This window comes from Hordeum vulgare, chromosome 2H (genome assembly GCF_904849725.1).
Source record: "Hordeum vulgare subsp. vulgare chromosome 2H, MorexV3_pseudomolecules_assembly, whole genome shotgun sequence".
Lineage (NCBI taxonomy): Eukaryota > Viridiplantae > Streptophyta > Magnoliopsida > Poales > Poaceae > Hordeum > Hordeum vulgare.
Genome location: NC_058519.1, coordinates 550,827,691 through 550,899,779, shown reverse-complemented (window position 1 = coordinate 550,899,779; position 72,089 = coordinate 550,827,691). Strand labels below are relative to the sequence as shown.

At 46.2% G+C, this 72,089-nt stretch overlaps 1 protein-coding gene across 1 annotated transcript; it reads right to left on the bottom strand.

Annotated features, from left to right (window-relative positions):
* Nucleotides 1-24,287: 24,287 nt before the first annotated feature.
* LOC123427186 (uncharacterized protein At4g06744-like) lies at nucleotides 24,288-26,110 on the bottom strand. Its single transcript, XM_045111165.1, has one exon. The coding sequence runs from the start codon at nucleotides 25,855-25,857 to the stop codon at nucleotides 24,481-24,483; it is 1,377 nt and encodes a 458-aa protein (XP_044967100.1). The 5' UTR covers nucleotides 25,858-26,110; the 3' UTR covers nucleotides 24,288-24,480.
* Nucleotides 26,111-72,089: the final 45,979 nt, after the last annotated feature.

Genomic DNA, 72,089 nt, shown 5'->3' with positions numbered 1-72,089 from the left:
CATAGATAATCTGATCATAAATCCACAATTCATTGGATCTCGAGATACACACCGCAAAAGAAGATTACATCGGATAGATCTCCATGAAGATCATGGAGAACTTTGTATTGAAGATCCAAGAGAGAGAAGAAGCCATCTAGCTACTAGCTATGGACTCGTAGGTCTATGGTCAACTACTCACGCATCATCGGAGAGGTCATGGTGTTGATGAAGAAGCCCTCCGTGTCCGAATCCCCCCTCTGGTAGGGCACCAGGATGTGCCCCAGATGGGATCTTGCGGAGACAGAAGCTTGCGGCGGCTGAAAAACGATTGAGATGATCTCTTGATTTTTTTTGGAATTTATGGGATTATATAGGTGAAAGACCTAGGTCAGGGGACCTCCAGGGGGCCCACAAGCCTGGATGGCGCCCCCTGGCCATGGGGTGGGGGCTTGTGGGGCCCCTGGAGCTCCTCTGGCTTGGCTCCCAAGTTCTCCGATCTTGTTCCGTTCGAGAAAAAATCTTTTCGGGGATTTTCTTCCATTTGGACTCCGTTTTCAAAATCTCCTCTGAAAGGGGTCAAAAATATGGAAAAAATAGGGACTGGCACTTGGAACTGAGTTAATAAGTCAGTCCCAAAAAATATATAAAAGGCATGCAAAACATCCAAAGTTTGACAAGATAATAGCATGAAACCATGAAAAATTATAGATATGTTGCAGACGTATCAACCATCCACAGTGCTTCAGTCGCAAAAGACTATCGGAGAGCGAAATTGTCGGAGTCATGAAGAAACAAACCGGAGAAACCTTGGAAGAATGTGCCAGGATTGGCCTTAAAGCTTTCTGTCGCGCCAACCCGATGCCACCAGTAAGAATCCAAGCCGCCTTTTGTCTTTTTTATGCTTTAACAATGCTTTTGGGCTGAAATTCGCTTCTATTCATCAAAAACCGATGCATTTTGGCGAAGGGGCCCCAAAGTGACTGCCCAGAAGTCCACCAAGCCGCCACCAAAAAAGAAGAAGACGGTGAGCAAAAAGAAAGGCGCCACCAAAGATTCATCTTTTGTTGGCGAGTCACAAGCTGAAGAAGCGCGTTCAGAGGTAATGCTTCCCCCTCACTCGTTATCTATGTACTCTGGCTTATGTTTACACCATGTATCCTTGTGTGTAGGGTGAGGACAATGAGAGCCAAGATGAGGCGGTCGAGGTAATTTCCATTTCTTCTGACTCATCTTCTCCCTCTCTTAGACCAGCCAGGCGGATCTGTGGAAAAGTACCCATGTCTCATCCATATGCTTACATGGACCCTGATTTCCTTTTGAAGAAAGCAAGATATACCCCCAAACGCAAGACCCGTAGTCGCTCTGGCGACTTAATCACCGGACTGCGTGAGAAGACAACCGGCCGGAAACGCACCAGCGAGGTATATTTTTGTCTTTATCTTACCCTTTCTTGTGTAAAATGTGACTCGCCGCTTCTTGAACCTCAAGCCTTTGTCCTATTAGACTTCTCCCCTACATCTGGTGACTCGGCAATATCAGCTCTCCCGCTGATGATTCATGTACAAGGGTGAGTCTCTTTGTTAATCCCAGTTCCTTGTAAATAACGATATGTGCTTTTAATCTTAGTGCTTTTGTCGCAGGGCACAAGAGAAGAGAAGGAAAACCGGCGACCTATCTTCTGCTCCCAAAGTATCCGATGCCTTGGGCACGAGCACCTCTGTCCCTAAGACTGATGAGGAGCAAACAGCGGCTAATGATATTCCTGCAGATGATATCCTCGAAGCCCAGGATTACTCGCCCGTTATTTTGGGGGAAGCCGCTGATAAGGGTAACCCGCCAAGCCCTCTCAAAGCGACTGACGACCCAGACGACGTCGTGGTCACCGGTACTGGATATTCTACTCCTCCAACTGCAATACTTTCCAAGCATACCTCCAAGGCAACTCGCCATTCTCCTGGTGAAGACACAAACAACCTCAAGGTCCCCCAATATGAGAAGGTGGAATTCGACCAACTTTCTTCCGGCTTCGCCAGTCATCTGGAGAGGGACTATGAGATGAACAAGAGCTTGATTCATCTTATGAGGATTAGTCAAGAGGTATGCATGTTCATGTATTTTCCTTCACCCATTAGCCTTCCAAGGGCCGGCTCATCTTTTGAAAGATGAGTCGGGTCTTGTGAAAAAAATCTTCAACCTGTAGCCCCCAAGGGTCGGGTCATCTTTTGAAAGATGAGTCGGGTCTTGAATAGAATAAAAACTTCAACTTGTAGTCCCCAAGGGTCGGGTCATCTTTTGAAAGATGAGTCGGGTCTTGATTATAGTAAAAACTTCAACCTGTAGCCCCCAAGGGCCGGGTCATCTTTTGAAATATGAGCCGGGTCTTGATTATAATAAAAACTTCAACATGTAGCCCCCAAGGGCCGGGTCATCTATTTAAAGATGAGTCGGGTCTTGATTATAATAAAAACTTCAACCTGTAGCCCCCAAGGGCCGGGTTATCTTTTGAAAGATGAGTCGGGTCTTGATTAAAATAAAAACTTCAACCTCTAGACCCCAAGGGCCGGGTCATCTTTTGAAAGATGAGTCGGGTCTTGATTATAATAAAAACTTCAACCTGTAGCCCCCAAGGGCCGGGTCATCTTTTGAAAGATGAGCCTGGTCTTTAATATGGTATGATTTTGAAGAATATCATACATTAGCCCCCAAGTATCAGGAGTATTGCTTGCAGTAATCCTGAAACTCGTCTCCTCAAATTTGATGTGCAGGAGTCTGTGACACAGACTGAGTCGGCAGTAGCCGACCTAAAGAAAAATATGGCTGAACAACAGGATGCACACTCCTAGTTGGAGAAGAAATTCCGCTTACTTCAGGCTGAGCTGGAGAAGATGAAGACTGAGTGATAACCCACAAGTGTAGGGGATCGCAAAAGTTTTCGAGGGTAGAGTATTCAACCCAAATTTATTGATTCGCTCACAACGGGAAGCTAAAGTATATTCTCAAGTATTAGCAGCTGACTTTGTCAGATATAACCACACATGAAAGATTAGTGTCAGCAAGCAAAGTAAGAGTAGCAAAGTAGTATGATAGCAACGGGATGAGAAACAAATCTGTTGACGGCAGACTATTCCTAACTGTTGTATCAATGGCGCCAGTAATTTGCACGTGGCCGGGGAACTATTCTTCCCCGACAACGGAGACGAAAAGGATCTTGCAACAAGTAACAACGAAGTAGCAATGAACAACAGTAGTAGCAGCAGCAAAGTAACAGAAGTAGCAATAGTAGTAGCAAAGTGGCCCAATCCCTTTTGTAGCAAGGGACAAGCCTAGGCAAAGTAACGTAGCGAGGATCAGTAGTAAAAGACTCGTAGGCAGTGGATCGGTGATGGATGAGTATGATGGATGTGATTCATCGTGTAACAGCTATAACACGGAGAGATAAGTAACTAGCTCCTGTTCGTCGATCTAATGTAGGCATGTATTCCGTATGTAATCATACGTGCTTAGGTAAAAGAACTTGCATGACATCTATTGCCCGTCCCTCCCGTGGCAGCGGGGTCCTAATGGAAACTACGGGATATTAAGGTTCTCCTTTTAATAAAGAACCGGACCAACGCATTAACAGACGGTGAATACATGAACTTCTCATACTATGGTCATCTCCGGGAGTGGTTCCAGCTATTGTCACTCCGGGGTTGCCGGGTCATAACACATAGTAGGTGACTACAACTTGCAATATAGGATCTAAAACACACATATATTGGCGACAACATAATAGGTTCATATCTGAAATCATGGCACTCGAGCCCTAGTGACAAGCATTAAGCATAGCCAAGTAGTAGCAACATCAATCTAGAACATGGTGGATACTAGGGATCAATCCCCATCAAAACTAACTCGATTACATGATAGATCTCATCCAACTCATCACCGTCCAGCAAGCCTACGATGAGATTACTCATGAACGATGAAGAGCATCATGGAATTGTCGATGGAGGAAGGTTGATGATGACGATGGCGACGATTTCCCCTCTCCGGAGCCCCGAACGGACTCCAAATCTGCCCTCCAGATGAAGAATAGGAGGTGGTGGCGGCTCTGTATCATAAAACGCGATGAAACCTTCTCTGTGATTTTTTTCCGGGCGAGACGGAAGATATAGAGCTGAGTTTGGGGGCGGTGGTGCCACGTGGGCCCCACAAGCCCTCACGGTGCGGCCTAGGGGGGTGGCCGCGGCCCAGGGACTTGTGGCCCACTAGCACGCCCCCTCCGATGGATCTTTGCGCAGGTATTTTTCTTTTATTCCAGAAAAAATCTCCGTAAATTTTCAGGACATTCCGACAACTTTTATTTCTGCACAAAAACAACACCATGGTAATTCTGCTGAAAACAGCGTCAGTCCGGGTTAGTTCCATTCAAATCATGCAAATTAGAGTCCAAAACAAGGACAAAATAGTTCGGAAAAGTAGATACGACGGAGACGTATCAACTCCCCCAAGCTTAAAGCCTTGCTTGTCCTCAAGAAATTAAGTTGACAAAGTGAAAGAGACAAAATAAAAACTTTGACAAACTCTGTTTGATCTTGTTGTTGCAACTATGTCTAACTCATATCCAGAGTTTCAGCAAGATCACAAGCAAACCACATAAGCAAATGACTTCTAGGTCTCACGGTAAACTCATATCAATGGCATAATCAACTAGCGAGCAAATAATAATAAGCCTCAAACGTCAACACTTCAATGAAAACAACATGAAGCAGTACGAATAGATGGTATCTCGCTAGCTCTTTCTGAGACCGCAAAACATAAATGTAGACCACCTTCAAAGACCAAGGGATGACTAAACATTGTAATTCATGGCAATGAAGATCCAGGCATAGTCATACTCAACACAGTTAAAAGCAAAGCACAAAAATGACAGAGGTGCTCTCTAATTGGTGCTTTTGTAAGAGGAGGATGACTCAACAGGAACATAGATAGACAGGCCCTTCTCAGAGGGAAGCATTGATTTGCAGAGGTGCCAGAGCTCAAGCTTTTAAAACAGAGATAATAATTTTGGGTGGCATGCTTTCATTGTCAACGCAATGACTAAGAGTTCTCAACATCTTCCACGCTACACATGCTATAGGCGGTTCCCAAACAGAAAAGTAAAGTTTTGACTCCCCCACCACCAATCAATCACACTCCACGGCTAGCCGAACCCTCGGGTACCGTCCATACCAACATCAATCCTGGAGGAGTTTTGTTTGCAATTATCTTTTTGATTTGAGCATAGAACTAGGAATTCCAATTAACGACCCCTTTCTCATGAATGATAGTGAATAAACACATATGAAAGATGAGACGCCTAGCATGGAAGATACTAATAGCCCCATGTCACCACGTGAGTGGTTCGGGCATGCAAAATAGATTATTTCTTGAAGGTTTAGAGAGTGGCACATGCAAATTTACTTGGAATGGCAGGTAGATACCGCACATAGGTAGGTATGGTGGACTCATATGGAACAACTTTGGGTTTATGGAGGTGGATGCACAAGCAGTATTCCCACTTAGTACAAGTGAAGGCTAGCAAAAGACTGGGAAGCGACCAACTAGAGAGCGACAACAGTCATCAAAATGCATTGAGATTAACTAACATTGAGTGCAAGCATGAGTAGGACATAAATCACCATGAACATGAACATCATAGAGGCTATGTTGATTTTGTTTCAACTACATGCGTGAACATGCGCCAAGTCAAGGCACTTGAATTATTCAAAGGAGGATATCATCCTATCATACTACATCATAGTCATCTCAACATTCATTTTGGCAACCAAGACAGACCATTATAAGCTCCTAGCTAAGTAAGCATGGCATAAGCAACTATGATCTCTAAGTTATCATTCCAAACATGTTTCTCTCACAACAAAGCTGAACTAGGAACAGTGAGCTAGTCATATTTACAAAAACATAATAAATCGAGTTCATACCAGCTTTTCCAGGCTGAGTCACTTCATCATATATCGTCATTATTGCCTTTCACTTGCACGAACGAACGATTTGAACAATAATAAGAGTGCTTGTGCATTGGACTAAAGCTGGAATCTGCAGGCAAACACAAAGGAGAAGACAAAGTAATATGGCTATTTGAAAGCTAAACAGGTATGCATGCAAGAGCCACTAAACATTGTAACCATTACCTTCTACCTTGACCCAAAGAAAAAGAAAACTATCTACACGGGAAAGCTCCCAACAAGCAAAAGAAGAAAAAGAAAATCTTTTTGGTTTTTCTCAAACTAGATAGACACACGAAAAGAAAACGAGAAAAAGAAAATAAACTAGCATGGATGATAGAGTGGCAAAGTGTGAACACCGGTTAACAATGTGAAAGCATAAGCAAGAATGTAAAGTCGGTGAGAACACATACTCCCCCAAGCTTAGGCTTTTGGCCTAAGTTGGTCTACTCCCAAGGATGGTCCTGGCGAAACCAAAAATCATAATGGGGGTTATACGGGAGCGCTGCAGCCACTGCCTGAATAGATGCCTCACGGAGACGAGCAGCCTTTGACTCCCTCTCATACTCATGTGCCTCTCCTCTCGTTATGTAATATCTTTGTTTTACCTGAAAGTCAAAGAAGGGAGGAGCAGGAAGGGTAATATGGAAAGCACGCTGCCGGTTAAATATCAAACGGTATAGGAGGGATTCGTCATACCTCTCAAGGAACCGGTAGCGTGTCAAAGCGACGCAGTCAAGGAAAGCTGTATGGAGCGGGGGATCTCCTTCGCGGATGGGTACTCCAAGAAAATTCGCTATGCGAGTGGCATAGATACCACCAAAGAAATCCCCTTCAATAGCATTCTTATTCAGCCTCCTTGCTATAATGGTTCCCATGTTGAAGCTTTTGTCACCCGTCACTGTGCTCTTAAGGATACTAAGGTCGGGTGCGCAGAGGTGACAGTGCTCAGTCTTGCCATTAATGCATCTGCCTATGAAGAGGGCAAAGTAATGCAAGGTAGGAAAATGAATACTCCCCATGGTATCTTGCGTAATGTCTCTAGTTTCTCCAACCGTAATACCAGAGCAAAAATCTCTTACCGAAGATTTAGGAGGATCATAGAGGCTACCCCAAGTAGGTATTTTGCAAATTCTATTGAAATCCTCTAAATCCATGGTATACGATTTATCATAGAGATCAAACAGTACCGATGTTTCAAGGCCAGCTGAAAATTTGAATCTACGAATAAAAGAGGCAGTGAGAGCAACATACTGTTCACATTTGTGGGAGATGAATTCTTCGAGTCCGACGTTGTGAACAAGTGCATCAAACTCATCTTTGAAACCTGCCTCAAACATAAATTCATCAGAAGGCCATTCACATGGTTGTACCTGCGCATCCCTCGGTTGATAAGGATAAGGCTCCCGAATCGCAAGATGGGGACCTCTCTTGCTTGAAGAACCACCATGAAAGTTTCTCATGAACATCTTTCCTTTTCTAAAATTTTCAGTGACCCAAAGGAAAAGTGAACAAGGCTCAACTAAACTAATAGCAACTACTCCCACAAGTGCCTAGAGACCATATTACGCATCAAAACTACTTGGGACCAGCTAGAATTAGCATGCAAAGCTCAAGAACATGGTCACCAAGGCAGCAAAAATACGCGGAGTATAAGGCACTAGAGCAAAAACTAATTGGACCAATGGAGGAGTCACTTACCAAGGAGTAATTTCCCCAAAACAGTTCGGAGAATGGTGATTTGAGGAAAGAGATCGAAAATCCCAGCAAGAGGAGCAAGAACACGGGTTTGAGCTGTGAAACAATTTCTAGAGGTAGGAGAACCTCATGAGAGCAAGAATGAGTGGAGGGGGTGCATGTGGGCCCCACAAGCCTGGGTGGCGTGGCCAGGGGGTGCCCGCGCCGTCACGGCTTGTGGCCCACTGGTGTGGCCCCCACACAAACTCTTTGTCTCAGTATTTTTGAAAAATTCCAGAAAAAATCATACTTGATTTTCACGGCGTTCGGAGAACTTTTATTTTTGGGGTACTTTTCTACCGGACCCTAAAACAGAAAACAGGGAAAACTAAACTAAACCTATCATTTTTCTTCTAAGCAACCTAAAGTGAAAGCTTGGAACAAAGGTTTGTGACTCCTTGATTCATCTATCTCATGGTCATCGAAGGAAATCCGTTAATGGGGTTGATCAAATCCCCTCAACAAAACTTCTCGAATCGCAAAAGAGAATGGAGACTTTTTGAATAGTCACTAGGTCACCCCAGTGGGGATGTGTATCTCCCCAACAAGCAAGTCATACTTCATCTTGACACGAGGAATAGGGCATTCAAAGCGCCCAATAAGAATCGATGAAGTTTTTTTGATTGCATTGATGCAATGTACTCGATATTGTTTCTTTGGAAAGTGCATTGTATGCTCATTACCGTTGACATGGAAAGTGACATTGCCTTTGTTGCAATCTATAACAGCCCCTGCGGTGTTTAAAAAGGGTCTTCCGAGGATAATAGCCATGGCATCCTCCTCGGGAATATCCAAGATAACAAAGTATGTTAAGATAGTGGTGTTAGCAACCACAACAGGCACATCCTCGCAAATGCCGATAGAGAAAAGCAGTTGATTTGTCGGCCATTTGCAGAGAGATTTCAGTGGGTGTCAACTTATCCAGTTCAAGTCTACTATAAAGAGAGAGAGGCATAACACTAACACCGGCTCCAAGGTCGCATAACGCAGTTCTAACGTAGTTGCCTTTAATGGAGCAAGGTATAGTGGGCACACCGGGATCACCTAGTTTCTTTGGAGTTCCACCCTTGAAAGTGTAATTGGCAAGCATGGCGGAGATCTCAACCTCAGGTATCCTCCTCTTATTAGTCACAATATTTTTCATGTACTTAGCATACGGAGACATCTTGAACATATCCGTCAAACGCATTTGCAGAAAGACAGGTCTGATCATTTCAACGAATCGCTCAAAATCCTCATCATCCTTTTTCTTGGATGGTTTGGGAGGAAAGGGCATGGGTTTCTAAACCCATGGTTCCCTTTCTTTACCATGCTTCCTAGCAGCAAAGTCATTCTTATCATATCTCTTAGTCTTAGGCTGTGGGTTATCAAGATCAACACTAGGTTCAATCTCCACATCCTTTTCATTGCTAGGTTGAGCATATTCATGAACATCACTATTGATATTATCATTAGGCTCATGTTCATCACCAGATTGTGTTTCAGCATCAGAGACAGAGACATCGTTTGGACTCTTAGGTGTAGCAGCAACAATGTTGCTAGCGTGCAGGTTCCTATCATCTTTTGTCTTCTTTCTAGGATGACTAGGTGCATCAGTGCTAACTCCTTGAGAATCTTGTTCAATTCTCTTTGGATGACCCTCAGGATACAAGGGTTCCTGGGTCATTCTACCGCCTCTAGTGATGACTCTGACGGAATTGTCATTCAACTCACTGAGCAAGTCATTCTGAGATTTAAGTACATGTTCTACCTGAGTAGTAACCATAGAGGCATGTTTACTCAGAAGTTTAAGATCATTGACATTTCTATCCACACAAGCACTTAAATGACTAAGCATACGAGCATTCTTTTCCAATTGTCTGCTAACATAATCATTGAAACTTTGTTGTTTGGCTACAAAGTTATCAAATTCATCCGGGCATAAGCTAGAAGGTTTATCAAAAGGAATATCACTCTCATCAAACCTACGCAGAGAATTTACTTCTACTACCTGTATCGGATTATCGAGGCCATGGATCTCTTCGATAGGTGGTAGATTTTTGACATCTTCAGATTTAATGCCTTTCTCTCGCATAGATTTCTTGGCTTCTTGCATATCTTTAGGACTGAGGAATAGAATACCTCTTTTCTTCGTAGTTGGCTTAGGAGGTGGTTCGGGAATAGTCCAAGCATTCTCATTGCACAAGATGTTATTCAGTAGAATCTCTGCTTGTTCTACGGTTCGTTCCCTAAAAACACTATCGGCACAACTATCTAGGTGGTCTTTGGAAGCATCGGTAAGTCCATTATAGAAGATATCAAGTATTTCGTTCTTCTGAAGAGGGTGATCAGGCAAAGCATTCAGTAGATGGATGAGCATCCCCCAAGCTTGTGGGAGACTCTCTTCTTCAGCTTGAGCAAAGTTGTATATTTCCTGCAAGGCAGCTTGCTTCTTATGGGCAGGGAAATATTTTTCAGAGAAGTAGTAGACCATATTCTGGGGGCTACGCACACAACCAGGAGCAAGAGAAGTGAACCAGGTCTTAGCATCATCCTTTAGCGAGAAAGGAAACACCTTGAGCATATAGTAGTGGCGGATCTTCTCCTCACTAGTGAATAGGGTGGCTATATCGTGCAGTTTGGTAAGATGGGCTACAACCGTTTCAGACTCATAACCGTGAAAAGGATCAGATTCGACCAGAGTGATTAACTCAGGGTCGACAGAGAATTCATAATCCTTATCGGTCACAAAGATAGGCGAAGTGGCAAACTTCGGGTCGTATTTCATCCTAGCGTACAAAGATTTTTCTTTCCTCTTGCGCAGTAATTTCTCAACATCATAGCTATCCTTACACGCAAGAAAGTCCTCAGCTATCTCTCCCTCCATAACATAGTGCGTATCAGGCATAACAGGCAATTCAGGCATAGTAACAGGTTCTACTTCAATAGTATCACTAATTTCAGAAGTATCATCACATCTAGCAGCAACTCTAGCAATATGTGCATCAAGGAATGCACCAAGTGGCAAAGCAGTATCAGGCATAGCATCATCAGGCATAGTATCAAGCATAGCATCATCAGGCATAGTATCAAGCATAGCATCATCATAAGCATCATGGGCAGCAGAAGTAGCATCATCAAGCACAGGCGACATATCAAGATTTCTAGCAGGAGGCAAAGTCGCAAACTTACTCATAACTGAAGGTGAATCAAGTGCAGAGCTAGATGGCAATTCCTTACCTCTCCTCGTAGTGGAAGGCAAGATTTTAGTTCTTGGATCTTTCGGATTCCTCATAGTGATCAGCAGACGTCAATCCCAAGTGACTCAGAGAATATAGATGTGCCTCCCCGGCAACGGTGCTAGAAAAGAGTCTTGATAACCCATAAGTGTAGGGGATCGCAACAGTTTTCGAGGGAGAGTATTCAACCCAAATTTATTGATTCGCTCACAAGGGGAAGCTAAAGAATATTCTCAAGTAGTAGCAGTTGAGTTTGTCAGATTCAACCACACCAGAATGATTAGTGTCTGCAAGCAAAGTATCAGTAGCAAAGTAGTATCATAGCAACGGTGTCAGAAACAGATCTGTTGACGGCAGACTATTTCTAACTGTTGTATCAATGGCGCCAGTAAGTTGCATGTGGACGGGGAACTATTCTTCCCCGACAACGGAGACGAAAAGGATTTTGCAACAAGTAACAGCGAAGTAGCAAGGAATAGCAGTAGCGGCAGCAGCAGAGTAACAACAGTAGCAACAGTAGTAGCAAAGTGGCCCAATCCCTTTTGTAGCAAGGGACAAGCCTAGGCAAAGTAACGTAGCGAGGAGCAGTAGTAAAAGACTCGTAGGCAGTGGATCGGTGATGGATGAGTGTGACGGATGTGATTCATCATGTAACAGCTATAACACGGAGAGATAAGTAACTAGCTCCCGTGCATCGATCAAATGTAGGCATCTATTCCGTATGTAGTCATCCGTGCTTAGGGAAAAGAACTTGCATGACATCTATTGTCCATCCCTCCCGTGGCAGCGGGGTCCTAATGGAAACTACGGGATATTAAGGTTCTCCTTTTAATGAAGAACCGGACCAACGCATTAACACACGGTGAATACATGAACTCCTCATACTATGGTCATCTCCGGGAGTGGTTCCAGCTATTGTCACTCCGGGGTTGCCGGGTCATAACCCATAGTAGGTGACTACAACTTGCAAGATAGGATCTAAAACACACATATATTGGCGACAACATAATAGGTTCAGATCTGAAATCATGGCACTCGGGCCCTAGTGACAAGCATTAAGCATAGCCAAGTAGTAGCAACATCAATCTAGAACATAGTGGATACTAGGGGTCAATCCCCGTCAAACTAACTTGATTACATGATAGATCTCATCCAACTCATCACTGTCCAGCAAGCCTACGATGGAATTACTCACGAACAATGAAGAGCATCATGGAATTGTCGATGGAGGAAGGTTGATGATGACGATGGCAATGATTTCCCCTCTCCGGAGCCCCGAACGGACTGCAGATCTACCCTCCAGATGAAGAACAGGAGGTGGCGGCGCCTCCGTATCGTAAAACGCAATGAAACCTTCTCTCTGATTTTTTTCCGGGCGAGACGGAATATATAGAGCTGTGTTTGGGGGCGGTGGTGCCACGTGGGCCCCACAAGCCCTCACGGCACGACCTAGGGGTGGTCGCGGCCCAGGGGCTTGTGGCCCACTGCCACGCCCCCTCCGGTGGATCTTTGCGCAGGTATTTTTCTTTTATTCCACTAAAAATCTCCGTAACTTTTCAGGACATTCCGAGAACTTTTTTTCTGCACAAAAACAACACCATGGCAATTCTGCTGAAAACAGCGTCAGTCCGGGTTAGTTCCATTCAAATCATGCAAATTAGAGTCCAAAACAAGGGCAAAAGAGTTTGGAAAAGTAGATACGACGGAGACGTATCACTGACCAGCAAAAATTTGAGAAGAAAGCCAAAGCCGACCAAGCCGCCATTCTTAAGCGTGCTGAGGAGGCTGAGGAAAATTGGAAGCCGCCCAGCACGAGCTAACCCGCTTAAAGAAGCATGTGTCCAATATGACAGTCGCCATGTTCGGTAAGTGTTAACCTTTGACTGTTGATTAACTAATCTGGTATCAAAATTTATCAAATACTGATGTGCCCTTTGCAGGTGCACGAGCCGCCAATCTTCCAAACGACTGCCTGCTTAAGTTAAAAGCTATATATACCTTCGCTAAGCAGCTATACACCGGGGGCGTGCTGACGATCAAGGCGGTGATGGGCAGCAAGGAGCCAGTCAGAACTATCAAGCACATGCTCGGCTTTCTGTCCACCTTGCCTCCTCAGATAGAAGAACTAAAACGGTCAGCCGCCCGGAAGGGAGTCTTGAATACACTGAGTCGGTGCTTAGCCTCTGCCTCGCAGCTCAAACCGAAAGAAATAGCCGCCGGCTACCCCGAGCTAAAGGATGACGGGTCAGAATTTACCGAGGTGGACTATTACCGAGTTATCGTAGAATCTCTCTATGCGGCGACTCAACTGGCAGCCAGTTTGGACTTGAGCAAACACCAAGTCACCTATGACGAGAAGAAAAGGAAGGTGACGCCTCTTTCATATGAAACAGCTAGCTTGGTTCCTGGTCGACCCAAGAATCCTTTTGATCTTGACACTTGCAATGGACTCGGACCAAGGACAGCGCAACATCAGCACCGCAACGCGCTACTGATTTCTTCCACGATTGCACTCGGCTCGGAACCTCCTCCAGTCGCGCCATCAGGGTCTCCATCTCCTGCCGCGACTCATCTTCTGGCCAAAGTTCCTTGTCAATTCGGCCGACGACTTCTCTCAGTCGACTGATGAAAGGACTCACTTGGCCTACGCGGGTATGCGCCCGGAGCAGATCCCGGTTGGCGTCCTCACCGAGTGGCACGTTGTCCTTAATGGACCACTCCACAGCTGCCGCTTCAGCTTCAGCGTCACTGCAAAAGTCTGCAACAAACAGGCAAGCATACAATAAAAACCGAGTGTACAGCACACGGTACAAGCACTCGGCAAAACATAAGACTTACTAGCCAGACGAGTCATCATCTGCCCAGCCCAGTCCTTCACATATTTCTTCTGAGCTATACATCGTCTGTTCAGAACGCCCATCTGATTGTGCAGATCAGTCCTCTATTTCTTCAGTCTCTCCACCTCCTCCATCAACACCTTGTTCGCCTCCCGAGCCTCCTCCAGGGACTTCTCTCGTCCCTCCAGAGCATCCTTCATGCCGGCCATGGCGAGCATAGCAGCATCAAGTTCACCAGCGAACTGGTTCCTCTCCGCCCTCACGGCCTCATAGGCCGTTCCCATTTCACAAGTTTTCTTCCACCAAGAAACAAAGGGTAATCAGCAAGTTTACCAGTTCACAGTCTAAGTTCTTCAAACCCCTGCCGACGCAAGCAGTTGACAGCGGTCTCGGGGACTACACCCAGTGGGTTCACTAAGAGTGACCCCACTGGCATGCACCTCAAGCAGGCCTGCCCTATTGAGATGCATGTTTTCACCTACGCCTCAGAGGCCAATACTACCCGACCTGAGTGCAACTTACTCTCGGGGACTCTTACCGCAAGTGCACTCCGACTGCGACAAGTACTCGCACTCGGAAATCCTGTCTACGGACACAATCAAACTAAAGGCAAAATGTATAAAGACAACTGTCGGTGCAAGCACTCGACAGAAGTCTCGGGGACTACACCCACTGGGTTCACTCGGAGTGAACCCATTGCAAAAAACAATAACACCCAGTGGATTACAGGAGAAAAGTAAATACTTACTAGACTACTTACTCGGATATCATCGCGCAGCTCCAAGCTCCGCTGGTACAAGGCTGCAACGGAGTCATAAGCCCTCTTGGCTTCTCCAGCCATGAGCTCCGCCTGCACCATGGCTCCCTTGGCCGCTCCCACCTGCTCCTCCGGAAGGCGCCGGATGCTGAATTCAGCACCCGACGAACCGGGAATCGTCGGAGGTTCCTGGGGCATCCCAAGGTCCGCCCCAGTCGGTTCCTCCCCCACCAGCACCGGTTCAGTCGGCGGCGGCGCTTCAGTCGGTGGAGCGTCGGCGGCAGGGGTGGCAGCAGGAGAAGCAGCCTCGGGGACAGGCTCCAGGACAAGCTCCACGGCAGGGTCGGCTCTCCCCTGGTCGTCCTCGCCCAGGCAAATCGCCCCTGACAAGCCGAGTGACTTGACGTCTCAGAAAAAGAAAGAATGGCGCAGTCCATGGAGATAAAACACCCGACTCTCCTACAACACACCTGGCTGGGATGAAACGACGTTGTCCGTGTCCATGAGGTCGTCCCCTTGGCGGGCCGGAGAGGTTGCAGAGGTGGCGACCCTGTCGAGTGAAATCCATTCGACTTATAAACAGGGGTTCACTCGGATAACAGAGAGAGCCGAAAGTTAGATTCACTTACGTGGAGGTGACGGGGATACCAACACTCATTCACGGCAGAGCCTTCCGAGCTTTGGGCCCACTCGGCTTGGGCGCCCTCGAAGACTGGCCTGCGGGCTCAGCGGCGGCGTCCCTGGCCCTCTTAGTGCCTCGAACACTCGGGACCACCGGAGCAGCAGGCGGAGCACTCGACGATGCAGGAGGAGCTGAAGGGACGGCGGGCTCGTGTCGGCGCTTGGTCCGATGCTCTGGCCGTGCAGGTGGCAAGTCTTGCTCTTCATCCTCTTCCTCTTCCTCGCTGTCCTCCTCCTCCGACTCCCCGCTGTCGGAGACGTATTCAGCGCTCTCCACGCTGCCCTCCTGACTGCCTTCCTCCTCTTCCTCCTCCGGATTCTCGTTCGAGACGGGGGAGAACCAGTTGGTCCACGCCTGCATGAAGTTCAGTCGGAAACATTAGGCATCACATGGAGATATAAGTAAGCGACTGGAATTAAGACAGTTCAATGCACTTGGCTAATGCCACTCACCTGATTCGATGGAGGGTGGTCCGCGCTGTAAGGCTTCACTCGGCGAGCTCCTTTGGGGTTCTCACAGGGGCCCGTGATTTGGAGCACCCACGAGGTCACCCTCTCCTCGGGTACGCCCACCACGTTTGTCCGAGTGGAATCCTCGGGCCCTGTGTAGTGCCACATAGCATGGTCGCGAGCCTGCAGCAGCTGGATCCGCCGACCAAAGAAGACTTCCAGCAGGTCTATACCGGTGACCCCCCTCCTGACGACATCCACGAGTGCCTCAACCAAAGGCTGGATGTCGTTCTTCTCGGCCTTCGAGAGCGCGAGCTGCTTAGGCGGGGCGGGCCGGTCTAAACTAAACGGAGGCAGCCCAGTCAATGCATTCGGACAGGCGATGTCCTGGCAGTAGAACCACATCGACTGCTAGTTCCTAACTGACTCACTCAACTGGAGAGCAAGATAGCTGCTCCGACTCTTCTGCTGGAATCCTAAACCTCCGCAGAGCTGGAGGAGGTGCGTCTTATCGTCCGACTGACTAAGACGTTTGATAGTTTGGGATGGGGCGGAGAAGATGTGTTTGAACAAACCCCAATGGGGGGGCAACCGATGAAGCACTCGCATAGAACGATAAAGGCAGAAAGATGGGCGATGGCATTCGGAGGAAAGTGATGAAGTTGAGCACCGAAGTGATTCATGATGCCTTTAAAGAAGGGATGCGGGGGCAAAGAAAAACCTCTGTGAACATGGCTGAGGAGCAGGACGCGCTCCCCCTCCCGAGGCGCCGGCTCGACCTCGTCGTACGCCGGCAGCCTCCAGGACTTATGCACGAGCATTCCGTGCTCCACCAGCTCCAGCAGATCTCCCTCCGTCACCGTCGAGGGAAGGAAGTCTCTTCGGATCCACCCCGCCGGCAGCGGCCGCTGCCGCCGTTGAGCAGGCGCCGCCACCTTGTTCTTCTTCTTCCTCGCCTCCATCTTGCTGGTCTGACCCTTGGTCATCGAGGCGACGGCGAGCCCTCGAGAGGGAGGAGAAGGAAGGAGTGTAGGAGCACAAGGGGTCGCAAGGAGGACGGAGCAGGCGAGAGCGAAAGATTCGGCGAGCGTAACGGAGGAGTCTCGCCGCCCAGAGTTAAATAGAGCGCCGACCGGGTCGCTGGCGAATGGGCCCGAAATCTTATCCGCCCGACCGGCCGCGGCGATATCAGTGGAGGAGTTGAAGGCGCGAGAATCGAGGCGTCAGGCGCTACTCGAGCGTGCTGGCGTCATCCCCGCTGAGCGCGCGGAACCCGAAATTTGAGATCCCGGAAAATCCGCTGCTGTTAGTTGACCGGTCGCATCAAAAGATGCCGCAGAAGCACTCGGTTCCCGACAGTCTGTTTCGCAAGCACTTCCACTCGGATCGCTGGTCAGGAAAGATAAAATGGATAGAGGCAAGCAACGCCCAAGCCGAACCTAGTCCAGTCGGATATGAACCTCAAGCACCACTTCAGCGTTTCAACCCCAATCCATTCGGGGACTAATGATGGGGTCATAGTCCCAGGGTAGGGTCATAGGCCTGCCGTACATGTCCTACCCAAGGACTACCCCACACAAAGGACAGGACCCTAAGTCTGCCCCGACTGAATTAAGGAGCCCCATCATCCAGTCGGTAACAGGCCCTGAATCATCCAGTCGGAGACTAGCATTCGGAAGGCACCAGGCTAACCGACTGGATACACTCGGTACATCGTAACCTCTCTGGAGGGAAACTGTCGTACGTTTCCGGGTGCATTTATTAGCATTTAGAGCATACGTTACCTGTAACGTACGCATTCAATCGCCACTACTCCACCCCTGAATCAGAACCGTTGTGGAGGGCAACGCACTCTATATAAGCCGCCCTCCCCCACTGGTAAAAGGGTTAGCAAATCATTGTACTCCATATTACACTCGGTAACAAGCTCCGAGAGCACTGATACGTAGGGCTGTTACCTCCACCGCAGAGGGGCCTGAACTCATACAACCTCGCCGTAGCTAGGACTCTGCCCATCTTATTCGTACCCTACACATCTACTGTCAGGCTTATACCCACGACATGAGGTAATTCATATCTATTAGGAGAACTAGGCATAATAGTTGAATCATAATCTTCTTCGATTTCAACATTTTTAGTTTCTAAGGATGTAGCATATGAGCATCAAGCAATTCACCAAGTGGCACATATTTATTTTTATCAAGCATAGTAGTGGCATCATCATAAGTTTCGTGAATTTCAGAAGTAGCATCATCAAGTAATTGCAACATATCTGAACAAGCAGTAAGTGGTGGTGTTATAAGGTGATTCAAAACAATATGTGAATCAAAAGTAGAGATACATGGCAGTTCCTTACCTCCCCTCATCTTAGAGGGTATGATCTTAGTTCAAGTATCTTTTGAATTCTTTGTAGTTTCAATTGGATATCCTCAAGTGAACACAATAAATAGAGCTATGCTCCTCGACAACAGCGTGAGAAAAATGTCTTGATAACCCACAAGTATAGGGGATTGCAACAATCTTCCACGGTAGTATTACACCCTGATTTATTGATTCGACATAAGGGGAGGCAAAGAATATTTATCGGTCATAGAATATTTATCAATCATGTAATACTTACACACTAGAACGACACAGAACTAGTTGCAATTCATCAATATAATGTAGCACTGCTAGAGGGGTGTGAAATGGTCATTAGTGTTGGGCTAGGGGCTCACGCAAGCCCGCCACTAACCTCCCGCCTCTACTAAAAGGCCACCAGCTTCAAACGCCCCGCCCGCCACTACTAACCAATTAGTAGTGGCGGGCATGAAGTAGCACCCGCCACGACTAAATGGGTGCACCATAGCAAGGATGCACCATAGTAGATGCACCACTCGCGATCACAGTGCTCTACCCGCCACTTCTAGCAATTTTTGAATTAAAAAAATGCATGTACTGTAGTGTTATGTACACAATACAGTTCATGTAATATATATTGGCACATCGCATAAAGATAGCATATAGGCTGCCATCTAGGGCACAAATTTACATACATGATCATCGATTTACAAATTTACATAGACTCACATAGATCATCGATGTTCTAAATCGACAAGAAAGAAAATAGGACGAATGAAATGGCTGAATAGGGTAGACATTGCTCCTCCCAGTAGCCTTCTACTCAACTATTCTTTCCTCATTGGATCTCACCTGCAAAAGAAAAAGAATAAGAAGCCATGAAGCTAGTAAAGACCATGATCACTAACTAATTTGGATCATTTTAAGGCAAAAAAGTACATGGTATTCATACATAGATATTAATTACACAATTCACTAATACATACACATTCACTTATGGACTTGCCTATATTAGAATAGCAGAATCATATGTGTACTACAAGAAGACGCTTGCAAATGGTTAAATTTTGAGGCGGATTGAAGCATCCTTGTCCTTGTTCTGCTCCTTCTCCTTCCTCACCTCCTTCTTTTTCTCGGCACACGGAAAGCAATAAAAATTTAAGATGAGAAATTGCAGAGGGAAAAAAGAAGAAATAGAGAAGGGGAGGAAGGACCCTTAAAATGCTGTGAAGTAACATTACAGCAAGTCCTAAAACAAAGTCTATGGGGAGTCTAATATGCATACATACATATTTGTTAGGAAAGGACACTACAGGAACATCTATTAGGGATTGGAGAAAAAGACCAAGTTTTCTAATCAATATTTCAGTTAGGTAATCCTATGATACATGAAAATATGGTGCGACAATAAGGTAGTGTAATCCATAACTATGACACATCAGAATCTGCAGTAGCCCCCAAGTCTTTAGCTTGGTACAATATGAAGACTGGGCGTAGCAATCAAAACTTAAAGGGCCTGACATCAAATTCCATTATCAAGAAGCAACATGATGATTAAGTGTGTATGTTCGAGAAAAGCTACTCAACATGACATATTTACAAACAAAGAAGATAGAAATTACTTGAAGTGGGGGTATTCGCCGAAAAGAAGGACTTGAGCTAATGCATCAGCTCACGGCACATCTGCCTTACATATAAAATGTCCCTTGCCATCATCAAATCCATATCCTTATAGTCTTTGGAATTCAGTTGATACAATGTCATTCATCATCGTGTTTGTTGTAGAAAATAAACAAACAAGCAACAAATGAGTGTGTATAGTAGTGTGCACATTTGATCTAGAAGTGCTCTAAGAATTAACATATGCACTATAATTAAAAGATTGGTTAGTGCAACATAGAAAAATATAGTCTGTACGACATAGAGTAGTCACATATCTGAACCCCTTTCCTCATGATCTGACATAAAATAAAAGTGCAAAACCTTGAGAGTGAATGATTCGTAGTTATTGTGTAAACTTCTAATCAACTCATGTGCAGTTTGTGATAAGAGGCAGTACAAGCCTGTAGTATAGTTAAAAACATACAAGTTTATCTCAAATAAGCTAAGTAATTGGCAAGATGGAGGTGCACACATCCTCCAATCTAGTAGAAAGAAATCTGAGAGGCATTCATATGTTTAGTTGGCACTCATGCTCTCATCAAACTACTATCATTCAAATTATGGCTTCCGATATTTATCTTATGAACTTTGCAAAATAGCTAGTCCGTGCAGTACCACGGGTCGATGACTAGTTCTTACCTAAACAGAAACAATCACAAGGTTGTGTTGTTATTGTTAGCACTGCTAGGCTAATAGTTGTATGTGCTCATCCATCCATCCATGGACCTAATGTTGTTGTATCTAAAGATTAGAGTGCAACAACACGAGAGGAAGACCTCAAACTGCATGGCACATGTATATATACACTTATCCATTGCAAACATTACCAAATCATCCATCCATGGCAAGATTGTAGTGGAACCAAGAGAATAGGCAGAGATGAGGAGGGGATTAGCTCACCATGCCATGGCAGAGAGACCTTGGTTGCCTTGGAAGAAGAGGAAGGTGTGCCCCTCCTGCTCCTCCTCCTTAAGTTGGCACACTCCTGCCATCATCGCCGTCAACACGCCATTGTGACCTCCAACAAAGGGAAGGAAAGGAGGAGAAGGTGAGGTGAGGTGGGGAAGCTGGATCCCAACGAGAAAGGAGGGGAAGGACCTACGAGTGCCATGCCGGTTGCGAACCCGACAAAATCTGGCCTGGTCGTTGCCGATTGAGGTGGATTTCGGTGAACAAGATGGGGAGGCGAAACCCTAGCCATGGGGTAGGGTGCAGAGTGCAAGAGAGCTGTGGATCTGAACGGAGGAGCGGGACGAATGGACCATGGGGAGATCGATGGCATGTTGTGCGTGGCCAAAGCTCATCAGAATCAGCCGGCATGAGTGGTGGGTGGTGGCGGCGGCAAGGAGAGTCACGGGGGAAAGAGAGAGACACAGGAGGTGACGAGAGGTTTGGGTGGGATCTCTATCTCATTTTTATTTTCAATTTTATTTTCTTTTGATGGATAGATGGGCATGATCCATGTCATCAATCTATGGCACAATTCTTTGTGGTGGGTGATTCCTAATGCGTGCTACTTCCAGTTGAGTAACCAGTGGCGGGTACATATTGCCGCCGCCACTATTATTTTTTGCTAAATTTTGCCGCTCGGCCAAAATATATAGTCACACGCATGAATTGCTGCCCGCCACTGGTAACTCAATTAGCTGTGGCAGGCGAGATTTTGTGCCCGCCACAGGTAACATATGTCCCATGGTGAATCTGGACAGTTGTTGTACTGATGGGTGCAAACTAACGCCCGCCACTTGTAAACCGATAGGTGTGGCGGGCAAATTTTGGAGCCCGCCACTGCTAACAGCAGTAGCGGGTGCTAGACAGTGCCCACCACTTATTTGAGGTCACCTATAAGCCCTTTCCCAGTACTGTAGGCATGTATTCCGTATATAGTCATACGTGCTTGCGATAAGAACTTGCATGACATCTTTTGTCCTACTCTCCCGTGGCAGCGGGGTCCATTAGGAAACTAAGGGATATCAAGGCCTCCTTTTAATAGAGAACCGGAACAAAGCATTAACACATGGTGAATACATGAACTCCTCAAACTACGACAATCATCGAAATTATCCCAATTATTATCAGCATGGGGTATGTGGATCATAACACGTAATAGGTGTATACAACTTGCAAGATATGATCTAAATACTTTCATATTTAGAGAAAACATAATAGGTGCAAATCTCAAATCATAGCACTCGAGCCCTAGTGTCAAGCATTAAGCATAACAAAGTCATAGCAACATCAATCTTAGAACATAGTGGATACTAGGGATCAAGCCCTATCAAAATAACTCGATTACATGATCAATCTTGTCCAATCCATCACCGTCTAACAAGCCTACAAAGTAATTACTCATTTTCGGTGGTGGGGATCATGAAATTGTTGATGGAGAAGGGTTGGCGATGACGATGGTGACGAGTCCCCCTCTCTGGAGGCCCAAACACACTTCAGATCATCCCTCTCGAGAAAGAACAGGAGGTGGTGACGGTTCCATCTCGTAAAACACGCTGAAAACTTCTCTCTAATTATTTCTTTGTAATTGTGAATTTATATGACTAAAAATAGGTTCGGGGGAGCCATGTGGGCCCCACAAGCCAACATGAGTGCGCCCGAGGGGGGTGGGCACGCCCTGTTGGCTTGTGGCCCACGGGTGGCCCCCCTCCGGTAGGTCTTCGCTCCATAATTGTTTATATATTCGAGAAAATATCCATAAAAAGTTTCATTCGATTTCGAGAAATTTTATTTATGTACAAAAATAACATCAAGGTAGATGTGATGAAAGCAACGTAAGTCCGGATTAGTTTCGTTTAAATCATGCAAATTAGAGTCCAAAATAAAAGCAAAAGTGTTTGAGAAAGTAGATACATTTGAGGCATATCATGTCCCTCCCACCAAATCTTGCTAGCAATAGGGGTCACCCTCGGGTCGGTCTCCCGCCTTGTGTTTCTAAGGGTTGAGGGAAAGAATTTGCCGCGCCTCGAATTTTTTTGAAGGGCCGTGGTCCGATACGGTTTGTGTTCGGACTTTTTTTCACGCAAAACTGTAAAACGATGATTATTTTACAGGTCGGTACAGTATAAAGGGTCTGTTAGAGATGCTATTACAAGACAATTGTCTTGCATGTGAGAATACAAGTGAACTTGTGTTTCCTTCTAAACAAGTGCGCAACCAAACAACATGTCTTCTATCTCGGCACTAGCAGGTTAGAGGGGATGCAACGATGAAACAACATATATATGCTATTTTTTATTTGCATTTTCTAAGCACGACCAAGTGAGATATTATAATTTGTAAAATCCCAATACTAAAAAGTGCAGCTGCACTATTTGGTTGGAACGAGCGCATCCTCACGCGGAAGTGTGCAATAAGTCATTTCACTTTATTCCGGGTTTTTTTCAAAATACTATAACTTTTGAACCGAGCGTCAAAACGACGACCCGTTTTCACGGTTGTGTTTCTTACGACGAGCTCTTCAAAACTAGATCACATATGAATAGTTTTCGACAAACTTTTTTTTGAGTAACTGTGAGGTCATATTTAGGCAACTTTAATGCTAAAGAAAAGCAACTTCTTATTAGTGTGTGTAGTATGATCGCCTATCAACAAAAATTCCTTCAAAATTATCTATCATGATAAGAAGGTTAAATAACTTCACCCTTTAGCAACCACATGGCAGATGTGGTCAGCTATTTTCAAACTGAAATGCTTAAATTATGCGTGGGATGTGCATGCTCGGCTTCCCATGCATTGGATGTCCATTAATTCCTGTATGAAAAAAATTCAAAAAGCTATAACTATCAAACCGTGTGTCGGAATTATGATATGTTTTCACCGTTAGGTTTCTCGTGACGAACTCTTTAAAACGAGATCCCATACGAATATGTTTTGAAGATTTTTTTTCAAAAGCAACTTCGATGCTAGATGAGGCAATTTTGATGCTAAACATAAGCAACTTTGATGCTAGATGAATTGCATCGTGTGTATATACATGAGTTGCTTGTTGAACGCACTAGAGTTGCGCAAAAAACACACTAAAAGTTGCTAACTTTTTTGTGATACTCGAGTGCAATTATGGTAACTATTCACAAATAGAAGGCAGTTGAGCATTAATGACGGGCAACTGAACATCAATCGTAGGCAATTGACCATCAGTAATAGTCAACTGAGCATCAAAATTGAGCAATTTCATAGTGTTTTGTAGGCAACTGAGCATAAAAATTAAGCAATTTTATAGTATTTGTAGGCAAGTGAGCATCAATTATAGGAAACTGATCGACATTGTTTAATTATGTAAAGCTTTTAGAGGTGAATCTAGTCAACTGTTAGTCGTGGTAACCAACTTAGAATAATTCTTCGCTGATAGATAGTCATACTAAGAGGGGAAAGTAGTTGCTTGCTTATAGCACTAAAGTTGCCTCATCTAGCATACAAAGTTGTTCAAAAAAGTTCATCGAAACCTATATATATGGGATCTAGTTTTAAAAAGCTTGTCTAAAAACCACAGCCGTGAAAACCGATCGTCATTCTGACGCTCGGATCAAAAGTTATGATATAGATAACCAAACGCGCCCGCCTGTGATGCTCAGCCATTCAGCCATCGTAACCTCGAACAACCTACTTAATCAAGCCTTGCTGGTAGTATGAGAAAGCGAACATAATAAATACTTAGAAAAGTACACACGATTTTGAAATAAAATATCAACACAAACTAGCCATCGCAACGACCCAAGCAGCCGCGACGAGACGCACAGGTGCATTCCCAATTTGTTTTTCAGCACGTGTACGTGTGCCCTCGCCGGCCGTGCTGACTGCTGCTGGGAGCCACGGACTCACGGGTGCAGCGCCGAGTAGGTCCGGTACTTGTTCTCCTCCGACGCCGAGACCTCCTCCTTACCGGCGGCGTAGTGGTGGCATGGCACGTAGGTGCTGACGGGGCACGTGGTCTTGGTCCTGTGGAAGAAGCCGGCGCACTCCTCGTGCGACCGCTGGTTGGGCGCATAGGGGATGCAGTTGCGGGCGACGTTGAGCTTCCCCTGCTTGATCAGGGCCCAGCAGCACGACCCCAGCGACGTGAAGTAGTTGTCCGAGAGCGTGAGGTTGGCGAGGTGGCCGCCCGACGACGGGTACGCGAGCCGGCACAGCGCGTCGGGCACCTCGCCGTAGAGGAGATTGTCCGCCAGGTTCAGCTGCTCCACCTTCCGCAGGCACGCGTACGAGGCCGGTATAGTTCCCGTGAGCTGGTTCGTGCCGGCGTCGATGACGGTGGCCTTGGCGAGCAGGCCGAGCTCGTAGGGGAGGCAGCCGCTGAGCTTGTTGTTGAGGAAGAGCACCTCCAGTAGCGTGTTGGCGGCGCGGCCGATGGACGAGGGGATCGGCCCCGTGAACTGGTTGTTGGCAAGCGCGAGGTAGTTTACGGGCGAGTCGCCGAGGTTGCTCGGGATCTTGCCGGAGAACTGGTTGTTGTTGACGAATATGGCCTCCACGATCGGGAACGAGCAGAAGAGGCCCGCCGGCACCTCGCCGAAGAACCTGTTGAACCGGATGTCGACGAAGGTGGCGTTGGTGATCCCCAGCACGTCCGTCGGGAAGGCGCAGGGGGCGAGCTTGTTGTTGCTCACGTCGAGCTCGTAGAAGTATTGCAGCGACCTGAGGATGGGCACGACGCCGCCGAAGTCGTTGGAGTTGGCGTGGTAGAGCGCCAGGTCCGGGAGGGCGTCCACGAACCCCTCCACGGTGGGGGCCTCCAGCTTGAAGCCATTGAAGTCGACGGACGCGAGGGCACGCTCCTTGATGTTGGGCGGCGCCTCGCAGAAGAAACCCAGGTAGCAGGTCTTGCTGCAGATGTCGGTGCCTGTCCAGGTTTTGGTGACGCCCTGGGGGTCGCACGTTATGGTCTTCTTGAACCTCTGGATCACGAGGTACGCCCTGTACAGCCGCTCGTTCTCGAAGTCGCTCGCCTTCGGCCCGGATGACGACGGCGGCGTATGCGACGGCGAGCCGCCGCCTCCGTAACTGCCGCCGCCTCCGTAACCGCCCCCGCCACCACCGCCGATCCCAATCCCGATGCCTATCCCCCCGCCGCCGCCGTTGCCGATGCTGATGCCGAGCTCCCGCCGGCTGGCGTCGGAGGTGCGCGCCGCGAGCGCAATGCACGAAGCCAAAAAGCAGAAGAGAGCAAGGCGGCGAGGCACCGAGCAGCCTGCCATTTTTTCTCACTGGAGGTGTCGGCAGAAGAAATGGGAACAGTGTGGCTCGTGCTTGACTCGCGTCAGGGTCCCCTCGCGCGAAGTGAAGACGGAGCGCGACTGCGCGATCGAGTGGCCCTGGCCTTCGATTAGGGGGTGCGCACGGTTATATAAACGCCTGCGCTTGGCGGGAACTGGCCATGTGCCACCGCCGGTACCGTACTGTTGCTGCTGAAACCTGTACTCCTACAGTTCTACCTGAGTATTTACTATTCTTGTGAGCAGTGCTAGGATTGTCAAAGAGAAGCTGGAACAGGCATGTCTTGCTGCTTGTTGGATGCCAGTGTATCCGTGCTATTCCGTGGCCCCGGGTTACAGATGTGATTTGAAGAGCTCACGTGCGGTGCGAGAGGAGCGCAGATGCATCCAGATTTGCTCGCTTTCGTAAGAGCATCTACCCCATATAATTCCGACTAACAAAAACCGTTTACTGTTTATGAAAAACGAATTTTACGGGCCGGTGAGGATGCGGACAAAGGTGAACCGTTCAAAACGGACAGGTATGAAAGCATATTAATAGAAGATGATGTTATACGGTTCGTCAATGCGGGGTATATTCGAACGCCGTTCTATCGACCCACAAATCAAATATCCCGTAAATCAGAATTACTCATCATGTGTAAAATAAATAGAATATCAATATTACAAATGCAGTAATCATCCAAAGTATAATAATTATTCAAATCAGCGTAGCAAACTAAATGAATGGCACACATGAATACAAAACTTGTCCCGTAAACAAATTACACATGAATAAAATGAAAACGGATGGAAAAATGGAATGTTACTATTCCCCAGCCCTTTGCCAATGGTGCTCAATGAGATCCTTCTAAAGTTGACAGTGGGTGTTTGCATTTTCAATATCTCCATAGGTCTGAAGAAAAGCTTTGATTAGGTTAGGGTCTCTAGTTGGTTTGACACGGTTACGCACATTGTGATAGAAGAATCTAAGTTCATGCCTCTTTCATCTTTGAGAATCATATTGTGAAGAATAACACAACTTGTCATGATGTTTTTTAAGGATCATTTGTCCCAAAACCGAGCAGGGCCACGAACAATGGCAAACTTAGATTGCAAAACCCCAAATGATCTTTCAATGTCTTTTCGGGCTGCCTCTTGTGCCCTTGTGAATTCAGAGTCTTTTCTACTTTGGGGGTCTTTGATGCTCTTCATAAATGTGACCAAGAATGGTATATATCATCTACAAGATAGTATCCTTTTGTGTATTCATGTCCATTGATAGGGTAATTGCAAGCTGGAGCGTCACCACTAGCAAGTCTATCAAGCAAATGAGACCGTTGCAACACATTGATATCATTTATAGTACCTGGCATACCAAAAAAGCAATGTCAAATCCATAAATCATGTGAAGCTACGGCCTCCAGCACAATTATTGCATCACGAGACTTGCCACAATACATTCCATGCCATGCTTTTGGGCAATTTTTCCAAATCCAATGCATGTAATCTATGCTTCCTGATATGCCAGGCCAACCTCTTCTTTCGTTAAATGGCATCAATTTTTTTGTGTCTTCCTCGTTCGGTGCCCGAAGATATTCAGGACCAAAGACACGGACAATCACTTTGGCAAACCTATGCACTGACTCAATTGTACAATCTTCCCTAATGCGAAGGTACTCATCGATATAGTTAGCCGGAACGCCGTATGAAATTACCCGCATAGCTGCCGAGATTTTATGATATGCACTAAATCCCTTCAAGCCCGCGACATTCCTTCTTTGAGTAAAATATAGACAATTCGCCTCGCAAGCTTGAACAATTTTAACAAAGAGTGATCTGCACATACGGTACCTTCTCCGGAAAAGGTGTGGTGGGTATGTTGGATTGGCGGAGAAGTAGTGTCGCATCAGCATCTCGTTGCCGAGATGGCGATTTCGAGGAATGCAAAGACGGCAGACAGTCAATCCATGCCGCCTCTTTCGGTTCTCGTCTTCGTGCTCCTTCACGGCCAGGGCCATTACCAAGCTCTGCTCACGAAATGTGAGAAGCATCCTCTCAACATCTGAGTCATCCGAAGAGGATGAATCCTCGAGCAGAAACTTCTCGCACATGCTCAAGTCCATCTCCGGCGGTGGATCTTCCGCCGCCGTGGATTGACGGATCCGGGGGAGCCGGTGCAACGATTCGGCGGAAGAGGGAAGCGGTGAACCAGCGGCGTGATTCACCCCGAAGATTCGGCTGATAGCGGCACCCTGAGCCGGCGGCGGACTGGGGGAATAAATGGCGGCGCGGCGGCGGAAGGGGGTGGAGAAAGGGCGTGGGTTGAAATGTCCATCCCGCCAACCATTTTCCTACGATACAGGGCACCGTATTGACGAGGCAGAAACCTGTGTTTTCATGGGTCGAGGTGGAGATTTTGTCGCGCCCCTTAAAAAGTTTTACGGGTCGAACGAGTTTGCGGGGTCTGATCTGGCAACATTTTTCGTTTCAACCCTTATTTTGATGATTATTTTGTGGATCGAGGCATTATACAAGATATGTTAGAGAGTAAGATGGTATATAACTGCGTGGCCATTTGTTGATCGATCAAGACATCGCACCTTCCGGTCAAAAAACCAAATAATGCAGAATCTGCGACCTCTTTTGAGTCCACGCTCATCGATCATAACTTGTAGAAAAGCGGATGTAAATTCGTTCACAGGGTATACCGAACCATGGGCCTAAGCTTGTACTTTCTTCGTTCCTAAATATAAATCTTTTAAAATATTTCACTAGTAATCTACATACGAAAAAAAATAAGTGAATCTATATTCTAAAGTATGTTTATATACATCCGTATATAGTTCATTAGTGGAATCTCTAAAAAGACTAAATATATTTAGGAACGGAGGGAGTAGAATAGAGCTGTAGTGATCGCATGGAGATGTAGGCTAGTCCATTCTCGAACTGTCAAACCAACTTCCTGTGTCGTTTGAAAAAAAAAAAGAGAGAGAGAGACGCCGGATCGATCCATTCATTGATCCCATCATTTGACGGCCCCGGAATCATCAACTCCGACGCGTCATGTGATGTTCATGGCGAGATGGTCGATTTCATTACTAACCGGCAGAACTTCCACCGGTGAAGTCGGCTAGCATAGCGACGTGCCAACGTACGTCGACGCAGCTTCCACCATGCATCGATCGACCCCCATATAGTAAAGTACTTTGGTAGTGTACATGCGGAGGGTAGGGTCTAGGTGGTTACATACGGTGGTTGCGAGTGCGACGCCCCCTTTCGCACTCTGCCTAGCTGTTCACTTTGGTGCTTTGCTCCCCGCTGGTACGGCATGCATGCTACTATATTCACGTACAAACGCATCCGTCAATCCATGTATCCTCCTCCCCCATATAATCTGGCCAAAACCGACGCAGCAGCGCCTTAAAAAAGGGGGGCCGAGCTGAGTAGAGCCATGGAGGCGAAAGGTCGCCTGGTCACGGGCAAGAACATTGGTACCGCGCCCTTGTCATGTCCAACCCCCTTGCCGATCGTGGCGTGTAATAATGCGGACGCGCCCAACCGGATGCGCAACGTGCGTGCCTCACGGGCCCCCGGCAGGTGAGCAGTCTGCTCTGTTCGGCAGCACACACACATACATTTGTGCGTGCATCGCGAGCGGGAAGAATATCGAGGTTGCGTCGCAGGCAGGGCACGGTGTCCCTGTTCATTGCCAGCGCGTTTGGTTTGATTGTGCCGCGTACTGCCTGTCGGACAACTTTTGTGTTATAGCAATTTTTTGTGCTAACAAAATTTACAATCGACTTTGCTTTAAAAAAGAAAATCGAATCTGATCATTTTGTCGCGCCAACATCCATGCCGACTAGATTGCACCAAAGACGCCATTGGTCCCTCGCGTCTGGTCCATGGCCCGCACGGCCGGCTGGCTTGTTGATCTACTGCCACGAACCACGGCGCCTCGATCCCTAGGCTCAGACTTCATCAACTTTGGCGTCTCGTCCTCGTAAGCGTACTAGCCCTATGGAAGAGTGGATCCACCCCACTCATTCTTTCCAATCCAGCCCGAGCTTTCTGCTGCACTCCTGCTCTCTCCGTCTGTCCCACCCCTCAAGCCCCCATCTAATTCTCTCTAAAAAGTGATTTCCTTAGATGGATCTTTTCATCACTTTGTTGCTTGTGATAATCTTTCCCGAACCATTCAATTTTCTTGGTTAAATCTTGTTATTTTGCTAGATTTTTTACATCTTGGAGAAACCCTAGTTCATGTTTTCCCCTAATTTTTGTATGTTTGAATATCTTGTTTATCTTTGGTAATAGGGATAAGCTTGGTGTAGTAGGAATATTTGCTTTATGAGTAGAAAGATTAGGGGTTAGGGTTAGTTAGTGTTAGGATAAACTTGCTTAGTGTATCTTAATTAATGACATTTTAGGGACATCATTAATAATTTTGTGTTGATATAATTTGGGTATAATGGATTGTTTTTAGATAACCAACAATTGTCATTCATGTGTTAAATTCATTCATGTTATTTTTAGATGGAGAGACTTGTTAATGTTCATTATATGGACAAGGAGGCATTCTTGAGTAATAATGTCGTCACGTGGGACGAAACAATGATTTTTTATACAAGGCCTAATTATGAGGAGGTTGTTGCAAGAGTGGGACATGTCTTTAAGTGGATGAACCTCAATGATGATGTTAAGTTAATAGGAAGGTGTGATGTTGGAGTTGGAGCCAAATCTCCCTTAAAAAGTATGCCTATCACCTCGGATTTGCATTGGGATGTGTACAAGGAAAAAAGTTGGCCAGTCGGAAGACAAGTCACTTGAATTGTGTGCCACCAAGGTTGAACCTCCTAGGTTCCAATTGACTTGAACCGGCATGTCTCTTCCCCACTGATCGAGAGGACAAGTATGCCTCTTATTGAGCATAGGGTTGTGGTTGATGCCTTCAATGCTTATCTCAAACCACGTCCCGACCTCTAACTAGCGAAGCAAATGAGGTTGAGTTGTGTGCCCCTAATGGTTCTAGACAACCTCTGATACATCTTCAATGTATCTATAATTTTTCATGTTGATATATTATCATTCTAGAATATTTTTTGGTTATTTATTTATCAATTCATATTATTTTTGAGCACTAACCTATTGACCCAGTGCCTAGTCATAGTTGTTTATTTTTGCATGTTTTTCACATTTCATGTTTACCATACCAAACGAAGTCCAATTGACCTGAAACTTTTTGGAGATTTTCTAAAGACACAAAGAAGACCACCAAGCATGGGAAGAAGGCTCGGGGCCACATGAGGGCCCCACAAGCCACCCGGCGCAACCTATGGGGGGTCTTGCCGTATTGGCTTGTGAGCGCCTCGAGGTCCTACCGACTCCGTTCTCTGGCTTATAAATTCTCAATTAACCTAAAAACCTCAGAGGCAGTCCCGAAACACTTCTTACGCCGTCGCAAGTCTCTGTTTCGATGGGGGGGGCATCTGGAGCTTCATTCCGTCACCCTGTCGGAGGGGGATCGATCACGGAGGGCCTCTACATCAACCTTGCTGCCATCATGATGATGTGAGTAGTTCACCACAGACATACGGGTCCATGGCAAGTAGCTAGATGGCAATCTCCCTCTCTCTCCCTTGATCTTCATGTTGGAAATATGCCCTAGAGGCAATAATAAATTAGTTATTATTATATTTCTTTGTTCATGATAATCGTTTATTATCCATGCTAGAACTGTATTGATTGGAAACACAAATACATGTGTGGAATCATAGACAAAACACTGTCCTTAGTAAGCCTCTAGTTGACTAGCTCGTTGATCAAAGATGGTCAAGATCTCCTTACCATAGACAAGTGTTGTCACGTGATAACGGGATCACATCATTAGGAGAATCATGTGATGGACAAGACCCAAACTATGAACGTAGCATGTCATCGTGTCATTTTATTGCTATTGTTTTCTGCGTGTCAAGTATTCATTCCTATGACCATGAGATCATGTAACTCAGTGACACCGGATGAATAACTTGTGTGTATCAAACATCACAACGTAACTGGGTGACTATAAAGGTGCTCTACAGGTATCTCCGAAGGTGTCCGTTGAGTTAGCATGGATCAAGACTGGGATTTGTCACTCCGTGTGACGGAGAGGTATATCGGGGCTCACTCAGTAATACAACATCACATATAAGCCTTGCAAGCAATGTGACTCAAGTGTGAGTCACGGGATCTTGTATTATGGAACGAGTAAAGGGACTTGCCGGTAACGAGATTGAAATAGGTATAGGGATACCGACGATCAAATCTCGGGCAAGTAACATACTGAAGGACAAAGGAAATGTTATACGGGATTATATGAATCCTTGGCACATAGGTTCAACCGATAATATCTTCGTAGAATATGTAGGATCCAATATGGGCATCCAGGTCCCGTTGTTGTATATTGACCGAGAAGCGTGTCTCGGGTCATGTCGGCATAGTTCTCGGACCCGCAGGGTCTGCACACTTAAGGTTCAGTGATGTTTTAGTATAGTTGAGTTATATGTGTTGGTGACCGAAGGTTGTTCGGAGTCCCGGATGAGATCATGGATGCCCCGAGGGTTTCCTGAATGGTCCGGAAACGAAGATTGATATATAGTAAGTTGGTGTTTGGATTCCGGAAAGTTTTCGGACATTACCGACAGTGTACCGGGAGTGACGAATGGGTTCCGGGGCCCGACTTGGTGGGCCCACCACGCCCCAAGGGGTCCACATGGGTTTATTAGATGTGCAATAAGGTATAATGGGCTGACAAAGTCATCCAAGGAAAGCCCATGAGGAAAAAGTGGCAAATCCAAAAGAGGTGGAAAATAAGGAAGGAGTCCTAATCCAAGTGGGATTGGAGGACTCCTCCCTCCCACTTTGGCCGACCCAAGGAAGGCCTCCTTTGGCTGGCGCCCTAGGGCTTTGCCCCACCCCTTGGCTCCTCCTATATATACTAAAGGTTTAGGGCTGTTTGAGACACAACTTTCCCACGTGCAACTCAAACCTACACCTCGTAGTTCTTCCTTTAGATTAGATTTCTGCGGAGCTCGGGCTGAGCCTTGCAGGAATAGATCATCACCAACACTAGCGCGTCGTCACGCTTCCGGAGAACTCATCTACTTCTCCGTCTCTCTTGCTGGATCAAGAAGGCCGAGATCTTCATCGAGTTGTACGTGTGCTGAACCTGGAGGTGCCGTCCGTTCGGCGCTAGACCGGGACAGATCATGGGACGCTTCGAGGGACGGATCGTGAAGACGTACCACTACATCAACCGTGTTTATTAACGTTTCCGCTTAGCGATCTACAAGGGTATATGGATCCGATCTCCCTCTTGTAGATGAACATCACCATGATAGGTCTTCGTGTGCGTAGGAAATTTTTTGTTTCCCATGCAACGTTCCCCATCACTTCAATACAATGATCATCATATCTTCGCTTTGATCCATATGATGTATTCCTTTTGTGCGGTGCGTTTGTTGGGATCCGATGAATTGTGGGTTTATGTTCAAATTATTCATGATAAATATTTGAGCCTTCTCTGAATACTAAGATGATTCTTATGTGCATGATTATGATAGCTTCATAATTCTTTCCAATTATTGAAATAGTTCGGCCAAGTAGATTGATATTTCTTGGGTTAGAGAGGTGCGTTGTAGTAGGTTCAACCTGACGAATTTCTATATCCCAATGATAGAAGGGGACAAGATGCGTCTTTGTGTTGCTGCTACTAAGGATAAAATAATGGGGTTTATTCGTATTGCTTGAGTTTACTTTGTCTACATCATATCATTGTTCTCCGTGCATTACTCTTTTTTACTTAATACTCTAGATGCATGCTGGATAGCGATCGATGAATGGAGTAATAGTAACACGTGCAGGCAAGAGTGGGCCTATTTGTTTATGAACGTGATGTCTATATACACATGATCATTGCCGTGAATATTGCATAACTATCCATTTTTCTGGCAATTGCCAAACAGTAATTTATTCACCCACTGTATGCTATTTTTCATGAGAGATGCCATTAGGGAAAACTATGGCCCCCGGGTCTATTCACAACATATTTAAAAAACCTTCAATACCTTAGTGTCATTTATTTTATTTTTTATTATATTTTGCAATTTATAACTATTTACAATTATCTACACACCTCACTCTCTTGGAAATAACAAGTTTAAGGGGATTGACAACCCTCTTGCACGCGTCGGGAGCAAGTTGTTTGTTCTTTTGTGTGCAGCTGCTGAAGACGGTTGTGGTTGATATTCCTATTGGTTTTATAAACCTTGGTTTCGTAACTGAGGAAAATACTTACCCATATTGTGCTGCAATAACTCGTTCCTCTTCATCGAAAACCTAACGCATATCACAAGTACCAGGAAGGATTTCTGGCGCCATTGTCGGGGAATCTCATCACCAACTACCAAGTAACTTCACACAAATTTTCATTCATGTGTTCTCCTTTTTATTTGCTGCTATATTGGTATGTTACCAACGTACCTATAATTTTTTATTGTTCCATGCTGATTTATTATCATTTTAGTATGCTTTTAGGGTATTTGTTTACCATTTTATATTCTTTTTGAGCAATAACCTATGCACCGAGTGCCTAGTGCCAGTGGTTGTTTTCTGCGTGTTTTTCAATTTGCATGTTTTCCATACCAAACAAGGTCCAAGTGGCTTGAAACTTTTTGATGATTTTTATGGTCCAAAAGAAGACCAACGAGCATCGGAAGAAGGCTGAAGGCCTCATGAGGGGCCGACAAGCTAACAGGGTGCGATTGGGGTGGGTCGCGCCCTGATAGCTTATGCCCCCTCGTGGCCCTCCCAACTCCGTTCTTTGGCTTCTAAATTCTCATATACCCTTAAGACACTTGAGGGAGTCCAGAAACACTTTTTACGCTGCCTCAAGTCTCTGTTCCGACAGGGGGACATCTGGAGCTCCGTTTTGTCACCCTGTCGGAGGGGGCATCGATCATGGAGGGCCTCATCACACCGCCGGTGGAGGAGAGGATCACTGTTGTGCTCTCGTCGCGGGAACACGCTGAGGTCCTCATTTGACCTTAATTTCAAGGTAGCTTTGCTGTTTAATCACATCCCCTCCTAGCTAGCTAAAAAAATACATTCACTTTTGTGTGTGCAGAATTGCTTGTTAGTGAAAAGTTAGTAGGATTGCTTAATTATGATGTAGTAATTAGTGTTGTGCGGCTTGTGTGAAAAACTCTAGGAATGAACATAGCCAGGAAATAAATATGACCACTATGCTGAAGAGGCTTATTGTAAAGGGAAACCCTTCCTATCTATAGTCTCGAGAGACACTAGCTTCAGACCACTCAAATACCGTTGCTACCATCGAATCTAACTTTCATGATTTTGCTTCATATATAAACAAAAAATAGAAAAAATAATCTCATCTCACTAATCACCCGGAATCCCCGCGCGTAATCCTCTCTCTCCCTATTCCTTCCCGACTCCGTCGCCCTCCTCCCCAACCACTCACAACATGCCGAGCCTCTCGCTCACCTCACCCAAATCCCCTTCTCCGTCCGCCTCGCGCGTAACTGCCTCTTTCCCTCTTCTTCACTAGGCAACACCGTGACCTCACCGGCCAGCTCAGTCCCCGCTCCTCCTTCGCTCCTCGTTGCCGAGCAGTACGGCTACCCCCATCGTCATCTCCACCAATGCGACTCCTAGGCTACATCACAGGTGTGTCATCCTTCCTGGCATTAGGGGTCGAGCCCCCATCCTCAACTTCGATTCGTGCTTCGCCGGGCTTTCCGTTGGTTGAATCGGCTGCCTTCGGGGATGCACCCAGCTCACCGGCTCACCGTTGAGCTCGCCTGCCACATGTCCGCCTCTGTTCTTCGCCAGGATCCACGCAACACTCATACCCGCTGCATGTCTCATGTTGGGAACGCACGGACGATAGCACGAGTCGCCCCCTGCACCATCCTCATCTGACCTAGGGTTTGAGTCATTTCAACTTGATACCTTTAATTTCTACAATGATAATTGATTTGTGTTCTGAGTATTGTTTGTTACCTGTGTTCAGATCTTTGGTTTCTTGTGTTGGGTGTCAGTTTGTTCTATCTAATGTCTACTGGATCACTAAATCATCCACGAATTTCTGTGAATTTGGTATGCATGTTACACAAATATGCATCCCCGTGTGGGGACAATATTAGTTTATGTTCAGATTTCCTTGCTCCCAACTAATACTAATTTTGTTCCTAGATCAATATTTCCATGCTTCTTACTCAAAGAGCTTCCTAGTAAGATGTGCCATGTTGAGATAACAGGCTTTTCATGCTTCCTACTAAAAGGAGCTTCCAAATAATTTTACGTATGCTTCTTCCATCTAGATAGTTTGTAATTAAATGTGCCATTTCCATATTATATTAATTGTGTCTCTTTGGTATACAAAGTTTTCTTACATAGTCCTTGTTTTTACTTTCGTGTGTGTTTCTAATGTTCTATTTTGATCAACACCATTTTAATCAAAATTCCACCCCATGTATGTTGTCATAGATCAACTCGTTGCTTCGTGTAGGCCGTGTTTACTATATTTTTTTTATTCCGCATATGTTCCATATAGTACTGAATTTTCTATGCTTCCACTACCTATCATGTATGTTTTTATCAATCAAATTGCTCCTTCGTAATCCATGCTTCCTACTTGTATGTTTCGCACATGGTTCCTGTAGTAGTGAATTTTCTATTTATCTCAATTTTATATGCTTCGACAGTCTATCATATATGTTTTGATTCATAAAATCACTCCTACGTGTAAGTCATGGTTCCTACTTTTATGTTTCAGACATGTTTCTATAATAATGAATTATTTCTTCATCTCAATTTGCCACGCTTCCACTACCGATCATTTATGTTCTGACATACTATCTATTCGCTTGCTTCATGTTATCATGTATGCCATACTTATCTCATATTTCTATGCCTCCATTGCCTATCCTTTATGTTGTGATATATCAAACCATCTCTCATCTCCTCATGTGTACTTCTTTTGTTCAGATGTTCCGCGCTACACCACGCCAACCATGCATTATTGGTGTCTCAAACACCTCGCTTTGACCTCTCCCCACAATGCTAGCAATGTCAATTTGAAGGCGATGAAGGAGACAGTGGAGACATGCGCAGATAGTGACCAAGGCCCTCCATGAGGATGTCCTTGTCGCATAGTCCATCGACTCGGGGACACATGTGTGCCCGTGCTTGAATGCGTGAGCTCTATCTTCCTTCACCATGCAACCAAGAAGGATGTCATTGTGTTACGATTAATTGATGGTATCGGCGTCCCATTGCTTGCTGCCATCATGAAGACAACAACTTCCTTTCGGCAATCTTCCGTGTATGCGTTCCCTAGCGTGGCCACTACAGCCCGAGACAGTCTGCCTTGTATCATATTTTTGTAGTAATATAATTATTTTCTGTTGTTTTATTGTATTAGGGCGATGTTGAATGGAAGCAGATTCCGTTTTGTTTGGAAGCAAAATAAATTTGCTTAGTAACAATGTATAATTTATATTTTAGTGGAAGCAAATTTAATTGTTGTCCATAGAAGCAAATATAAGTTGCAATAGAAGCAAATTTTCTTGTTGGCATAAACAAATTCTTGCTGTGTGACACAAATTGCTATTAGATCGAACATGCATTTCAGTTCAATCGAAACACTTTTGATTGTAGTTGAAGGAGATTAACAAGTTGCAGGAAGCAACTTAACAAGTCCAAGGAAGCAAATATATGCCGTGGGATCTTATAGAAGGAAGCAATTTTTGGAAGCAAACGTAATTGTACAGAAAACATAGAAGGATGCATTTGTGGGCCGTGCGTTTATGAAAAAAAACTGCAGATTAGGAATCTACTCGAGGAGGAATAAACAACAGGAGAGAGGTGTTTAGCGAGGATACAGGGGCGAGCTAATTTAGCGGGAGCAGTTATGACGACACACCTGATTAACGAATCAATCCAACAATAATCCACACACAGATTTATACTAGCAGATTCGACGACCTACATGCTTCCAATCCTACGGCCTTCGACTGGGCTGATGGAAGCAAGAGATCAGTAGTCTGATCCCTAGTGCATCCATCTTTATGTGGTTACCTACAGTGTCTAAATGCTTACGCCCCAATTTTCCTTGAAATTTTTGTGTCCTTGCTCTTAGCCTTTACGCACTGCAAGCTACATATATGCGTGTCTTCAGCAGTACCATTTCATTCATTGTGGCCTGGAGCAAATGATGAGCACCTTGATGCGCAAGATCTTCAACTTTATATGCTGCCAGGATAATATATTCCTGCCATCGACATGGTTCAGTCTCCATGGGTCAAACTACACAACGGGTCGTAGGCAACCAGAGATGATCATCAAGCCTTCATCGGACACCTTGGCTTCGACTCGAAACTGTACCTCTTGTTCAAGATCATGTCCTGGTAAGCTGAGATGTAACCAAACCTGCAGGTGTTGTGATTTTATATTTTTGACACACCGAGGGATTTTGGTGGAGTTAGTTGTTTCGGGCATATGGTTTGTGTTGTCGGAATTTTGAGTTTTTTTTCAATAGTTGCTGATTCCTGCTCATCCATGTTTGGCTCTTGTGATACCCATGCACTCATCTTGGAATGATGATTTACGAGAGCATGTCAGGCTAGAAAGTTTCACAAAATTGCTTCTTTTATTTAATTAGGTGCACATTCATTCATTAGCTGTTGAGACTATTTGAATTTCCTTTGTGTTTACTGTCCTAACACCCATGGAATTCCCTTTACAAAATGTAACCAAGCGGTATGATTTTCAGCACAAGAATCCATCAGAATTCTATACTTGACGGTCATTTTTTTTAAAGACCCAGCTTGGGCTGGCATATATTGATCAAAGCAAATAGCAGGTTGGGGAAAACAAATGATGGATGCGATCCTAGGATCAAGGAAAAAAAGGAAAAACCGAAGGGAAGAGAGATGAGGTTACAGATGCCGATAAATCACGACGGATCCCAGAAGGGGGGTTCTAAGAACGCCGCTCCTGCTTGTCGCCAAAACTCGATGGTCCTTGTGATTGCATTCTTCATGTTTTGTAAGCGTGCGTGCTTGCTCCTGAAGGTGCATTCATTTCTCTCCTTCCATATCTCAGACAAAATCAAGATGATCATTGTCTTGATGGCCTTTTTATGCTCTGGCATGGTTTTATTGACCATCATAGCTACAATCTCGGATGGTTTCTCTTTCTCCTCCCATTCGCCTGGGTGCAGTGAGGTACATCCAAGGCGCGATGCAGCATGTGTCCATATCTGGAGTGACATCGGGCATTGCCAGAACAAGTGCGCGGATGACTCTAGATTTCGAAAGCATAACTCGTAGAAATAATCATTTGGCCAGCCCCTGCGTTGTAGGCGATTGTTGCACCATAGTCTGTTCTTGAGCAGCAGTCATGTAAATATCTTCAGACGCGCAGGTGCCCGGGTTGTCCAGAACATCTTTTTGTAATCAGATTTGAAAAAACCCTGGAACTGGGTCTTGTATGCAGAGCTCGCTGAATACTTTCCTGATGATTCTAGTTTCCAACTGATTGTGTCTCTAGTCCCTTCTTGCAAGTGGGGATCTCTATCTTGAATCCATCTATGTAGCCTAATCGTCTCCTCCCAGAGATGCGTAGTGTTACCATGTGCTAGGTCTGCAATCCAGGTGTTGTTTTGCAGCGCCTCTTGTACTGATCTATTCTTCCTCCTGGAGTGCCTAAATAGAGTTGGGAATGTCGTCTTTAGGCTTCCGGAGCCCATCCATGAACAGTGCCAGAAGGTTGCCATCGCTCCATTGCCCAGGGTGACAGCCGTTGAAGCACTAAAAAGTGCTCTGTCGGCTTCGTCGCACGGAAGTGCCATGCCATGCCATGGTCTGTCTGGGCTTGTCCAGGAGAGCCAAAGCCAACGTAGCCTTAGTGCTCTACTGAAGCGGTTCAAGTCAAGGATACCCAGGCCCCCGTTTTCCACTGGGGAGCAGACTACCGGCCAGTTAACTTTGCATTTCCCTTCGCTAATTTCCTCGTCATGTGCCCAAAGGAATTGTCGCCTAGCCTTATCTATCTCGAGGAAGAACTTCTTTGGCGCCCTAAGCACAGATAATGCGAAGGTTGGAAGCGCGGTCAGGACACTACGGACCAGGACTCGGCGACCGGCGATGTTCAGTAGTTTTCCCTTCCATCCAGCTAGTCTAGCCCTAATCCTGTCTAAAATGAACTATATGTGGACTAGGCGCAGCCTGGACAGTCCTAGATACTTCAACGGGAAGCCCTTGACTTCCCCGCCGAAGCTAGCTAGGGTCTCTTGCAGGTTGATCTCGTTGCAGCGGATGGCGGAGGCGGTAGACTTTGCCGGATTGATGTGCAGTCCAGACGCGTGTCCAAAACTCTGGAGAATTCCCATCAGGGCGTCTATCTCTGTCTTATCCGGGTTGGCAAAGATGACGGCGTCGTCCGCATAGAGGCTAACCCGGAGAGAGATGTCCCTACCCGGCAGCGGGGCTAGCAGGTGCACCTCCGTTGCTTTCTCGAGCAGGCGGTGAAGTGTGTCGATGGCGATGATGAAGAGAAGTGGCGATAGCGAGTCTCCCTATTGTAACCCCCTCTGGTGGATGAACGGGCGTCCGACCGTGCCATTTAGCATGACCGACGATGAGGCCGTACTAAATAGCAGTGCCATCCAGTCTCGCCAGCGTGCCGGGAAACCGAGCTCCTGCAGCAACTCCAGCAAGTATTCCCATGACACGTTGTCGAAGGCTCTCGCGATATCTAGCTTAAGCAGCAGGGCTGGTTTTCTTTTCCTGTGGAGTGATCTAACTACGTTTTGCACATATAGGAAACTATCATGTGTAGACTTTGAGCGTAAGAAAGTTGATTGTGCCGGGGAGATGATGCTGCTAATAACAGTAGTTAGTCGTCTGGATAGGACCTTGGTAATGAGCTTTGCTATGGAGTGGATCAGACTGATGGGTCTGAAATCCTGAATCCTAATGGTGCCCTCTTTTTTTGGCAGGAGTACTACCACCGCGGTGTTGAGCTTTCCGAAGTCCCCTCTCGCTAAGGTGAAGAAGCTACTGAAGACTCGCATGATATCTTCCTTGATAATTGACCAACAGGACCTGAGGAACGTCCCTGAAAAACCGTCCGGGCCTGGGGCCTTCTCTGCCGGTGTTGCTTTTATCGCCTCCCAAACCTCCTCCTCTGAGAAGGGGTTGTCTAAACCTCTATTGTGGACCGACGGCAGGTCGAGGATGGACCAGTCTATAGATAGTGGTCGATCGGCCTTGCTTCCCATGCTCTATTGGAAGTGATGAAAGATGGCCTCTTCCTTTTGTGCGTGAGCCGCGGCAATCTCATCTCCTACCTGAAGGCAGTGGATGAAGTTTTTCCGCCTCCTAGCTGTGGCTTTAGCATGGAAGAATTTTGTCCCCGCATCCCCTAATCTAACCCAAGTAAGACGGGATGCTTGGCGCCGGCGAGCTCTCTCTAACGCCGCTAGCCCAAGCAGAGGAAGCTTAAGAAGATTTCGAAGTTGAATTCCGCGTCTGTTAGACGGCGTTTATCCCGCGCTTTATCCAGCTGTAGCACGATTTCTGCAGGCAGGTGGAATTGCAGTTTTGCCTGGCTGAAGAAACCTTTGCTCCAAGTCTTCAGGTCGCGAGCTGTCCGCATCATCTTCGTGCTGAGACGATGGAAGGCACACGGAGATTGCACCGATCTATTCCATACCCTTTCCACCGTGATGTGGAAACGCGGAAAGCTCGGCCAGAAGTTCTCTAATTTGAAGAGAGCGGGGACGAGGGGCGCAGTTGTATCAGCTAGAACTAGCGGGCAGTGGTTTGACGTTGCCGTGGATGCCTCATGGAGGGAGACGGAGGGGAAGATGCCTTCCCCAGGGATGTTGCAGAAGAACTTGTTGATGCTCACTAGGGTTGGGTCTTGGCCACGTGTATTTATGGTTCTTGCATCTAATTTCCTTTAACCCCGCAGCGTCTATAACTTCTCTGAACCTACCCATAAGCCTACGGTTGAGGTTTGAATTATTCTTGTCACGCTCCTCGTATATGAGGTTGAAGTCGCCGTTGATGAGCCAAGGATCGGTTGAAGGGGGCGCCGAGTGGGATAGTTCCCGGAGGAAGCTTTCCTTCCTCGCATCATCCGCAGGACCGTAGACGGATGATAACGAGAAGCTTTGAGTGTGCCCCAACATGGTCACCGTAGCCGTGATGGCGAAGGCTCCAACAGCGTGCGATGTGACGGTGGCTAGCTCTTTGTTCCAGAGAATAGCTGCACCCCCACAAGTTCCTAGAGATGGTAGTGCAATGCACCCGGTGAGATGTCCTCCCCCAAGCTCACGAACTAACTCTGGAGACCAGATTGAAATCTTGGTCTCTTGTAGGCATAAAATGGCCGCACGGTGAGCGGCGGCTATCTCGCTGACGGCAGCCCTCTTGGCGGGGTTGTTTAACCCTCAGATATTCCAACACATGACGGGTCGAAAGTTGTCACTCATTTGGGACACTGATGTAGCTCCGATGACTAAAACTAGTTGGCCTCAGGCCCAGAAATAACACAGCCACAATCAACATAGTAGTGGAACACCGGCGCCCACCAACAGACCCCAAGACGTGCCTGCGAAGAGCTACGAACCCTCTACCCAAATAGACGGAAATCAAACCTAACTTGAACCGATTGTACATCGGTCCCCATCGGAGAGAAAAACTAAGCTCGACTAACATGATTACACCGTGGCCTCCTCGGCGACTCCCTCAGGGCCGACCATGCGGACCATGACCCGCAGGGCCTCACTGTCCAGGCGAGTAAGCCTGGCGATGAATGCTATGTCGTTGTCTGACAACAGTTCTTCAAAGCGATGCAGAAGCGCTTTTGCCACTTCTTCCGTCATCTTGTCGCGAGGTCCGAGCATGCCGAGCTCCTTGACAAGGTGCAGGGAGGCATGCTGTGCCACTGTCACCGTCCATGCGTTTGCCGCCTGCCTGGTGTTGTGCCGTGTCGGGGTAGAAGATGCCCTGCTCTTGGGAGGGCTGCGGGGTACCAAGCAGGAACAACACTGATTAGTTGCTGTTTGCTGGCGCGGAAGAGAGCGCGCGTCTCCGGCAGGTCCACGGCCGCACCTAACTCGAGCTGGCTAACACGGCCAGTGACCGCCCCGAGCTGTACCTCCATAGTGCAAGACGACGTTAGGGTAGCTCTGTTGTACTGGCCTACGTCGGAGGCAGCAGCCGACAAGGTAGGACTGAAGGCGTCGAGCTGCACGGCGTTGACAGCGGCGTGGAGCAGCAGTTCTTCGTCGAACTCGAGAGGGGCTGCGACCACGGCTTCCACGGCAGTGTGGACATCGGCCGTCATGTTGTCCACGATGACAGAGGCGATCATGGGCTTCTTCGCAGTCTTGAAGAAATCTTCGACAGGGTCGATCCCGCTGCGGTCGCCCTCCGCGTCAGGGCAAACGACCCTGTCCGCGGCCTCAGAGCCTGCCCGTCTGGCACGTGGTGGTGGACGTGGCCGGGCCCTGCGCTGCTGCGGCTGGTGACGTGCCGACGCGGGGGCCCTCCCAGCCCCCTAGCGCCGTCCCGCCGACTCCTTTGAACTGCGCCTCGCCGGCGAAGAGCGGCTACGATGGCGCGGTGCAGATGCAGCCCGGGCGGGTGCCTGCGAGCGGCCACATCGAAGGAGCACGTCCTTCCAAGATCGATGGCCGCCTCCCCCTGGCCTCCATCTCCATCTTGGACCCTCAAACGGCCACCCAATGGCATGCCACGACAGCCCAGATCGTCCACCGGAGGGCGAGTAGGGCGATGATGGCGCTCGGACCGCTGTTCGTCTTCCACTCCCATGGTCCAGGAAGCAGGGGCCACAACCGGGAAGGGTTTGGCGTCGTCGTCGGAGTCGGACGACGGAAGGCCGCTCTGCCCCGAGTGAGAGGAACGCGGGGAGGGCGGCGTCCAGTCCTCGATCCTGTTGACGTGAATGAGCATGGTGTAGTCAGCCGTCGCAGGCGATGGAGCGACGCGTCTGTCGGGGGGAGAACCCCTCCATCTCCTCAACCCGACCCGCGCCACGCGGCAGCATCCCCAGCGTGTGCGTGGTGGGGATATTGGCGACGTCGTTCGTCCATACCCAGCAGGCGAAGGTCTTTGTGTGACCGCGCTCTAGAATCCGGCTGTCGAGGCGGTCGACCCTCACTCGCTTCCCTAAGATCTCCTCTGCCCCTTCCACCAACCAGAATTGCGTCGGTACCTTCTCGATGACGATGCGGACGTGCAGCAGGAGCAAGTCGAAGGTGGCGTGGTCATGCTCGTGCCAGGACGCGATGTTGAAGCAGGCGCCGTCAACTCAAATGGAGTTGCGACACACTGCATTGACTTGGTGTGCTGGCTACGTGAAGATGACGAAGTAGTGCTCAGGGTGGTGAGCCGTGACTCCCAGCGAGTGCACCGGCATAGAGAGCTGCGCCTCCAGGGCTCTCCCCACTGCCATTGGAGAGGTGGCGTTGACCCGATCGGCTGCCGACAGCGTGATGACGTGGCTGCGAAGGAAGAAGACCGCCTGGTCGACTGCTGGCGAAGGAACGGTGACGGAGCGGCTCTCTCTGGGGTGGCGTGTTGAGTCGAGGTGGTGGAGCATGGTAGGAGCAAGCAACGACATGGCCGAGGGGGGCGGGGGACGGAAGCGGAGGCGGGTGTGCAGCAGCTAGGAGGGGGGACCCGGGCCTAGCCTATTCCTAGCAGAGCCTCCTTGACCTTGCAGCCTACGATTCTGAGGGCAGCGCGAGCCGATATGCCCTACCCTCCTACAGATGATGCAATGAACTCGGTCTCGGCAGTCGGCGAGGCGATGACGTTTACTCAGGCAGCGAAAACACCGGCCGCGGAAGGGATTAAAAGGGGGAACCGCGGGGCATACCGGCATTGAAGGCTTGCCGACGGTCCGGCCGATGTGCCCCACGAAGCTTGGAAGGGACCGGTGGTTCGGCGGAGGCACGACGTCCTCCACGATGGCTGACCTCGATCCAGCCTGGATCCTTCCCTGAAATGGCAACGCTCTCTCCCGGGGATGGGGTGACGATGATTGATTTGATGCGATGCGCCGGTTGAAGCTCTGTCTCCGCGGGGGCAGAGGGAGTAGCCCCAAGCCGCGAAATCCTCGTGTGGACGTCGAGCAGTAAAGGCCATACCGCCTCGGACGGACCAGCAGATGCGGCGGTGGAGCATTCGCCGCGCAGCAGGATCTGCGGCGGGGAAACCGGATCTGGCGCCGACCAGGGAAGCTCTGCTCTCGGCGCCACCGACGGACCGCTGGGCGAGAGGCCGCGCAGGCAGGCGATGCGAGGAGCCGGCTGGGGACTAGTGGATCTGGCCGAGCCCCGGCCGGCCATGAATGCGGGGTGGGTGGCCGCCGCGGCCGGAGTGGCCAGCAGCGTGAGAGGGGGAGCGGCACGAGCTCAGTCTCGGCCAGGTCACACAGACTTGACGGTCATGATATGATGGATCTGGATAAATGATTTGATCCCACGTTAGCCCGACATATGGGCAACCCTTTTGGTAATTACAAGAGCACGTTCATCTATATGGTGATTGATACAAGAGAACGATAATGACCTTTGACTTTTGATTTGACGGTCATGTCTAATTGCTAGATGGAGTAATAGTGTTCAACATATCACACTGTATATTTCAGACTAGTGGTACACGTTGTAGTCTTAGTGATACTGTTACTTTTTTTAAATCAGTGAACCATTTTTCTTATCTTTCTACCTAAAGTATAGTGATGTACAAAGCTAATGAGTTATGTAGTGTGTCTGATTATGAAATATACCAAAAAGTGAGTACAACTTATGTTAAGTTATACTCCTGAGTCTTGATGTTCATTTATTTGAAAAATTGAAATGATTATAATTGAAAGTATCACCTCACCTAAATCTCTCAGGGTAGTTCACTAGTAGAAAATAGGGCTTTGGTCCAGGCGATGAAAGGGATTTAATCCTGGTTCTGTTACGAACAAGGACCAATGGATGCATCAGTCTCGGTTCGTGACGTAAGGGCGCCGGCCGGGCCACGGTCCCGGTTCGTCTGACCCCTTTGGTCTCGGTTCCACACACGAACCGGGACAAATGGTCATCGCTCCTCGCGCAACACCTTTAGTCCCGGTTAGTGGCTGAAACCGGGACTAAAGATCAGTATTCTGTCCCGGTTCTGGCCACCAACCGGGACCAAAGAGATGCCTATATATACTCGCCCCTGCCCACCTCTCCTCAGTTTTTTACCGTAGAAGGTGGGAGGTATTTGTGCTGGTGTGTTGTGCCTTCCTATGGACATGAGATGTTCGATGAAATGCCCGAGCCACATTTAAGCTTTTTCCTCTCCAAGCTCGACCTCCAAGCTCCTTTTTCATTAAGATTTTGTTTAGGTTTGGTGGTGCACCAACTATACAAGTGTTCTAAAAGGTTAGCTACTTCATCCTTTCATCTCTAACTGCTAGTTTAGCTCATTTCAAATGCTCTAGAAGTAGAGTGGTTTGTGGGTTTAGGGTAGGAGTGTATGTGGGAGTTCTTTTGATTTAGATGCACAATATGAGCTTAAATTAACTTCTTAGAGTCTGCACATGTGTAGGGTGTCGTCCCGTCCCCGTCCTGACCGTCGTCGATCGCCCGCGCCGATCTTTTCGCCGACACCTCCGTGGTGATCCTCTTGTTCCTATTTTATTTTATTATTGTTTGTTATTATATAATGCGATGGTTTTGGTATCTCCCCACGTCGTCCCTCGTCCAACCTATGATTCGGACGAGGTATATTTTCTTTTATAACTATTTGTTTCATTTAGTATTTATGACAATTATGCCGACCAACATGACATAGATGTTTTTATCTAGCAGGTATGTGAACCGGAAATTCCAACCGACCCTCTTGTCGAGAGGTTAAATTTAGTTGAAAAAGAAAAAAAATTACTTGAAGAATAAATTGAAAATAATTGAGGAGAAGAATATGGAATCGGAGTTGCATGTTGTCGATGTCGTCGATGATCACAGGATCAAGATGGATGCAATGTGGTTGAAGATGGATGCAATGCACTTGAAGATGGATGCAATGCGCTTGAAGATTAGGAATATTAGAAATTATGTCATTGATAAAGAGGCTTGGTATCATTATGTTGTTGTATCAATTGTTACCTTAGTTGCGATTTTAATCATATTTGTTGTTGCATTTAAATGTTTTACGTAGTTGTATGTTGTTTTATGTGAACTATATATGAACTTTATGTATTTATTTTTGCAGTAATAACATTTGATCACTACTGTACCTTGGTTTTAATGTGATGATGAACTTGTATTAATTTGGTCATTTATCTATTCATGATATTCTGCAATGGTTTTTTATCTACTTAATTTCATAATACAGATGAACCTCAATGGATGTATGGTGATAGACGCACTTTGGATTACATTACGGGCATGCGTAATTTTCTCGGTGTGGCCAACGCAACCAAGCAAAATGGTTTTATGTACTGTCCATGTGTTAACTTTGAGAATACGAAGTATTACTCTCCCACAAAAACCCTTCACGTCCACCTACTTGAGAAGGGTTTAATGTCCCACTATTAAGTTTGGACCAAGCACGGAGAAAGAGGGGTTAAGATGGAAGACAATGAAGAAGTAGAGGATGATGACAACTATCCGGATCCTTTGTTCCCTGAATACGGTGATACTGCAACAGGGGAAGCTAAAGATCAAGAGGCACCAGACGATGTGCGTGATGATGATCTTCGCCGGGTCATTGTCAATGCAGAGAGAGAATGCAAAAGTGAAAGGGAGAAGTTGAAGTTCGTGCGCATGTCTGACAGCCCGGTGCCGACGTTCCAGAAGATTCCCCTTCTATTCCATTTTCGTCGTTTGTCTATTTTCTTTTGTTGCATCATCATCACATCTTGCGCATCATCTGCATTGCATCAGCATCCCGTTGCCGCCAGTTTTCAAAAGTTGCATCCGTTGTTAGTTGCCGGTTCTCGTCGTTGTCCGTTCTGAGCCCGACCGCACTCGCACGCGCCTGCCGCACCGTCGAAACCCTGTTTTAAAAGTGTGCGTTAAAGTTTCTCTGATCGAGATGAAACTTGGCATGCAGTCGTAATTAGATATAGGTAGGCCGCGTGCCAAATTTCGTTGCAATCGGAGTCCGTCTGGTACCCGAACGATCGACCATAGCGGCACCGTCTTCGGTTATTCGTCGGACGTTTTTCGATGTTTTAAAATACGTTGCCGGGTGCCCGTTTTCCCTCTCGTCTCCGTTTAGCCACTCTACACAGCCCACCAAACCCATCTAGCCTACCCCTCTACTTCGGACCGTCCGATCGAGATCCGACGGTCTGAAAATGATGCAACACCCCCTACCCTAAGCCCACATGTTACAAATAGATGTCAACCCTAAATTTTAGGCAGCTTGTCCCAATCCTCCCATCACCGCCGCCACCTTCTTCCTCAATTTATTCGCCAGCCAACCACCATCCATCGATCCCAGATTCCACGGTCCATTCCCTTGCCAGCCAGCCCGCATCAGCCGACCCACCGTGCAGCCCTGCCTCTGTCAATCTCCCACCACCGGAGCTCCTTGCTCTGCTTCGAGGTGGCCCGCTGCCCAGCGCCGCACCGAGTCCTCTCCAGTGCCTCAGAACAAGCAGCCCCCGCATGGGAGTCGCAGCCGCCGGCGACTAGCGCCCAAGCCAGTTCCCTCGCATGCGCCAACCCCTCTTCTCCCTCCCTCCATTCTCTCCTCGTCCTTTGATTTTTTTTCTCTGTCTCTTCCCGTAGGAGCTCTGCCAGGCTGCTCCTTTTGGGGAACAACATCGTGATCGCCAGATTGAGCTCCCTCTGCCTCAGATCTGGCCTCCCCTCACCGGAGGACGTCGTCCCGCGCCCCGACAGCCTGGCCGCCGTCATCCCTTAGGTGAGCAGCTGCTGCACCCGCATCGTTGCTCCGCCTCCTCTCTCCCGTGTATCTCTCTGAACTTTGCCTATTCGTGTGAGCAGTAGCAGAAGAAGCCCTATGGACACCGCCTCGTGTGTAGTCGTCGTCAAGCCCCGCGGGGAATTGAACTCCACCACCCATCTCTCTCTTGCCGCAGCTACTACACGAGCCCGCGCTTGCATGCCCTGCTTCGTCTCTGTCGCGTTGTTGCAGACGACAGAGCCGAGCAGCTCAAGACCGAGCCCTCATGTTCAACCTCGTCGGAGAGCCACGCCACGACCGGGAATGGGATCCCCACATGATCCCGCACCCCCGCCGGTGCATGGCATCCTTGGATCGTGCAGCCTCCCTTGCCGGCGGCGTCACCAAGTTTTTGCTGCTCAAGGTAGAAGAAAGCCTCGCCTGCTTTTATTCCTGTTATATTAGTATCGCGCACAATTTTAGTACTCTTAGGCACAACAGCGTAGTGGCTAGTGCCTCTCGCTTGCTCCCAGGAGAGGAGACCGGTGATCAAATCCCATTGATCGCAATATATCCTTTTTCCAGTGTTTTTGCGACGTCAATTATCAGCTCATGGTTTTATTTCTGAGCAACCGGATGCACACTGCACAAGGACACATCGCGCCTTGCTGGTTAACCCAGCGTGTTCGCCTCGTAGAGATCTGGGGTTCGAATCCCACGTGTGATCCATATTTTTTCCCTTGTCGTTTTTTTTCCTACGCTACGAATGTTGCCAATTTTTTTTAGAAAAATCAACATATTTTGAAATGCCCATAGTTTCTAATCCATGCATTGGATCGCGATGAGTTATATATGTAACTTGACTAAAATTTCGTGTAAATTAATATTTTCCAACTCTCATGCATAATTAGAACTGTTTAGTGTGCTGTTTGCATCGGTTTGCATGCCGACGTGTTGTAAACGATTTAGGTCGTAAATAATTATCCGTAGCTCCATTGGAAATATTCCATATGTGTAAATGGGTCAGAACGACGTGTAGTTTCACGTGAACCACTTTGTTTTGCTGTTTAAAAAACTTAAAATATGATTAGGACAAATCTGGACTGAATTAGAATTTAATGCGTGGGGTCATATCGGAGATGCTATATGTCGTTTCCGGTCTCATTTAAAATGCCTAGATAGGTAGTTTAGGTTGTGCTTCACCCCTTGCCAGGTTAACAACATTGTTATATTGCCGTCTAAATGAACGGGAGGGAACTAAATAATTAAATGTGGAGTTTCGTCAATATGCAACTCGTTGCATATCGAGCTTCACTTAATGTGTAGTGTTTGATTGTTGTGATTGTCATGCCTTGCATTAGACCGTTCATGCATCATGTGTGTCTTGCATCGTGTGGTGTATATCGTGTGTTGATGCTTGTTTCTGGTTTCCTCCGTCTCGATAGAGTTCCGCAAGCGTGTCGGATGTGAGGACCGTTCGACTACGTCGGTTCGTCTGCTTCACGGAGTCATTCTTCTTCCAAGCGGGATCTCAGGCAAGATGACCATTTCCCCAGATACCATTACTATCATTGCCATGCTAGTTTACCGTTTCTACCGTTTATGTCTCGTTGCCTACCACATGTTAAATTTCAACCTCTCAACAATGTCATGACAACCTTCAACATGTTCAACCTAGCAAACCACTGATTGGCTATGTTGCCGCTTGCTTAACCTTGGTTAGCGTTGCTAGTTGCAGGTGCAGTTGCTTCCATGTGTTAACATGGGTTCCTTGTTATATCATCATATTAATGCTATTTAATTTAATGCACCTATATACTTGGTAAAAGGTGGAAGGCTCGGCCTTTCTAGCCTGGTGTTTTGTTCCACCTTTGCCCCCTTAGTTTCGGCTACCGGTGTTATGTTCCATAATTAAGCGCTCCTAACACGATCGGGGTTGTTATGGGGACCCCCTTGATAATTCGTTTTAGATTAAAGCTGGTCTGGCAAGGCCCAACATTGGTACTACATTTGCCCAACATAATAATTTTGATAAATTGAAATGCATAGGGAGTTAGCGCTACCCGAGGAGTAATTCTACATAATACAGGGAGGGCCAGTGCTGATGGTGCTGGTCCAAAACAGAGCACTGTGCGGGGCAAACCGCGAGGAAACTCGAGGTTTGGCACTCGTACACTTCACTTATCCGTCGTGTCCCGAGAACGAGATACGCGGCTCCTATCGGGATCGTCGACACGTCGGGCGGCCTTGCTGGATTAGTTTTACCTTTGACGAGATATCTTGTGCATCGGGATTCCGGTGATGCTTTGGGTAATCTCATAGTTGAGGTTTTCCACTAGGGAATCCGACGAGATCGCGAGCTTCGTGATTGAGGATTTCTATGCGGCTTGTGGTAATTTGTGACGGACTAGTTAGAGCACCCCTGCAGGGTTAAATCTTTCGGAAAGCCGTGCCCGCGGTTATGTGGCAACGTGGAAACTTTGTTTAACACTGGTTCTAGATAACTTGAAGTTAACTTGATTAAAACTTGCCAACCGTGTGCGTAACCGTGACTATCTCTTTTGTGAGTTCTTACTCCGATCGAGGACACGGTGGGGTTATGTCTGACGTAGGTAGGTGTTCAGGATCATTCATTTGATCATCAGTAGTTTACGTCCGTTATGCGTAGATCTTCCCCCTCTTATTTCTGGTACTCATAAGTTTAGCCACCAAATAAATGCTTAGCCGCTGCTGCAACCTCACCACTTAACCATACCTAACCCATTAAGCTTTGCTAGTCTTGATACCTTTGGAAATGAGATTGCTGAGTCCCCTGTGGCTCACAGATTACTACAACACCAGTTGCAGGTACAGATAAAGTTTACTTGACGCGAGCGCGTTGATTGTTCATTTGGAGTTGCTTCTTCTTCTTCTTCATCGATCTAGGATGGGTTCCAGGCCGGCAGCCTGGGATAGCAAGGATGGACGTCGTTATTCTTTTGTCGTTTGTTTTCGTCCGTAGTCGGACTCTGCTCTTACTCTTGATGTTTATGTAATGTACTGATGTGACTCTGATGTAGCTTGTGGCGAGTGTAAGCCAACTCCCTTATATACCTCTTCTTTTCAGTACATGTATTTGTAACGATATCCATTCTTGCGACACGACGAGATGCGCTTCTATCCCTGACGAGGCCTTCGTGCCAAATTGAGGATAGGGTCGCATCTTGGGCGTGACAGCATGTTAGAGGATCACAAAAAAGGGTTGTACCCAAATTGCGAAGATGACAACACTAAGCTCGGTACCACACTGGAATTACTGCAATGGAAGGCAGAGAATGATTTATCTCACAAGGGATTTGGGAAGCTACTGAAAATAATGAAGATGAAGCTTCCAAAGTATAATGAATTGCCTAAAAGTACGTATGAAGGAAAGAAGATTCTCTGCCCTCTAGGATTGGAGGTGCAGAAGATACATGCATGCCTTAATGACTGCATCCTCTACTGCTGTGAGTATGAGGATTTGAATGCATGACCGGTATGCGGTGCATTGAGCTATAAGATTAGACGAGATGACCCTGGTGATGTTGAGAGCAAGCGCCCGAGGAATAGGGTTCCTGCCAAGGTGATGTGGTATGCTCCTATAATACCATGGTTCAAACATTTGTTCAAAAACAAAGAGCATGCCAAGTTGATGCGATGGCACAGGGAAGACCGTAAGAAAGACGGATAGTTGAGAGCACCCGCTCATGGGTCGCACTGGAGAAAAATCGAGAGAAGGTGGGTGGACTTTGCAGGTGACGTAAGGAATGTATGGTTTGGTTTAAGTGTAGATGGCATTAACCCTTTTGGGGAGCAGAGCAGCAATCATAGCACCTGGCCCGTGACTCTATGTATCTATAACCTTCCTCCTTGATTGTGCATGAAGCGGAAGTTTATTATGATGCCAGTGCTCATCCAAGGCCTTAAGCAACCCGACAACGACATTGATGTGTACCCAAGGCCGTTAGTTGAAGAACTTATACAGTTGTGGAATGGAAAAAAGTGTACGTGTGTGGGATGAGCACAAGCAGCAGGAATTTGACCTACATGCATTGTTGTTTGTAACCATAAATGATTGGCCTGCTCTGAGTAACCTTTCAGGACAGTTAAACAAGGGATACCACGCATGCACGCACTATTTAGATTACACCGAAAGTATATATTTGGACAAATGTAGGAAGAATGTGTACCTCAGACATCGTTGATTTATTACGACCAACCATCAATGTCGAAAGAAATGCAAGCAATTCATAGGTGAGGCAGATCACCGGAAGATGCCGGTCCTCCGTACTGGTGATCACATACTTGATATGGTCAATGATTTACAAGTAATCTTTCGAAAGGGTCCTGGCGGACAATCTATTCTGAATGACGTTGAGGGACGCGCACCCATGTGGAAGAAGAAATATATATTTTGGGACCTACCCTATTGGAAAGACCTAGAGGTCCGCTCCACAATCGACATGATGCACGTGACAAAGAATGTTTGCGTGAACTGCTAGGCTTCTTGGGCGTGTATGGGAAGACAAAAGATACACCGGAGGCACGGGAGGACCAACAACGTGTGCACGAAAAAGACGGCATGCATTCAAAGCAGTATGAAGGTCCTTCCAGCTACGCTCTTACCAAAGAAGCGAAGGAAATCTTCTTTGAATGCATGCTCAGTATGAAGGTCTCGTCTAGTTTCTCGTCCAATATAAAGGGGATAATATATATGGGAGAGAAAAAGTTCCAGAACCTAAAGTCTCATGACTGCCACATGATTATGATGCAACTGCTTTCGGTTTCTTTGAGGGTGCTTCTACTGGAAAATATTCGATTAGCCATTATGAAGCTATGTGCATTCCTCAATGCAATCTCTCAGAAGGTAATCGATCCAGAAATCATAATGATGACCCACAAGCGTATGGGATCGCAGCAGTTTTCGGGGGTAGAGTATTCAACCCAAATTTGTTGGTTCGCCAAGGGAAGCGAAAGAATATTCTCAAGTATTAACAGCTGAGTTTATCAGATTCAACCACACCTGAAAGATTAGTGTATGCAAGCAAAGTATCAGTAGTAGTATGATAGCAACGGTGCCAGAAACGATCTGTTGACGGCAGACTATTCCTAACTGTTGTATCAATGGCGCCAGTAAAGAGCACGTGGACAGGGAACTATTCTTCCTAGGCAACGGCTCCAGAAAAGTCTTGCAACAACTAGCAGCAAAGTAGCAACGAACAGAAGTAGCAGCAGCAGCAAAGTAATAGCAGTAGCAACACTAGTAGCAAAGTGACAGCAGCAGCAAAGTAGCCCAATCCCTTTTGTAGCAAGGGACAAGCCTAGTCAAAGTAACGTAGCGAGGACCATCAGTAAAAGACTCATAGGCAGTGGATCGGTGATGGATGAGTATGACGGATGTGATTCATCATGTAACAGCTATAACACGGAGAGATATGTAACTAGATCCCATTCGTCAATCTAATGTAGGCATGTATTCCGTATGTAGTCATACGTGCTTAGGAAAAAGAACTTGCATGACATCTATTGTCCATCCCTCCCGTGGAAGCGGGGTCCTAATGGAAACTATGGGATATTAAGGTTCTCCTTTTAATAAAGAACCGGACCAACGCATTAACACGCGGTGAATACATGAACTCCTCATACTATGGTCATCTCCGGGAGTGGTTCCGGCTATTGTCACTCCAGGGTTGCCGGGTCATAACACATAGTAGGTGACTACAACTTGCAAGATAGGATCCAAAACACACATATATTGGCGACAACATAATAGGTTCAGATCTGAAATCATGGCACTCGGGCCCTAGTGAAAGCATTAAGCATAGCCAAGTAGTAGCAACATCAATCTAGAACATAGTGGATACTAGGGATCAATCCCCATCAAGAACTAACTCAATTACATGCTAGATCTCATTCAACTCATCACCGTCTAGCAAGCCTACGATGAGATTACTCACAAACGATGAAGAGCATCATGGAACTGTCGATGGAGAAAGGTTGATGATGACGATGGCGATGATTTCCCCTCTCCGGAGCCCGAAACGGACTCCAGATCTGCCCTCCAGATGAAGAACAGGATGTGGCGGCGCCTCCGTATCGCAAAACGCAATGAAACCTTCTCTCTGATTTTTTTCTGGGCGAGACGGAAGATATAGAGCTGAGTTTGGCGGCGGTGGTGCCATGTGGGCCCCACAAGCCCTCACGGCGCGGCCATAGGGGGTGTTCACGGCTTGTGAGCTTGTGGCTGACTTGCACGCCCCCTCCGGTGGATCTTTGCGCATGTATTTTTCTTTTATTCCAGAAAAAATCTCCGTAAATTTTCAGGACATTCCGAGAACTTTTATTTTTGCACAAAAACAACACCTTGGCAATTCTGCTGAAAATAGCGTCAGTCCGGGTTAGTTCCATTCAAATCATGCAAATTAGAGTCCAAAACAAGGGCAAAAGAGTTCAGAAAAGTAGATACGATGGAGACGTATCAACTCCCCCAAGCTTAAAGCCTTGCTTGTCCTCAAGCAAATCAGTTGACAAACTGAAAGAGACAAAAGAAAAACTTTGACGAACTCTATTTGATCTTGTTGTTGCAACTATGACTAAGTCATATCCACAGTTTCAGCAAGATCACAAGCAACCACATAAGCAAATGACATCTAGGTCTCACGGTAAACTCATATCAATGGCATAATTAACTAACGAGCAAATAATAATAAGCCTCAAGTGTCAACACTTCAATCAAAACAACAAGAAGCAGTACGAATAGATGGTATCTCGCTAGCTCTTTCTGAGACCGCAAAACATAAATGCAGAGCACCTTCAAAGAACAAGGGCTGACTAAACATTGTAATTCAAGGCAATGAAGATCCAGTCATAGTCATACTCAACATAGTTAAAAGCAAAGCATAAAAATGACAGGGGTGCTCTCTAATTGGTGCTTTTGTAAGAGGAGGATGGCTCAAGAGGAACATAAATAGACAGGCCCTTCGCAGAGGGAAGCATTGATTTTCAGAGGTGCCAGAGCTCAAGCTTTGAAAACAGAGATAATAATTTTGGGTGGCATGCTTTCATTGTCAACGCAATGACTAAGAGTTCTCAACATCTTCCACTCTACACATGCTATAGGCGGTTCCCAAACATAAAAGTAAAGTTTTGACTCCCCCACCACCGACACACTCCACGGCTAGCCGAATCCTCGGGTACCGTCCATACCAACATCAATCCTGGGGGAGTTTTGTTTGCAATTATCTTTTCGATTTGAGCATGGAACTGGGAATTCCATTACCGACCCCTTTCTCGTGAATGACAGTGAATGAACACATATCGAGGATAACACGCCTAGCATGGAAGATACCAATAGCCCCCTGTCACCACATGAGCGGTTCGGGCATGCAAAACAAATTATTTCTTGAAGATTTAGAGAGTGGCACATGCAAATTTACTTGGAACGGCGGGTAGATACCGCATATAGGTAGGTATGGTGGACTCATATGGAACAACTTGGGTTTATGGAAGTGGATGCACAAGCAGTATTCCCGCTTAGTACAAGTGAAGGCTAGCAGAAGATTGGGAAGCGGCCAACTAGAAAGCGACAACATTCATCAAAATGCATTGAGATTAACTAACATTGAGTGCAAGCATGAGTAGGACATAAATCACCATGAACATGAACATCATAGAGGCTATGTTGATTTTGTTTCAACTACATGCGTGAACATGCGCCAAGTCAAGCCACTTGAATCATTCAAAGGAGGATACCATCCTATCATACTACATCATAGTCATCTCAACATTCATGTTCGCAACCAAGACAAACCATTATAAGCTCCTAGCTAAGTAAGCATGGCATAAGCAACTATGATCTCTAAGTTGTCATTGCAAACATGTTTCTCTCACAACAAAGCTGAATCAGGCATGATGAGCTAGTCATATTTACAAAAACAAAACAGATCGAGTTCATACCAGCTTTTCCAGGCTCGGTCACTTCATCATATATCGTCATTATTGCCTTTCACTTGCATGACCAAATGATGTGAAGAATAATAAGAGTTCTCGTGCATTGGACTACGCTGGAATCTGCAGGCAAACACAAAGGAGAAGACAAAGTAATATGGCTCTTTGAAAGCTAAACAGGTATGCATGCAAGAGCCAGTAAACATTGTAACCAATATATTCTATCTTGACCCAAAGAAAAAGAAAACTATCTACACGGGAAAGCTCCCAACAAGCAAAAGAAGAAAAAGAAAATATTTTTGGTTTTTCTCAAACTAGAGAGACACACGAAAAGAAAACGAGAAAAAGAAAATAAACTAGCATGGATGATACAGTGGCAAAGTGTGAACACCGGCTAACAAGGTGAAAGCATAAGCAAGAATGTAAAGTCGGTGAGAACACGTACTCCCCCAAGCTTAGGCTTTTGGCCTAAGTTGGTCTACTCCCAAGGAGGGAAATAACCAACTCCGGGGTACTCCGGAGTGGACTGAGGATGCCACTATTGTGTGAGCTCCTCCGGCTCACACTGATAAACTGGCGTCTGGTACTCGACTGGTGGCTCGGGCACGGGCACCTGTGGTTGGGCTAAGCCCAATATGCGTAGATGTCCGAGGGCATAATTATGTACCTGCCTGCATGAAGATTGAACAAACAAGGAGCAGGCAAAGTAATAGTCTCACGAGTACCCTGACTAAATACCAGGTTATAAATCATCCTTCTATTTGTATCTCTATCAAGAAAGTCATGGCAAACCATGCTATCGTAATCTAGATATCTCTCGGGAAGAAGAATCTCTTCTTCCTCCTCCAGTCTAATAGGTATCTCAAAGTGTCTAGCAAGACGAGTAGCATAGATACATCCATAGACAACACCTTTAGAATGGTTCAGGTTCAACCGTTGAGCTACTATAGCTTGCAAGCTATAAGTTTTATCGTTATAAAGGGCTTCGCGCAAGACCGCGAGATTTGGGGAACTAAGTGAGCCAGCTTTCCCACGGCCAATCAATCATTTTCCCACAAATAATGAGAAGTACCGAAGCACGGGAAAATGAATGCTAGCAGCTCTAGCGCAAGACACTCCTCTCTCCTCTCCTACAGCAATAGTACCGATGAAAGCTTCCAAGTCCCGTGGACGAGGTTCATGAATATCCCCAACCTAAGGTAATTTGCAAACATTGCAAAAATCTTGGAGTGACAAGTGCTAGGGGATATCATAAAGTTTGAACTCAACCATAGGAGGATTCTTCCTCAGATAGAAGTTAAAGCTTTGTACGAATATATTAGTGAGGAGGAGGTATTGCGGACACTTATCGTCAACAAAGGCGGTAAGGCCTGCATTTTCCACCAAGTGATAAAAGTCCTCATAAATTCCAGTGGCATGTAAGAATACGTCTCTTGGCCACTCGCATGCTCGAACTTCTGCGACTCGAGGGACCAAATACTTGGGCTTCTTCTCACTTCCATCATCCTTGGGGTCACGGCTTGAAGAGCCTCTTAAGTACGTCCTCATCTTTTCTCTTTTCTATCTCTGAAAATTTCTGAAATTTTTAGTGATTCTAAGGAAAAGTGAACAAGGCTCAACAAAACTCGTAGCAACTACTCCCACAAGTGCCTAGAGGCCATATTACGCATCAAAACTACTTGGGACCAGCTAGAATTAGCATGCAAAGCTCAAGAACATGGTCACCAAGGCAGCAAAAATACGCGGAGTATAAGGCACTAGAGCAAAAACTAATTGGACCAATGGAGGAGTCACTTACCAAGGAGTAATTTCCCCAAAACAGTTTGGAGAATGGTGATTTGAGCAAAGAGATCGAAAATCGCAGCAAGAGGAGCAAGAACACGGGTTTGAGCTGTGAAACGATTTTTTCTGGAGGTAGGAGAACCAGATGAGAGAAAGAATGAGTGGAGGGGGTGCCTGTGGGTCCCACAAGCCTGGGTGGCGCGGCCAGGGGGTGCCCGCGCCCCTAGGGCTTGTGGCCCACTGGTGTGGCCCCCAGTCAAGTTCTTCGTCTCGGAATTTTTAAAAACTTCCAGAAAAAATCATACTTGATTTTCAGGACGTTCAGAGAACTTTTCATTTCGGGGTACTTTTCTACCAGATGCTAAAACAGAAAACAAGGAAAACTAAACTAAACCTATCATTCTTCTTCTAAGAAACCTAAAGTGAAAGCTTGGAACAGAGGTTTGTGATTCCTCGATTCATCCATCTCATGGTCATCGAAAGAAATCCGTCAATGGGGTTGATCAAGTCTCCTCGACAAACCTTTTCGAATCGCAAAAGAGAACGGAGAATTTCCGAATAGTCACTAGGTTACCTCAATGGGGATGTGTATCTCCCCAACAAGCAAATCATACTTCATCTTGACACGAGGTATAGGGCATTCAAAGCTCCCAATAAGAATCAATGAAGTTTTTTTCGATAGCATTGATGCAATGTACTCGATATTGTTTCTTCGGAAAGTGCAGCGCATGCTCATTACCGTTGACATGGAAAGTGACATTGCCTTTGTTGCAATCTATAACAGCCCCTGCGGTGTTTAAAAAGGGTCTTCCGAGGATGACAGCCATGGCATCGTCCTCGGGAATATCCAAGATAACAAAGTTTGTTAAGATAGTGGTGTTAGCAACCACAACAGGCACATCCTCGCAAATGCCGATAGGAAAAGCAGTTGATTAGTCGGCCATTTGGAGAGAGATTTCAGTCGGTGTCAACTTATCCAGTTCAAGTCTACGATAAAGAGAGAGAGAGGCATAACACTAACACCGGCTCCAAGGTCGCATAACGCAGTTCTAATGTAGTTGCCTTTAATGGAGCAAGGTATAGTGGGCACACCGGGATCACCTAGTTTCTTGGGAGTTCCACCTTGAAAGTGTAGTTAGCAAGCATGGTGGAAATCTCAACCTCTGGTATCCTCCTCTTATTAGTCACAATATCTTTCATGTACTTAGCATACACAGACATCTTGAGCATATCCGTCAAACACATCTGCAGAAAGACATGTCTGATCATCTCAACGAATCTCACAAAATCCTCATCATCCTTTTTCTTGGATGGTTTGGGAGGAAAGGGCATAGGTTTCTGAACCCATGGTTCCCTTTCTTTACCATGCTTCCTAGCAGCGAAGTCATTCTTATCGTATCTTCTATTCTTAGCCTGTGGGTTATCAAGATCAACAGGTTCAATCTCCACATCCTTATCGTTGCTAGGTTGAGCATCTTCATGAACATCACTAATGATATTATCATTGGGCTCATGTTCATCACCAGATTGTGTTTCAGCATCAGAGATAGAGGCATCATTTGGACTCTCGGGTGTAGCAGCAACAGGGTTGCTAGCGTGCACATCCCTATCATCTTTCTTCTTCTTTCTAGGATGACTAGGTGCATTAGTGCTAACTCCTTGAGAATCTTGTTCAATTCTCTTCGGATGACCCTCAGGATACAGAGGTTCCTGGGTCATTCTACCGCCTCTAGTAACGACTCTAATGGAATTGTCATTCAACTCATTGAGCAAATTATTCTGAGCTTTAAGTACTTGTTCTACATGAGTAGTAACCATAGAGGCATGTTTACTCAGAAGTTTAAGATCATTAACGTTTCTGTCCACACAAGCACTTAAATGACTAAGCATACGAGCATTCTGTTCCAATTGTCTGCTAACATAATCATTGAAACTTTGTTGTTTGGCAACAAAGTTATCAAATTCATCCACGCATAAGCTAGCAGGTTTATCAAAATGAATATCACTCTCATCAAACCTACGCAGAGAACTTACTTCTACTACTTGTATCGGGTTATCGAAACCATCGATCTCTTCGATAGGTGGTAGATTTTGACATCTTCAGATTTAATACCTTTCTCTCGCATAGATTTCTTGGCTTCTTGCATATCTTCAGGACTGAGGAATAGAATACCTCTTTTCTTCGGAGTTGTCTTAGGAGGTGGTTCGGGAATAGTCCAAGCATTCTCATTGCACAAGATGTTATTCAATAGAATCTCAGCTTGTTCTATGGTTCGTTCCCTAAAAACACTACCGACACAACTATCTAGGTGGTCTTTGGAAGCATCAGCAAGTCCATTATAGAAGATATCAAGTATTTCATTCTTCTCAAGAGGGTGATCTAGCAAAGCATTCAGTAGATGGATGAGCCTCCCCCAAGCTTGTGGGAGACTCTCTTCCTCAGCTTGAGCAATGTTGTATATTTCCTGCAAGGCAGCTTGCTTCTTATGGGCAGGAAAATATTTTTTAGAGAAGTAGTAGACCATATCCTGGGGGCTACGCACACAACCAGGAGCAAGAGAAGTGAACGAAGTCTTAGCATCATCCTTTAGCGAGAAAGGAAACAACTTGAGCATATAGTAGTGGCGGATCTTTTCCTCACTAGTGAATAGGGTGGCTATATCGTGCAGTTTGGTAAGATGGGCTACAACCGTTTCAGACTCATAACCGTGAAAAGGATCAGATTCGACCACAGTGATTAACTCAGGGTCGACAGAGAATTCATAATCCTTATCGGTCACAAAGATAGGCGAAGTGGCAAACTTCGGGTCGTATTTCATCCTAGCTTTCAGAGATTTTTCTTTCCACTTGCGCAGAAGTTTCTCAACATCATAGCTATCCTTACACACAAGAAATTCCTCAGCTATCTCTCCCTCCATAACATAGCGTGTATCAGGCATAACAGGCAATTCAGGCATAGTAGCAGGTTCTACTTCAATAGTATCAGCAATTTTAGAAGTATCATCACATCTAGCAGCAACTCTAGCAATATGTGCATCAAGGAATGCACCTAGTGGCAAAGCAGTATCACGCATAGCAGGCATAGTAACAAGCATAGCATCATCAGCATTGTATCAAGCATGGCATCATCAGGCATAATATCAAGCATAGCATCATCAGGCATAGTATCAAGCATAGCATCATCGGGCATAGGCGGCATATCAAGATTTCTAGCAGGAGGCGATGTCGCAAACTTACTCAAAACTGAAGCTGAATCAAGTGCAGAGCTAGATGGAAGTTCCTTACCTCTCCTCGTAGTGGAAGGCAGGATTATAGTTCTTGGATCTTTCGGATTCCTCATAGTGATAAGCAGACGTCAATCCCAAGTGACTCAGAGAATATAGTTGTGCTTCCCCGGCAACGGCGCCAGAAAAAGCCTTGATGACCCACAAGCGTATGGGATCGCAGCAGTTTTAGAGGGTAGAGTATTCAACCCAAATTTGTTGGTTCGCCAAGGGAAGCGAAAGAATATTCTCAAGTATTAGCAGCTGAGTTTATCAGATTCAACCACACCTGAAATATTAGTGTCTGCAAGCAAAGTATCAGTAGTAGTATGATAGCAACGGTGCCAGAAATGATCTGTTGACGGCAGACTATTCCTAACTGTTGTATCAATGGCGCCAGTAAAGAGCACGTGGACGGGGAACTATTCTTCCCAGGCAACGGCTGCAGAAAGTCTTGCAACAAGTAGCAGGAAAGTAGCAAGGAACAGAAGTAGCAGTAGCAGCAAAGTAACAGCAGTAGCAATAGTAGTAGCAAAGTGACAACATCAGCAAAGTGGCCCAATCCCTTTTGTAGCAAGGGACAAGCCTAGACAAAGTAACGTAGCGAGGACCAACAGTAAAAGACTCGTAGGCAGTGGATCGGTGATGGATGAGTATGACGGATGTGATTCATCATGTAACAACTATAACACGGAGAGATATGTAACTAGCTTCCGTTCGTCAATCTAATGTAGGCATGTATTCCGTATGTAGTCATACGTGCTTAGGGAAAAGAACTTGCATGACATCTATTGTCCATCCCTCCCGTGGCAGCGGGGTCCTAATGGAAACTACGGGATATTAAGGTTCTGCTTTTAATAAAGAACTGGACCAACGCATTAACATGCGGTGAATACATGAACTCCTCATACTATGGTCATCTCCGGGAGTGGTTCCGGCTATTGTCACTCCGGGGTTGCCGGTTCATAACGCATAGTAGGTGACTACAACTTGCAAGATAGGATCTAAAACACACATAGACTGGCGACAACATAATAGGTTCAGATCTGAAATCATGGCACTCGGGCCCTAGTGACAAGCATTAAGCATAGCCAAGTAGTAGCAACATCAATCTAGAACATAGTGGATACTAGGGATCAATCCCCGTCAAAAACTAACTCGATTACATGATAGATCTCATCCAACTCATCACCGTCCAGCAAGCCTACGATGAGATTACTCACGAATGATGAAGAGCATCATGGAATTTTCGATGGAGAAAGGTTGATGATGACGATGGCGACGATTTCCCCTCTCCGGAACCCGAAACGGACTCCAGAACTGCCCTCCAGATGAAGAATAGGATGTGGCGGCGCCTCCGTATCACAAAACGCGATGAAACCTTCTCTCTGATTTTTTTTCGGGCGAGACGGAAGATATAGAGCTGAGTTTGGGGGCGGTGGTGCCACGTGGGCCCCACAAGCCCTCACGGCGCGGCCATAGGGGGTGGTCGCGGCCTGTGGGCTTGTGGCCCACTAGCATGCCCCCTCCGGTGGATCTTTGCGCAGGTATTTTTCTTTTATTCCAGAAAAATGTCCGTAAATTTTTAGGGCATTCCGAGAACTTTTATTTCTGCACAAAAACAACACCATGCCAATTCTGCTGAAAACAGCGTCAGTCCGGGTTAGTTCCATTCAAATCATGCAAATTAGAGTCCAAAACAAGGGCAAAAGAGTTCGGAAAAGTAGATACGACGGAGACGTATTACATACCAAGGTTAAAAAGTGATTTGGTGCAATGTCTTGTCAATTTCGAGCTGGTGTGTCGAGACCCCGATCCTATGTCACAAGAATCCAGCCTGTAACACATCACATCACTTTGCGACCTCACGCACGGTAAACTCCACGGCTGCCACCTTACCTTGGCCGGGACCGTTTGCGTCTTTTGGCTCGCGTATATGAATTTGTCGCTAGCATTCAAACGACAAAGAACCCGGGTCGACATGACTAATTATAAACCCAAGTGGTACATTCGTACAGGGACATGCATACATAACCTAGCAAAGCGGGTGTCGGTCATCAGCGTGTGTAGACGAGTCATAGCAGGCTACAAGGACTCCATTACACCGCGTGACATATCCCCGAAGGAACATACACAGCAGCAAAGAAGGATACATGTCGGTTAATCAATGTGTCCGGAGCAGTAGCAAGCTACCAAAGCTCCGTGGAAGCACAAAGAGGCATTTCCCCGTAAAGAGTACTACTAAAGGCACACAACTAAGTGTCGAATCCCACACATATAATGCATTTCGTAACATACACACAATATGCACGATATGTGTAGATACAACATGGCATCACAACATAACTCTATGACTCAAGCTTTTATTAAAGACTCATAGAAGTCAACATAGTATGATATTACAAACAGGGGTCTCGTGACCCGTCACTCAAGTCATACAAACATCAAGCGGAAGCACAACATGTTTGGGTACAGACATCTACTAAAAGTGGTCGGAAGAGCCTGAAAAGCTACAGCGAGCCTACCAATGGAACCAGACCTCTGTCTGGAATTCCCAAGCTATTCTGGTCAACATCGAACACATTGCGTAGGAACCTTTAATGAGACTAAAATCTTCTCCGCAAAAACATAAATAAAGCAACCGTGAGTACAAAGGTACTCAGCAAGGCTTACATGAGAAGTATCTACATATGCATCATGTATCAATGAAAGGAGTGTGGGGTTTGATTGCAGCAAGCCAGCTTTGACTCTTGGCTAACCTGTACTACGACTACGAGTTCTTTCTTTGAGGGGGGATAGCGCACACGAGTCCACATATTCACCAATCAATACACCACCATGGATCCATTCTCGTCTCCCTACGAGAAGGCCATCCATAGCACTCACACTTATCTTGCATGTTTGATAGTATCCATTAAAATTGTCTATGTACCACGTAGTGTTTCCAAGTAGTCCATATCCGAGGACGCGGCTATTCGAACAGATTGATTCACCCTGCAGGGGTATACTTCTTCACACATGCTCTCACCACTTTGCACCATATGCATGTCATGCATCTCGGCAACCTTCAAGCGGAAGCACTGGCATGGGTGTCGGCCACGACCGTTAACCACACAAGACCCTAGTCCAGGTTTATCACCTATTTGAGACTGAACCCACAAGGAAGTCCGGCCGAGGTTTCCTCTACGGCCCCAAACTATGTGCGCAGGGTTCCCAAGCCCACCATCCGGGTGCCACTTGGTACACCATGCCACTGTGTATCTACCGCAAAGAAGCCTACCCCGTCGGGCAGAGCTAAACACAACCGCCAACATTTTTCCTACAAACACCAAAAACTAATTGCAACTCCTGGACAGAGATCTAGGCAATTAATAAGCTGAGCGGGGTCATATTTCAGGGACCAATGCATGGTAGTATCTTGTCTTGGATAACATACACAGAACTCAGTTCTTAAGGACGATCCCAATGAGACAACCCACCATGTAGTCCTACATGGCCTCTCATCGCTACCTTTACCAAATCGAATTCACACATGTACTCTCACACGGTAGAACATGAACACAACCATTATGATTCATCACCCAGATGGATCAGACCCGACACAACTCTAAGCATAGAAGGTAGAGTAAACAAGCATAGACGAGTAAGCACAACAAGGCTCAAGCAGTTGCTACTCATGCTAAGTGGTTTCAACTATTTACTGTGGCAAAATTGGGTCATGCAGAGGAATGGGTTCAACTACCGAGAACATGTAACAGTTGAATCGTGTTTTTCCTAATGCAATACAAGAGAGCAGGAGCGAGAGAGTGGGTTTATATCAGTATGCTCAAGGCGGTTTGCTTGCCTGACACGTCTGAAGATAGCAATGAGTCTTCATCAATGTCAACGATCACATCGTCGGAACCATCGTCTACCGAGAGGGAACAACACCGGCAACAAGAAAGAACAATAATTACTTCACGAAAATGCAACACTATGATGCATGATCATGATATGAAAATGAGAAGTGGCAGGGCTAATATAGCTACCATTTCTTAAGTTGAAGCTGGTTTGAATTAGAATTCAAATATCACTTCAAGCAAGGTATTTTTCCAGATACCCTTTTAATTGATTCGACCTGATGCTCAGGCATAACTTCTTTTATCATGCATGAAGATGGCATATTGAGGTACTGAGTTTTCCTAGCTCAATGTTTGGTCTTATTAATTGAAGTGGAATTCAAATGTATACTATATTCCATCTCCAAACTATTTATTAAATTTACCCTAATCATCATTTTGCCTACTTGGTGATGTTAACTTTCTTAAACATGCATAAAAATGCCATCATCAGATTCCTTGAATTTTTCTAATCATTTTTCATATATAAGTTATTTTCATTGGACTTACAGATTATCTTCTATGATTTTTAGAAGTTTTCAGCATTTTTCTCGAATATCCTGAATTGATTTAATTCCAGAATATATTAATTGCGTCAGCACTGCGTCATCAGTCAACAGGCCCTGGTCATAGCCAAACCTGACGTGTGGGGTCCACACGTCAGTGTCACATTTAGTTAACAACGTTAAATTAATGTTATTATCTAAATTACAGGCGTCGGGGCCCACTGTCAGTGGGTCATTAGGTAAATTAACCTAGTTAATTTGTTATTGTGATTAACTTAAATTGAAAGGGGCTAGGCCCCACGTGTCTATGACTCACGGGAGTCAACCCCCCTGGTCAAAAGGGGCGAAGCCACTTGCGGCTCAACGTCGGGGACTCCAGACGCGGCGGAGCTCGTCGGAAAACCGCCACGGCCATCTATTTGAGATGCGGAGAGGTGCTACGGGTAGCTCAGGCTCAGTCACATCAGGAGAGGGAGAAGGTCGACCAAATGGTCGCCGGAATCCACGTCGGCAATGAGGTCTGCGGCGGTTGCGGCTCGGGCTTCGTCGGGCATGGGTTGCGGGGCAGAGGGGGTCCGGTTGAGGGTCGCAGAACCTTCCTGGTAGCTCCAGGAGCTCGTTCCCAAGCTCAGGTACGTGGGTGGAGTACCACAGCGACGACGACGACATGGCCGGCGACGAGGAACTTCGGGCTCCGGCGGCTAGCGCGCTAGAGGAGGGGAACGTCGGGGAGAGGGAAATGGAACCTACGGCTCACAGGGGTTCCGATGGTGTTGACGGCAGGCTCGGGGATGCGCTGGGGTGGCCGAATCGACGACGGCGATCTCCTGTTCCCGAGGTTGGAGAAGACGAGATGAGCGGCGTTGTGGTGCTCCTAGAGAAGCTTGGGTCGGCGAGGAGGACGTGCGCGTCGAGGCAGTTCCATTGGGCACGACAGAGGGCGAGGGGTGGCTGGATAGCACGGCAGCGAGCTCGAGCCGAGCTCGGCCATGGTGAGGGTAAAGAGAGCAGAGGGGGAGAAGGAGGAATGGATGAGGCAGATGGGTTCGGGGGAGGAAGAAAAGAGAGGAACGGGGGGGGGGGAGGCATCGCACTGTCTAGGAGGCCAGGCAGGCAGGGTGGAGGTGGCGCGAGGCCACGGCGCCGCCCCTGCTACTCCTTTGTCGACTGGCACGAGGTAGAAGACAAGGTGCCCTGGTGGGCTGGGCCTTCCAAGTGAGTGCCATATAGGTAAGATTTTCTTCTCTCTTCTTTTTATTCTTTGTGTTTGATATTTCTGACATTTGTTTTTTTTAATTTAATAAAATAACAAACCAATTTGTAAAACCCTAAAAATAACTATGGAGTATATTTGGAATATTTCCAAACTCCACAGAAAGTTTCAGCATTTTTGAAATACCTAAAACATTTATAGCTAATTGTTTTATCCAACTTTGTGACTTTTGAAGATTAATTAAAATGTCAACAATGTTTTAAAAATGAAGGTCATCACTAAAATGTTGTTGCCAACATTTATCAGAAAATATGAACATTTTGAAAACCATTTTGGGTTCATTGAAAATAATCCTTGTTGAACATTTTTGAATTTTATTTGGTGCTAGGGTTTGATCATCCCCATTTAAAAATCAAAAGAAAAGTAATAATGCATGCATGAATATGCAATGGCAAACAAGGTAAACTTGGGCTGTGACATGGTGTTCCCACCATCTTTCTTCAATATCATGACGCATGTCCTAGTTCATCTAGTCGATGAGATTGGCATTCTCGGCCTTGTATTTCTACACAATATGTTCTCCTTTCAGAGGTTCATGGGAGTCTTAAAGAAATATGTTCGCAATCATGCTAGGCCAGAAGGAAGCATATCCACGGGCCATCAAACAGAGGAGTTCATTGGGTTTTGTGTTGACTTCATTCCTAACCTTAAGAAGATTGGTCTCCCTCAATCACGGTATGAGGGGAGACTGACTGGAAAAGGCACGCTAGGAGCGGACTCAATAATATGTAGGGAACGACATTCTTGGGTTCAAGCACACTACACAGTTCTACAGAATTCTACCTTGGTGACCACGTATGTCAATGAACACAAGAATATCCTGCGCTCGAAACACCCGGAGTAGTGTGACAATAGGATTATATGTGAACACATCAGGAATTTTGGTAGTTGGTTGCAAACACATCTCATCGGTGACAACACTATTGAAGATGAGTTGTACTCGTTGGCTAGGGGACCATCTTCGATTGTATTGACTTAAAGGGTACGAGATAAATGGGAATACATTTTACACATCTCCCAAGATAAAAAGAGCACCAACCAAAACAGTGGTGTCCGCTTTGATGCAGTAACCAAGAGGGGAAATGACACATATTATAGTTACATAGTGGACATATGGTAACTTGACTATGGACACGATTTTAAGGTCCCTTTGTTTCGGTGCAAATGGGTCAATCTGTCAGGAGGCGGGATACAGGTAGACCCACAGTACGGAATGACAACAGTGGATCTGAAAAATCTTGGGTACACAGACGAACCATTTGTCTTAGCTAATGATGTGGCACGGGTTTTCTATGTGAAGGACATGTCTACCAAACCGAAAAAACAAAAGATAAGGAAGCGAATACATCATACGATGAGCCAGAGCGCCACATAGTTCTTTCAGGGAAAAGAGACATCGTGGGAGTGGAGGGCAAGACAGACATGTGTGAAGATTATGAAAAGTTTCATGACATTCCTTCCTTCATAGTGAAGGCTGACTCAAGCACCCTGTTAAGCGATGAAGATTATCCATGGTTACGGCGCAATAAGCGAAAAAAGTGAAGACTTTCTGATGATGGATTTGATTATGTGAAGAAATCAAATCCCTTTGTAGTAGATGAGTTTTCGTCTGAAACACGGATACTTCGAAAGAGATTGTCGATTTTGTACATGAAGTGCATCCAGTTTTTGTCGTAACTCTCTAATATTTTTAGCACATGCTATGTGGGTGAAATGATGATACCATGCCAACTTTCAACCTTTTCAGAGTTCATTTGTAGTGATTTTCAATTTCAGGGTCATTTAGTTCAAAAAACAGTAAATGCATGAAAAATACCAAATGAAGTCAAAAAGGGTTGAAAATTGATGATGTGGCTTTGAATGGTGCATGTTGAACGTACAAAAATTCTCGAGTTGAAATAAATTAAAAAAATGAAATCCCTTTGTACCACATGATTTTCGTGTGAAACCTTGATACTTCGAGAGAGATTGTCGATTTTGTACACGAAGTGCATCCAGTTTTTTTGCAACCCTCTCAACTTTTTAGCACATGATATGTGGGTGAAATGATGACACGAGGCCAACTTTCAACCTTTTCAGAGTTCATTTGTAGTGCTTTTCAATTTCAGGGTCATTTAGCTCAAAGAATAAACTAATAGCAAAAAGAATGAACTAAAAAGAATTAAAATAATATTAACTAAATTTACCAAAGTATTGATTTGTTAAAAAGAATGAACTAAAAAGAATCCAAAAAATATTAACTAAAATTATCAAAGTATTTAGTTGCTAAAAATAATGAACTAAAAAGAACCAAGTAAAAGATTAACTAAAAAGAATAAAAAACATCAACTAGAAAGAATTATCATAAAGTGTTTTTTGTTAAAATATTTAATAGCAAACTAAGTAACCAAAAAAATCAACGAAAAAGTTTTTGTAAACATTAGGTTATGATCAAAGTATAATTTTGCAAAAAATAAAAAAATGTCCTCCTAATAGGCCACCATGGCCTCCATACGACTAGAAACCCAACTATGCTTGGGCCAGGATGCAGGCCCATGGGGAAATTAGGCCCAACAGGACACAGAAAGTGTTAGGCATGTACTGTCTGCTAGAGAGTAGCTCGAGAGGTAAGCCGTAGCAGGGCTTAAAAACCATTGTGAGCGCCCTTCGCTTGGTGAGGTGGAACTAAACTCCCACCACCCCGCGTTTGTGCCAAGAACAACCCTTTAGTCCTGGTTGGTGGCTTAACCGGGACCCTTTAGTCCCGGTTCGAAGCACCAACTGGGACTAAAGGACTGGCGGTGTCGCGCCCTTTGGGCTGGTGAAATTCACCTTTAGTCCCGGTTGGTGGCTCCAACCGGTACTAAAGGGGTCCTTTAGTCCCGGTTGGAGCCACCAACCGGGACTAAAGGGTTGGGGTATATAACCGCGACCTTCTTTCTCCCCCAACACTTCTCCGTTTTGGATCTCTAGCGCAATGCACTGCCCCGACGCCGAACAGGCCGCCACGAGGCTGTCGCGACGCCCTGCCCCGATGCCCTCACCGACGCCCTGCCCCGGTGCCCTCGCCCACGCCCTGCCCCGACGCCCTCTCGCTCATGCCCTGCCCCGACACCGAGCATGCTGCTACTTCTTGAGCTTGTGTTGGTTTTTCCCTTGAAGAGGAAAGGGTGATGCAGCAAAGTAGAGATAAGTATTTCCCTCACTTTGAGAACCAAGGTATCAATCCAGTAGGAGTATCAAGATGAGGCACCAATGAACCTGCGCAAAAGCAAACAAACTTGCACCAAACGTGATAAAGGGGTTGTCAATCCCTTTATGATTACTTGCAAGGTGAGATCTGACAGTGATAAAAGGTAAATATAAATAAAAGTGCAGCACGGTATTTTTGGTATTTTTGTGTGTAGATCTGAATATATAATGTGTAAAATAGACCCGGGGCCATAGTGTTCACTAGAGGTTTCTCTCATGATAGCAAGTATTACGGTGGGTGAACGAATTACTGTCGAGCAATTGATAGAATCGCGCAAAGTCATGACGATATCTAAGGCAACGATCATACATATAGGCATCACGTCCGAGACAAGTAGACCTATACTTTCTGCATCTACTACTATTACTCCACACAGCATGCATCTAGTGTATTAAGTTCATAACAAACGGAGTAACGCCTTAAGCAAGATGACCTGATGTAGAGGGATAAATTCATGCAATATGATATAGACCCCATCTTTTTACCCTTGATGGCAACAACACGATGCGTGCCTCTCTACCCCTTCTGTCACTAGGTGAGGACACCGCATGGTATGAACCCAAAACCAAGCACTTCTCCCATTAGAAGAATTAGAGATAAAGTTGGCCAAACGAAACCCATAACTCGAAGAGAATTACAAGGATGTGAAATCATGCATATAAGAAATCAGAGGAGACTCAAATAATATTCATAGATAATCTGATCATAAATCCACAATTCATCGGATCTCGACAAACACACCGGAAAAGAAATTTACATCAGATAGATCTCCATGAAGATCATGGAGAACTTTGTATTGAAGATCCAAGAGAGAGAAGAAGCCATCTAGCTACTAGCTATGGACCCGAAGGTCTGTGGTGAACTACTCACGCATCATCGGAGAGGCAATGGTGTTGATGAAGAAGCCCTCCGTGTCCGAATCCCCCTCCGGCAGGGCACCAGAACGGTCCCTAGATGGTATATCATGGAGACAGAAGCTTGCGGCGGCGGAAAAGTATTTTCGTGGCTCTCTTTGTTGGTTCCGGGATTTTTGGGAATTTATAGGCGAAAGAGGTAGGGCAAAGGAGGCAAGGGGGGCCCATGAGCCTGCTAGGCGTCCCCCTGGGGCGTGCCTAGGGGGCTCGTAACCTCCCACGAGACCTCCTGCCTTGGTTCTCAAGTCTTCTGCGTATCTTCTGTTATGGAAAAAATCATCCTGTAGGTTTTATTCCGTTTGGACTCCGTTTAATATTCTTTTCTGAAAAAGGTCAAAAACACGGAAAAAACATAAATTAACACTAGGCACTGAGTTAATAGGTTAGTCCCAAAATGATATAAAATGGCATATAAATGCATATAAGAC

Bases quoted from the DNA above. Each gene is read 5' to 3' on its own strand.
- LOC123427186 (XM_045111165.1), bottom strand. From the start codon at position 25,857: ATGGCAGGCTGCTCGGTGCCTCGCCGCCTTGCTCTCTTCTGCTTTTTG.